The sequence below is a fragment of the Globicephala melas genome, chromosome 15, assembly GCF_963455315.2.
Source record: "Globicephala melas chromosome 15, mGloMel1.2, whole genome shotgun sequence".
Lineage (NCBI taxonomy): Eukaryota > Metazoa > Chordata > Mammalia > Artiodactyla > Delphinidae > Globicephala > Globicephala melas.
The window spans coordinates 61,016,732-61,070,389 of NC_083328.1; the positions used below are offsets into that span (position 1 = coordinate 61,016,732).

At 46.7% G+C, this 53,658-nt stretch overlaps 3 protein-coding genes across 3 annotated transcripts; all 3 read left to right on the forward strand.

Annotated features, from left to right (window-relative positions):
* Nucleotides 1-3,028: 3,028 nt before the first annotated feature.
* BPIFA2 (BPI fold containing family A member 2) lies at nt 3,029-20,900 on the forward strand. The gene is given in 6 exon segments (XM_030830572.2): nt 3,029-3,164; nt 5,684-5,828; nt 6,979-7,086; nt 7,637-7,777; nt 9,991-10,072; nt 20,751-20,900. Coding segments are annotated over 6 exon segments (762 nt in total).
* A 34-nt stretch (nt 20,901-20,934) lies between these two features.
* Nucleotides 20,935-32,639, forward strand: BPIFA3 (BPI fold containing family A member 3). The gene is made up of 7 exons (XM_030830588.2): nt 20,935-21,058; nt 26,950-27,100; nt 29,194-29,301; nt 30,167-30,316; nt 31,528-31,612; nt 32,027-32,090; nt 32,605-32,639. Exons 1-7 carry the CDS (start codon nt 20,935-20,937, stop codon nt 32,637-32,639), a joined length of 717 nt encoding a protein of 238 aa, XP_030686448.1.
* Nucleotides 32,640-40,250: 7,611 nt separating this feature from the next.
* Nucleotides 40,251-45,037, forward strand: BPIFA1 (BPI fold containing family A member 1). Its single transcript, XM_030830571.2, has 8 exons — nt 40,251-40,282; nt 40,471-40,645; nt 40,809-40,968; nt 42,423-42,530; nt 42,844-42,993; nt 43,845-43,929; nt 44,547-44,610; nt 44,973-45,037. Exons 2-8 carry the CDS (start codon nt 40,486-40,488, stop codon nt 45,035-45,037), a joined length of 792 nt encoding a protein of 263 aa, XP_030686431.1. The 5' UTR covers nt 40,251-40,282; nt 40,471-40,485.
* Nucleotides 45,038-53,658: the final 8,621 nt, after the last annotated feature.

A 53,658-nucleotide genomic window follows, 5' to 3' on the forward strand; every position in this document is an offset into this window, starting at 1 on the left:
TTCCCTTAATATGGCTTCATTCTCTAGTGAGACTTGTCAGATAATTGTATCTAAATTTTTTAAGGACAAAAACAGACCCAGGCAATCTGTGCAGACCCAAAGCCCCCTTTGCTGGTAGTGAGCTCTTTTATCCAGAACAGTAGTTACATGGTCTCCATGATACTGTAAATGTACCCCTTGTGTAGGGACGGAAATGTATGTGTTTTCCTCATATGAGTCTAGCTTATGCTGTCTTGTTCTTGCGTGTGTGCATACATGCATGTGAATGTGCACATGTTCACATGTGTAAGTATGTATGTGCTTGCTCAAGAGTCCCACACACACTGTTGGGATTAGGATCCAGAGGACCTCAGAAAAAAGGGGGGGCATGGTTTCTCTCCACTTTGGTAGATTTAGTCTAGTGTACATCAGACTTGGTATACACTAAGCCTTTAGCAGAAGGGGGCCCTTGAGGTGTGGTAAAGTCCTATCCTCATGTGGGTTGGAGCCAGTGAACCTGCAGAGGAGTGAGCGACCCTGAGAATATGGCTCTGAGAAAGCAGGACCTTTGAGGTGCATGTGTGCCCACCTCCAGGCCCGCCCCCAGGGGACAAGAGTGTCTAGTTAATTTCACCTCAAAGCTCAGCCATGAGAGGCGGCCGACATCCGTGGGAGAAGCTGGCTTTGTCCTGGGTGTGGTCCATGATGAGAAACAGCACCCACAGCAGCCACTGTGACCCCAGGAGGCCACGGCCAGGTGGAGGTGGGGTCTTGGGAGGAGGGAGGGTGAGAAAAGGAAAGAGGCAGGAAGCCTGAGGGAACCATATCCCCATGAGGCAGCCAGACTCAGGTAGAAAGAAAATCTGGGGGAAGAATCATACAAACATGCAACAATGGTCTTTGAACAACAGACTGAGGAAATTTAGAATGACGCACACTCACAGTCACATGAAGTCACACAGGACCTTAGCAGTCATCTGATCAAATTCTTGAGCATCTCTGGTGATGGGGCCTTCGCCACCTTCCCACGTAGTAGGCGGCCTTATAGGATGCCCCAGAGAGAGGCTTGGAGCATTCTACAGACAGGTCAGGGTCTAGGGGACCCATGTGAGAGGAAAGCCCCAGAGTGAGTGTGGTAACAACTGGCTGAGGGCAGAGAACAAAGGAAAAAAGTCAAATTATGATGATTTGCCATAAAGGAAGCCAGCAAGGAGCTGAGATCGGGGAAGGAGGGGAGGGACCACCTCAGGCAGGCAGTCACGGAAGTTCTGAGGTGATGTCAAGAGCCAGAGACAGCTGGGGAGGAAAGTTCTGGGAAGAGGGAATGGTCTGTGCAAAGGCCCAAGGCAGCAAAGAGGCTGTCATCTTTCTAGAACAGAAGGAAGATAGTAGGGGCCAGGGAGGGAGGGGTAGATGAGTTTGGAGAGGCAGTGAGCAGATGATGCAGGCTCTTGTGGGCTGTGGTGAGCACTTTGGGTTTAAGCTGAGAGAACCCTCTGGCTGCTGCATTGAAGGTAGAGGTGTTGGGGGCAAGTGTGCAGAGGGAGACCGAATATTGGGGGTTAATATGGAGGCAGATTTTGTTCACTTCCAGGAGGAACGCTACTGAATAAGTGGAGCAGGCAGGCTTGGGGGGATTGTAGTGAGCAACCCGTCATTGCAAGCACTTGCCCAGAGGCTGGCTCCACAGTGAGGGATGTTGTGGACAGCACTCAGACACCAGAGGAAAGCTGGGAAGAATGACCCCACTGGTCTCTGACCCAGACTCTATGGGTCACAATTCTAGCCCCATCTCTGTTCCTGTCTTACTTGGTGACCTCAAGCTGGTTGCTTTCCCTCTCTGAGCCTGAGTTTCCAAATGAAGACAGAATTAGGCTGGATGATCCCTGTGGGTCCTCCTGCCAGAACATTCTCCAACTCATCAAGTCTATCCATTCTCAGTCTTTACCCCCGCCCCCACCCACAATGGCAACCATCTTGGCAGCTGGAGGCTCTATGCGAACCTGATCTTAGTCTTGGCACAAAGTCCTCTCCATATCCATCCATTCCAGTTCAAGCATCCTCAGTGATCTTTGGGTTGGAAGTCTCTGTGTTCACTCTGGACAGGGGTTATTTTCTTTGGAGTCTCCTTGGATGGCTCTGAAACCAGGGCTTGCTTCCATGGGCAGGCTCCCATCCCATCACCACCAGGAGACTGTGCAGGGGAGCAAGGATTTGGTATTTTCCTCCAAACCTGTGAATGGTGGACTTCCCCATTAATGTCTCCCCACATGGAGGCCTTCAGAAGGTGTTGGGGGCAAGAGGCAAAGGGAAGGGCCACTTGAATTAGCTACTATTTTGAAAATAGGAAATTAAGAAATAGATAGATTATATTAGAAGTATCAAACTGATGAGCAATGCAGTGTCATGATGTGGCACCCTTTTATTTGTTCATACTTTTATTTGGCAAACCTTTATTTTGTTGTACTGTACTAGGTGCAGGCTTTTTACTATGGGTTGGGAATTCAACAGTGAAATAAGTCACAATCCCTCCTCTAAGGAGTTCACAGCATGGTGGGAAAGACAGACAAGTCATCACTAATTGGTACCCAGGACTCCAATCAGAGAATGAAGGCAGCAAAATGGTGGAGTGGGGCCCCCTAAACCTAGACTCTGGGGAGGGGCCTAGATTGGGTTTCATAGAGGACATGATGATGTCTTACTGAAGCTAGAGAGTCAGTAGGAAGTGACTCAGGTAAAAAGGCAAAGAAGAGGGAAATGTTCCAAGCAGAGAAGACAGTATGTGCAAAGGACCTCTGTGTAAAGAGCATTGACTTGGAGTCAAGTGTGACTTGTCATATAGCAGCTCCTCCACTCACTGGCTGTGTATGTCTGGGCAAGTTCCTCTAGCTTTCTGACCTGTGCTGGCCATCTGTAAGAGAGGAGATAACCACATCGATCTTAAAGGACTGTTGAGTGTAAGAGTGATAGGTGCTCATCAAAGATCCCTTTTCTCTACAGGTAATTCTCACTCCTGTTCCTCCCATGACTGTCCAGGTGTCAGGACAAGATGTTTCAGCTTTGGAAACTGATTCTCTTGTGTGGTCTGCTCACTGGGACCTCAGCGTCTCTTCTTGAGGATCTCGGCAATGATGTTGTGAGCAAGCTGAAACCTGTTCTCGATAAAGGACTTGGGACCGTTGACAGTACACTTGGACGTGAATCAGCAAGAGGGATGATCAGTGGCAACTAGGAGCTTGCCTCCTAAACACTATGAATGTATTACCAAAGGCTGCCACCAGGGGCTGCTCTTTTTTAAAAGTGTACAATCTATTCATTTAAAAGAAGTCATTTAAGTGGTAAAAAATGTTACCCCTTCTCACAATTTTGTATATCTAGGGTAAATTATTATTATTTTTTTTTCTGGGTCAAAGGGTACGAACACTTTAATGACTCTCAATACATACTACCGTGCTCCTGCTTTGTATCCACTGTCAAAGGTATTCATCAATTTCATTTTAAACAATGGTACTAATATTATTACATCTTCTATGCCAAGTTAATTGATATAAAAACATACTTTGTTGTTCAATTTGAAGTTTGCTGTAGCCTGAACATTTTCCCCTGTTTGCTTACTTACATTTTGTTGTTTATTTCATTTGCCATAAAGGGGGCATTTATAATATTTTTATACATTAGGATAAACTTTTTATATATTATACATAATAATCCATTGCTCTAACATTTGAGACAAATACTTTTCCTGCTGTTTTCATTTTCACTGTGATTTGTTGGTTCTTTTTTCTTTTTGTTTTTTTAACATCTCCATTGGAGCACAATTGCCCCACAACGGCATGCCAGCCTCTGCTCCACAACAAAGTGAATCAGCCACACATATACACATGTCCCCGCATCTCCCCCCTCCCGCATCTCCCCCTCTCCCAGCCCCCCATCCCACCCCTATAGGCTGCCACAAAGCACCGAGCCGATCCCCCTGCGCCACACGGCTGTCCCCCACCAGCCATCCACTCCACGCCCGGCAGTGCATATATGTCCACGCCACTGTCCCACCTCGTCCCAGCCTACCCCCCCCCCCCCGCATCCCCAAGCCCACCCTCTAGCAGGTCCGCATCCCCACTCCCGTCCTGCCCCCAGGCTCTTCTGATCACTCCTTTTTTTCTTCCTTAGGCGCTGCTCTTTATGGGTGGTTTCCTGAGAGAGGTGGTGATTTGGTTCCTGGTTCATTCATTTTTAATTTTTCTAGAAACAAGCAATGCTTAAATAAATAAAACTTTACATATTATATCACGGTAAATTTTCTAATACATGCATAGGATAAATTCCTAAAAGTGACATTTCAAAAGTTCAAAAGGTATGCACATTTAAAATTATATTGGATATTGACAAATAATCCCCTATGTTAACATTTTCTCCAATAGTCTTTTTTTCTACTCCCTTGACAGCACTGGTATGGAAAACTTAAAGATTTTGCCAGTCTCACAGATGAAAGGTTATAATTCATTTCACTTACCATTTCTCTAATTACGAAAGAATCTACATATTTTAACTCAAATATTTTATTTATATTTTTAGCATATTCTTCTGTTGGGTCATTCAATTAGCTTAGTAATTTGTATTAACTGATTGGAAATTGAGCCCTACTTAGCTTAGGTAGCTTTAAAACTACCTACCTTTCTACTTAAATATATCTCCTTATAATTATGATTTCTTAAAAGAACTTGGTCTGCTTTTCATTTTCTGGAAACATTAGCAGCACACTGACAAACATTCTTTATAGGAGAAACTAACTTCTGTACATGACTGCCTTTCAAACCTTGCCAGGGCTTAGGCAACTTTCAAAGATACAGAAGGGATCCACTCTCCAATTTCATTGCCGATAAAACTGAGCTCAGAAACAGAAGTGTCTGGATCAAGGTCACCTAGTTAGTTACAGGACCAGATGTAGTTTCCATCTCTGTTTGCGTCATTATAACTAGGTAGATAGATACTGTCCATTGCAGAGCCATGTTGCTGTACTATGATTACATATCTTGTCTTGTAGCCTTTTTTTCCTCCTTGAGTGAGTTGTTGCCTTGTTGGTTCTTATTTGAATTATTTTCTGCACATATATTCTTAATTCTTTTCAAATGTGCCATCCTACTTCTGCCATGCCATTTGCTCTATCAAATCCCTCTTTTCTCTGAAGATCCTCCTTTAGGACACTCTGTCCTCCTGCTCCTGTATGAATTATTGCTTTCTAGGCCTGCTGCGAAGCTGTCATCCAGGGACTCCTATTTGCCACTTTCATGAGTTGGAGCCATATTTTTTCCTTGATTCTAGATTTTCCATTTCTTAGTTTATTCTAAGTTTATTTTGTTTGTGTGAGCATCTCATTAGAGCTTCACTACTAGAAGCTGATGTGCAATCAATATCTATTGCCTGGTCACTGGATCGATTGCTTTGTTGACGAATGATGAGTATATCTTAGTGTGAAGGCAGCATGGAAGGAACAAGGTCTCCTTAGCTGTGTGACTTTAGGCCCATTTCTTAACCTTTTGATCCTTTATTTCCTCATCTGAAAGTGCAGACAATAGTAATATCTACTTTATGGGGTTGTTATAAAGATGAAATGAAATAACATAGGCACATGGTCTCATTTAGTATCTGGTGCATAGTAGCTGCTTCGTAAGTTGTGTATCACACTAAATGGAGATTGTTTCTACAGCTATCCTTCAGAAATTGAAGGCTGCCTTGGAGATGCTCCGGGAATCCACATCTTGGCAGGAGGTCCAGCAGAAGATCCAGGAAGCTGAGAACTTGTTGGACAAAGTCCTTTCTAAAATTTTTCAAGTAGTGGAAAAGGTTATGGGGTGAGTCACTGCTTCATGGTAGAAATCTTTGTTCCAGGAAAAGAGAATACATATCTTTAGGGGACGTAAGATTAAGGTCAAAGACAGAAAGGTGAATAAACCTTGTGTGTCCCTGCAGAGCGGAAGCCGTCTGAGGCCAGCTCTACCAGAGTTTGGGTAAATTACAGGCAGGGCTGCAGGGCCTATCTGGGCATCGCATGGGTTTGGGCTTTCTCATTCTGTGATTTCAGGGTCAGGATGAAGGTTCTCTTTACCCTTACCTCTACCTGTTTGCTGGTGCCTAAAGCCACTTTTCCAAGGAAGAAGACTTGTCTTCTCTGAAAATAGCTGAGTATATATAGTCTGAATGCCGTCAGGAGAGAGGAAACCAGAATTCACAATATGTAGGTGGCTCCACACATGAAGTTCTGGAGTCCACCAGTTCTGGGTTCAAATTCTGACTGTACATAAAAGAGAATGAAATAATGCCACTTATAGCGACGTGGATGGACCTAGAGATGAACATACTAAGTGAAGTAAGTCAGAGAAAGGCAAATGTCATACGATATCACTTATATGTGGAATCTAAAATATGACAGAAATGAACTTATTTACAAAACAGAAACAGACTCACCGACCTCGAAAACAAACTTATGGTTACCAAAGGGGAAAGCGCTGTGGGGGGATAAATTAGGAGTTTGGGATTAACATATACACACTACTATATATAAAATAGATAACCCACAAGGACCTCCTGCAGAGCATAGGGAACTCCACTCAATATTTTGTAATTACCTATAAGAGGAAAGAATCTGAAATAAAATATATATCTCTATCTACCTCTATCTATCTCTGTATCTATATCTGAATCACTTTGCGGTGCACCTGAAACCAAGACAACATTGTAAAGCAACTATACTTCAATTAAAAAAAAATTCTGGCTGTGGCATGTATTTACCCTTGGAGTCTTGGGGGAAACCACATTTGTCTGAATCTCAGTATGCCACGCCATCCAATGGAGAGATTCAAACCTCTGAACAGGGCTCTCATGAAGACCAAAGCAGGCAAAGTCAGCGAGGCTCGTATGCGCATCACGATGCTGGCATCGTGAGAAGCGCCCAGCAATGGCTGTCATGAGGAGTGACAAGGGTGAACTGTGGTTTTTGCACAGGTTGAAAATCAGTAATGTCCACATCCTGGATATCAAATCTGAAGTGACTCCTGATGGCAAAGGCGCTAGCCTGAGTATCCCCATCACCACGAACGTCACCCTGACCCTATGAGTAGGCATTAGAATCTGAGGTTTGGGAGAGGCAGTGCGGCATGGCCGATGGATCTCCAATCTGGAATCAGAGACAGAGACAGGAAGATGAGGATGTGTAGAAGAGTCTTTATAAATGAACTGCACTATGATTTCATCATTCATTACCTGTGAGGTCTTGGGATAGTTACTTAACTTCCCTATACCAGGTACCAGTACCAATAATAATACTTTTCCCTCATGGTATTGGTGTAATGATTCAAAGGATCAATCCATGTAAAATAGTTTTTTGGAAACACCTAACACAGAATTTGTGCTCAATAAATGTTAACTATTATTTTTATTTTAATTATCAGTGTGATACTGTATAGAAATATCACATGAACCAAACCCATGTGGCCAGGTGAATAAACTCCTAACGTAAAAAAGTAGATTCCATAAAGAAAATAGACCATATTGACATTATCCATAGACATCCCATATAATGTCCACACAGATGGATGAACTCAAGTGGGCAGTGTGAATGGACTTCTAGACCTCTGTTCACTGTGAATCTTATTTCCTGCAGGCCTCTGTTGGGTGAGCTTGTCGACCTGGGCCTCCAGACTAGTGTCAGCATTGAAACTGATGCCAAGACTGGTGTCTCCACAGTGATCGTGGAAAAATGCACCAACGACCCAGCCAACATCTCACTCACCTTCCCGGACAGGTCAGGCCCACCCATCTCAGCAGAGCAGGGCTCCCAGAGGAGTTGGGACCCCTAGTTTCAACCTTATTCCTGTACCTGGGAGGGAGCATCGTATGGTGAAAAGGAGTTCAGACTCTTGTGTCAAGTTTGCTTTGCCACTAACTTGTGGCTTTGTAACCAATTTAGCCTCTCTAAGCTTCAGTTTTCACATCTGTAAACTGAGGATGATAATAATGCCTAATTCATAGGTACTGTGCTGACCAAATGAGAAAATGCAAGTGTTTAGCATTCAGCCTGGCACATACTAAACTCTCAGTAATAATAATATCCATGCTGACTTTCTGTCTCTTTGTTCTTCCCATTACTGAGACACGAGTGTTGACCTCTCCAAACATAACTGTGAATTTGCCTATTTCACCTTTCAGCTTTATCCGTTTTTGCTTTATACTTTTTGAAGCTCTGTTGTTAGGTGCATGCACATTTAGCATTGCTATATCTTCTTGAAAAACTGACCCTTTTGTTATTATATAATGTCCCTTAATAATAATAAAACAATAATAATAATAAACTGTGTTTACCTTCTTGCCTCCAGTTAGGAGGGAGAAAGAGGAGTAAATACCTAACATGGACTCTAATCTCAGATTTCCCCAAATCATCCTCAACCCACTGGAAAATTCCCAAAATGAGATCTTGGAAACATAATCCTCTCCATTTAAATCACTGATCTCTGGTAACCCACAAAATCTACATCTTAAACTGTGTGCTTGAAAGAGCATGTGTAGCCCAGGGAAGAGGGTGGAGGGAGAAAGGCTGACTCTGGTCATGGCTGAGAGAGGAAAAGTGGTCTGGAACTGAAGGTTGCCTTCAGGGGGAGGGGGGAAGGTTGCCTCTGGCAGGAAACAAGGCTGAGCCATGAGCGAAAGTCAATCCATCCTACCCCAGCAAGGAATCTGATCACACATTGCCTAAAGACCCCCCAAAACCAAAGAAAGGCTCCACGGCCTATTATTGCTTGGAAAGACTGAGGTGTAAGTCCGAATGCCTGAGCCCTGGTAGATACACCCTTGCCCATAGTCCCAGGGAATTCATCCTGCCCTCTGGGTCCCAGTGTCCATATCTGTAAAATGGCATTCCACTCCGCTGCTCCAAATTCTCTCAGGGCTTTTCTCTCCACTTTGGGTGGAATCCCAAGCCCTCCTCAGGGCCATCTAGGCACTGCTTGGTCTGGATCAACCCTCATGTCCCTGTGCTCTCCCCTTTGCCCACTCTGCCCTGGACATGCTAGCTTTTGCTCTGTGCCTCAGACAAACTTCTTCCCACCTCAAAACCTGTGCACGGGCTGCTCTGGCGACATAGAACACCTTTTCCCCCAAGCCATCTCAATGTACGTCTCATTCTTCAGGGTCTAAAACAAAGTTTCTCTTATTCTCTCTTATAAGAATCTACTCTTGCCCTTCTGAGTTCTTGTCACAAGTTTTCATTATATATTTAATTGTATGTTTCCTTCATTTATTCCTTTAGCCAAAAATGTGTTACACATCTGCTATGTGCCAGGCAGCCACAATTCTGAGCTCTGGAGAATGTACTGGTGACAGCAGACAAGGAACCTTTCTCATGGAGCTTATTCTCTGGAGGGAAAGGCAGACAGATGAGCATTCAGTACACTAATAAAGAGCCCACAAGGAAAGTGTCACATTGCAATGATCCCTGTGCAGAGCAGCACACTTAACAGAGCACTATGATACAAAGCCCTCCCTTAGACAAGCAGTCACGGAGGGCTGCTCTGAGGAGGTGACAGTTATGCTGAGAGCTGCAGGTGGGAAGGAGCCAGACTTAGCCAAACTTGTTTAATATACTATTTAGGTACCAGTTTAGGAGGTGCTTGTGCTTTGCTCATCCCTGTGTCCCCAGTCTCGCTTGGTTTCTGGCACATAGTTGGTGCTCTATAGATATGTATTGAATGAATGAATGAATGGATAGATGGATAGATGGATGGATGGTTAGATGAATGGATGGATGGATGAATGGATAAGGTCTCAGGGTTGTGATGAGACTCATGGGGTATTGGGGTGAGCTGCTGATCAGACATGGGGCTCTAAGTGATGATACCCCTGGATAGAGGCTCAAGTCACCTGACTTCAAGGTGCTCCACCATCTTCCACCCTCTTCCCACTTCTCCTGCTTGGCTGCTCTGCCAACTTCACTGAGTTTTATCAGTTTCCTCCCTTTTCCAGCCCCATTGGACTGGTCAATGAAGCTGTGAACACTGTGGTCAAACTCATGAGAAAGACAGTGTCCCTTGTGGTGCAGTAAGAGGTGAGTTCCCAACTTCTGCGGGCCCAGAGCCAGGCCTGCTGGGGGACAGGTGTGACATTCCCTGGCCTGGCAGCGGGAGGAGGGGAGCAGGGGCCTGACATTAGCTGAAATCACTGGGTCCCACATTTGAACCATTTGCCATACCCATGTACTGCCAGTAGACCTTCTAGCTAATATTTTCTTTAATCAACACAATTTTACTTAAATTTATTGAAATACATTTATTTTTAAAAGGAAACTTTATATCACTATCATAAATAGAAATTAATATCACATCATATAATTAAAAAATAAGCACAGAAGAAGTAGAACTGTCACTGTTTGCAGATGACATGATGCTATACATAGAGAATCTTAAAGATGCTACCAGAAAACTACTAGAGCTAATCAATGAATTTGGTAGAGTAGCAGGATACAAAATTAATGCACAGAAATCTCTTGTATTCCTATAAACTAATGATGAAAAATCTGAAAGAGAAATTAAGGAAACACTCCCATTTACCATTGCAACAAAAAGAATAAAATACCTAGGAATAAACCTACCTAAGGAGACAAAAGACCTGTATGCAGAAAACTATAAGACACTGATGAAAGAAATTAAAGATGATACAAACAGATGGCGAGATATACCATGTTCTTGGATTAGAAGAATCAACATTGTGAAAATGACTATATTACCCAAAGCAATATACAGGTTCAGTGCAGTCCCTATCAAACTACCAATGGCATTTTTCACAGAACTAGAACAAAAAATTGCACAATTTGTATGGAAACACAAAAGACCCCAAATAGCCAAAGCAATCTTGAGAAAGGAAAACAGAGCTGGAGGAATCAGACTCCTGGACTTCAGACTATACTACAAACCTACAGTAATTAAGACAGTATGGTACTGGCACAAAAACAGAAATATAGATCAATGGAACAGGGTAGAAAGCCCACGCACATATGGTCACCTTACCTTTGATAAAGGAGGCAAGAGTATACAATGGAGAAAAGACAGCCTCTTCAATAAGTGGTGCTGGGAAAAAAGGACAGATACAGGTAAAACAATGAAATTAGAACACTTCCTAACACCATACACAAAAATAAACTCAAAATGGATTAAAGACCTAAATGTAAGGCCAGACACTATAAAACTCTTAGAGGAAAACATAGGCATAACGCTCTATGACATAAATCACAGCAAGATCCTTTTTGACCCACCTCCTAGAGAAATGGAAAGCAGAAACTAACACACCATTGTAAAGCAATTATACCCCAATAAAGATGTTAAAAAATAAATAAATAAAAATAAAAAAAATAAATAAATAAACAAATGGGACCTAATGAAACTTAAAAGCTTTTGCACAGCAAAGGAAACCATAAACAAGACAAAAAGACAACCCTCAGCATGGGAGAAAATATTTACAAATGAAGCAATTGACAAAGGATTAATCTCCAAAATATACAAGCAGCTCATGCAGCTCAATATCAAAAAAACAAACAACCCAATCCAAAAATGGGCAGAAGACCTAAATAGACATTTCTCCAAAGAAGATACACAGATGGCCAACAAACACATGCAAGGATGCTTGACATCACTAATCATTAGAGAAATGCAAATCAAAACTACAATGAGGTATCACCTCACACCAGTCAGAATGGCCATCATCAAAAAATCTACAAACCATAAATGCTGGAGAGGGTGTGGAGAAAAGGGAACCCTCTCGCACTGTTGGTGGGGATGTGAATTGGTACAGCCACTATGGAGAACAGTATGGAGGTTCCTTAAAAAACTAAAAATAGGGCTTCCCTGGTGGCGCAGTGGTTGAGGGTCCGCCTGCCAATGCAGGGGACGCAGGCTCGTGTCCCGGTCCAGGAGGATCCCGCATGCCGTGGAGCGGCTGGGCCCATGGGCCATGGCCGCTGGGCCTGCGCGTCCAGAGCCTGTGCTCCGGAGCGGGAGGGGCCACAACAGTGAGAGGCCCGCGTACTGACAAAAAAAAAAAACTAACTAAAAATAGAACTACCATATGACCCAGCAATCCCACTACTGGGCATAAACCCTGAGAAAACCATAACAGTGTGGTACTCAAAAAGAGTCATGTACCGCAGTGTTCACTGCAGCACTATTTCCAATAGCCAGGACATGGAAGCAACCTAAGTGTCCATCAGCAGATGAATGGATAAAGATGTGGCACATATATACAATGGAATATTACCCAGCCATAAAAAGAAACGAAATTGAGTTATTTGTAGTGAGGTGGATGGGCCTAGAGTCTGTCATACAGAGTGAAGTAAGTCAGAAAGAGAAAAATCAATGCTGTACGTTAACACATATATATGGAATCTAAAAAAAAAAAAAAAGGTTCTAATGAACCTAGGGATAGGACAGGAATAAACACACAGATGTGGAGAATGGACTTGAGGACACAGGGAGGGGGAAGGGTAAGCTGGGACGAAGCGAGAGAGTAACACTGACATACATACACTACCAAATGTAAAATAGATAGCTCGTGGGAAGCAGCTGCGTAGCACAGGGAGATCAGCTCGGTGCTTTGCGACCACCTAGAGGGGTGGGATAAGGAGGGTGGGAGGGAGACACAAGAGGGAGGGGATATGGGGATATACGTATGCATATAGCTGATTCACTTTGTTATACAGCAGAAACTAACGCAACACTGTAAAGCAATTATATTCCAATAAATATGCTAAAAAAGAAGATTCATACCCTTTGTATATGTCTCAGTCCATTCGGGCCACTATGACAAGATACCATAGACTGGGTGGCATGTAAATAACAGAAATTTATTTCTCACAGTTCTGCAGACTGGGAAGCCCGAGATCAAGGAAACGGCAGATTCAGGGTCTGCTGAGGCTTCGCTTCCTGGTTCATAGATGGCCATCTTTTGCTCTGGGGTCTCCTTTATAAGGGCACTCATCCTGCAAACTTCATGATCTAATCAACTCCCAAAGGCCCCACGTCCAAATGCCATCACATTGAGGGTTAGGTTTCAACATACGAATTTCAGGGGGACACAAAAATTCCATTTATAACAGTATTCACTCACATTGTCCATGCACGTGCCTTTTCCCCAGACCCATCCAATATCCCTGATCATCCAATATTGTTCCTTCCAGTCCTTTTGACCAAGGAGTCCTTCATCACTGCCCACAAGCCCACGTCTAGCCTCACCTCAGGCCACTTCTCTCTCTGCACAGAGTAGATGACAGACGCACTGCCCAAAGCTCTGCCCAGAGAGATGATTTGGTCCCCTTTTTGGGCCCCTCACGAGTGGAGCTGTAGTGCCGCAGCAGACCATTGTCTTCTTACACCAGCATACCAAGCTGACCCATCCATGAATCAAATTCCAGATTTTTTCTCCTCTGTCGGCTGGTCAGAGGAAACCTCCATGAGGCCATAGATGTTAGTTGAGGAAGAGGTGCCAGTGCAACAGTGAAGGGTGACATGGCGTCTGGGCCACCTGCTTGTGCACCTTATTTGTGCCCTCTGAACTGCTCAGGCCTAATCCTGGATATGACATTTCCAATGTATGCTGGGTTGCTCCTGGGCCCACCTGACATTTGGGCTTATTTTCTGGGTCTGGCTGTACCCAACTCATGAGAAGCAGTTCTGTCCTCATGGTTATTTGATAGCCATGGTCAGACACAAGTGTCTACCTACCAGGTGCTGGTATCAAGCTAGGCACTATTTTCCAAATGATGTATAGTTCTCTGCAGCAGATGGCATGGCTTTGTTCTAGAACTCCAAGGGGTATGTGCTGTGATTTTTCTACTGGGGCTTGACAAAGGCTCCACATGTTACTATTTCCTATCACAAATGCTTCCTATCACAAATACACGGAATTTACTACTTTGCTTTGGTTTTGCTTTGTTTTGTTTCACAGTTATTTTAGCTATTCTAAGTCCTTAACATTTCCATGCGAATTTTAAGAATCACCTTATCAATTTCTACAAAATCTTGCAGGGATTTTTATGGGTATTTCATTGAGTCCATAGATCAATTTGGAGGAGAAAAGACTTCTTAACAATATTGAGTCTTCCAAAAGAATATATCTCTCCATTTATTTAGACCTTTAAAAATTCCTCTCAGCAGTATTTTGTAGTTTTCAGTGTACAGATCTTATACATCCTTTGTCATATTATTCCAAAGTATTTAATATTTTTTATGTTATCAATATGGCATTGTTTTAATTTCAATTTTCAATTGTTCATGGCTAGTATATAGAAATGTAATTGACTTTGTTTCTCGATCTTGTATCCTGTAATTTTGCTAAACTCACATGTTAGTACTAGTAACTTTTTTGTAGAGTTCATCAAACTTTCTATGTAGATGGTCATATCATCTGTGAATAAATATAGTTTATGTCTGTCTTTCCAATCCAGGTTTTAATTTCCTTTTCTTATCTAGGTAGAACCTCCAGAACAATGTTGAATAGAAGTGAGAGCAGACATCCTTGTCTTGTTCCTGAAACTAGAGGGCAAACATTCAGTCTTTTACTATTAACTATGATGTTAGTTGTAGGTTTTGTGTAGATGCCCTTTATCAGGTTGAGGAAGCTCTCTTCTATTCCTAGCTTGATGAAAGTTTTTAATCAAAGTTAGATGTTGGAGATCTATCAAATGCTTTTTCTGCATCTATTGAGATGAGCAAGCAATTTTTTTTAGTTTGTTAATATGATAATTTTCAAATGCTAAACCAACTTTTCATTCTTGAGATAAACCCCCATATAGTCATGATGTATTATCCTTTTTATACATTGCCATATTTAAATCACTGAAATTTTGAGGGTGTTTGTCACTGTGTTCATAATGAATATTGGTCTGTATTGGTCTTAGTTTGGTTTTGGTAGTAGGGTAAGGCTGGCCTCACAGAAGAACTTGATAAGTATTCCCTTCTCTTCAACTTTCTGGAATAACTTTGGTATAATGTGGTGTTTGGTGATGACACCATATCGGCCTAGATCTTTCTGTGTGATAAGGATTTTTCTACAAATCCAATTTCTGTAACAGATACAGAGCTTTTCAGATCATCTATTTCTTCTTAAGAAGCTTTGGTAGTTTGTGTCTTTCAAGGAATTTGTTCCTTTTGTCTAAGGTATAGAACTTATTGCCATAAAGCTACTCATAATATTTCCTTATTATCCTTTTAATACCTGTAAAGTCTGTAATGCTGTCACCCCTCTCATTCCTGATATTGGTCATTTGTGTCTTCTCTCTCTCTTTCCTAATCTCCCTACCTAGAGTTTTTTCAATTTTATTTATCTTCTAAGAGAAACAGGTTTTGATTTTGTTGGTTTTCTCTATTGGTTTTCCGTGTTTATTTCATTAGTTTCTACTTTGATCTTTATTACTTCCTTGCTTCTAATTGCTTTGGGTTTAGTTGACTTTTTCTAATTTCTTACAAGGATGCCAAGTCTGATGTGTGTGGTAAGGACCCAAGCGAATTCCCTCCTTTCCACTGGCTGACATTTAAGGCTGACATTGTGGCCCTGAATGGCTGGTCCTTGTGGATGACCCGCCTTCCCCCTTTCCTCCTGAGAACACCTCTGCTAGGCAGGACCCTGAGCTGGATGGAGCCAGCTTCTGCCCCCTTGTGGTCCAGAGTGTTCACGGTTGTGGTGAGACCTGCAGTCTTCACTCCCCTGGAGCATCAACTCCAGCTCATTGAAAATCTTTGATATTTGCCATGCGTGTCCTATGGGGTCTTTAGCGGCCTCTGTAGAATTACAAGAGGAAATGCCACTGGACAAGGCAGGCTCACAGGGCCTGGGACGAAGGGCGAGGACTGTGAGTGAATTTATCCAGAGACAAGGTAGAGCCTACTAGAGCCAGACACCCCCACACTTACAGGTGTGGGTCCTTGGGCAAGTGACCCCATCTCTCTGTGTCTCAGGCTTTGCATCTGTGAAATGGGGCAGTAACAATGCAAGCCTCGAGGGTTATTGGGAGGACTGATTAATTACTTTAATGAACCTACAAAGAATGCTTAGAGCAGAGGCTGGCCCACAGTCAGGCTCGATGAGTCTGCTCTTGTTACTCTTCCTGCCTCTCCTTGCAATGCCTGTGGGAGCTGTGGGCTGGTGTTGGGGGGCAGAGTGGGGTGTGGGATGGGGAGGTTGATGGGGAATGAGTCACAGCTCCTCTGATGTTCCTCCTGTGGGCCTGGCTGCCTGGCTCCTGCCCCAGCCCCATCTCACCCAGCTGGGTGACTTTAGGGATTTTACTCAACCTCTCTGTGCCTCTGCAAAGGGAGGCCAATAATAACGGTGCCTAGCTCAGAGGGCTGTGTGGAGGATTAAATAAGCGATTACAAGCAAAGCGCTTAGACTGCCCCTCAAGCACAGTTAGTGCTCAACAAATGTTTACTAGTATCATCACTCTTATTTCAGCTAAGGGGGCCTCGTGCTCCATGTACAGCGGGATTGCCCAGAAGCTTATCCCCAGGTCCCACTTCCAGGAAGACTCTGACTTCATTGCTCAGGGGTGGCCTAGGAATCTGCATTTTTACAAGCTTCACCCATTCCCCCCAAAAGTACTACAATGCTCCCAGAAACCCAAGCTCTTCCACTTTCCTGTCCCCCTCTCCAGGCCACCCCAGAACCCACAAGAGTCACCATCATCACCTTTTGTCAAACCTAATATTCCACTCAGAAAGGACCCTGCCCCCACTTTTAGGGAAATTTGACTTTGGGTTAAAGTTCCAGTATCTAGTCTTCCATGACTGTAAAATGTGTCCATTTCTACAAAGAACGGGATACATGAATAATAGATCCTGTTCCTTAGACGAGTGATTCTCTGGGCTATTCCAGACCCTACTGATTCAGGTGCAGGAATCTGCATGTTACTCACCCCCTCTACTGCCCCCTGGAGTGTGAGGACCTCTGCTTTGGGGAACCTAGAACTGCCTTAGAGCCCGAGGAGAGGAGGAAGTGGCCACTCCCAATGGCCATGGGAGGACGCTCATGAACAAAAGCCTGCACCGCCCTCGTTCTGCCAGGGGAGGTGGCTGTCTCCTTACACCCCTGGGTGTCCCTCCCTGGAGCCATGGACGTGAGCCAGGGCCTCTTCGGGGCACATGGCTGCTGATTTCTCACCCCCGGTCCCATCCACACCTAGTTCCTTTGTTCCTCCAACCTGCTGACTCTTTGCCCACGCCAGGGACTTTCCCTGCGGTTCCACCTGTCAGGTGTGCCCCCCTACACCTGCACCCAAGGCCAGCTCCAACTCCTCCTGGGCCCAGCTCAGATGTCACCTCTCTGGAGACCTCCCCTAACCCTTTTCTAAAGTGGCCTCCCTGCAATTCCCAATTTCACCTCACTTTTCCCCCCCTCAATACAATTTGTAATTATTTCACGTATTGTTCTCGTTCTCTCACCAGACCATAAGCTGCTGCAGAAGCAGGGATTCTGTTGTTGCCCAGGGCCAAGCACAGTGCCTGGCACATAGTGGGCCCACAGGGGATATTGGTTGACTGGACAAGTGAATGCTCCTCCAAGTCAAACTCCTGGAAAGCCAATTACCCAGAGGAGCAGGGGTTTTAGCCAGTGTGAGTGGGCACACCTTAAGAGGACCACAGAAATCCTGCTACTGTGAGCACCATTTTTAAACCAGGTACATATATGTTTATCATCACAAACCCAAGTTTTCATCACATTTTCAAAATGCCTCCCAAAAATGTAAAGAAGCTTGTTCTAAGGTAAGTTCTTTGAAATAGTACAGGAGATTGCTAATGGGTGAGGTTTGGGGTGTCTAGCATCTCCCTCTCCCAAAGGAAATAGCATCTCACCACTCTGGGGTGGCAGCCCCTCAGGCTCATGTCCCCTCATGTGTGGCTGGAGGGTGCAATGAGATCCCACACGGAGCAGGCTTAGCACAGTGAATGAGGCCACCAGGTAAGTATCGGCATCACCAACCTGAGAAGCAGCTGCTTACACGGGAGCAGAGCATCCCTCCAGGGCGCTCCTCTCTGGGAGCACCAGTGGCGGACAGGGCCGGGAAAACACCCAGCTAACTTGTAGCCTTTCTTTTAAATAGCTGCTCAAGCTCTACCTCCTCAGGGACGTCTTTTCTCTGCTTACCCCGATCCCCAACTATCAGGTCTCCCCTCACTGCGCCCTTGCTTAACTCCCCCCGCCCCCCACCTCTGCTCCGCAGCAGAGCCATGCTTCATAACCACATGCTCCTGGCAGGGAGAGATGCAGACGCGTGTGAGCTCCAGGAGGACGAGGAACCTGCCTGGCTGCTCAGAGCCCATGGTGCCTGACACTTAGCCCTCACTGTCTTTAGCTGCTTTATTTGTTTTTTTCATTTTTTTTTTGTTTTGGGCTGCGTGGGGTCTTCGTTGCGGTGCGCAGGCTTCTCACTGCAGTGGTTTCTCTTGTTGTGGAGCATGGGCTCTAGGCGCGCGGGCTTCGGTAGTTGTGGCACGTGGGCTTGGTAGTTGTGGCTCGTGGGCTCTAGACCGCAGCCTCAGTGGTTATGGCGCATGGGCTTAGCTGCTCCGCGACATGTAGGATCTTCCCAGACCAGGGCTCGAACCCGTGTCCCCTGCCTTGGCAGGCGGATTCTTCACCACTGGGCCACCAGGGAAGTCCCACTTTATTTGTTTGTTGAATGAACAAGAGCAAAGCCCACCATCTGATTGGACGTCTGCAAGCTCCCTCCAGGCACTAAAACCATCACAGCACCCCCAGTTGTAATTCCTGCTAGAATTGCCAAAACAGCCGTACACTCATTTGCGGATGTGCTCAGGAGAGGTGGCTCCTTGACAGGTTGTGCACTTTCAGTGTCCTGGGCACCATCTCTAGGCTAATCATACTTGGTGTCGTTCACTCCACCAGCTTCCCTTGTTTACAGGTAACGAAGCTGAGGCTCAGAGAGGTGAGAGTGACAATGACAGCAATCATAGCAACAAGGTTTTTGAGCATTGCTATGCATGATTCTCTTTAAGTCTCACTACAGCCCCACACTATTATCCAGACTCAGGGTGCAAATCCTGGCTTTCCCTCCTGAGTCTGCCAGGAGGGAAAGCCAGGATTTGCACCCTGGTCTGTGTGACTCAGAATCCCACGCTCTTAACCGCGTGTGATTATACATTAAGCTGTCTTCAAATCCGGGGCTCACCCATGAGCCGTGCTTCCTGCTCCCTTGTCATGCACCAGAACCATAAATCTACACCCTACACGTCATCGTTTCTTTACACTCAGTGGCCCTGAGAACCACAGCCTGTGATGAGGTGGGGCTGACAACCCCCCCACCCCCAGTTCAGCTCTCCAAAGAGCCAAGGACAACAGTGACCACTCTTCTCCAATTTTCTTGACAAAAAAAATAACAAAATCCCTACTGGTTACACAAGACCAGGAAGACTAGAAAAGTACATTTAAAGTAACTGATATTCTACAAACATTCCCAAGGGGGGCATGAACACTGAGAGAGGACCTCAGATCGGGAAAGCCATCACCCTGAACTAATGCTTTTGATTTACGAGACCAGAAGTGAAGTGTCCAAGGATGGCCCAGGGCTTCTGGGAAATTCGCACAGGACCCTGCATGTCCCCCGCATCTTGGGGGGAGAGGACAAGAAGGGGAAAGAGCCTTTGTCTCAGAGCTCACGGCAGCTGAATTGTCGGGCCCAGACTTCCAAGGTCTGTGCAGCTGCAGGAGAGCAGAGGAGGGACAGAGTGGTAGGAGGTGAGATCAGAGAGGACACCAGAGACCCTGCAGGCTCTGAGAGGCATTGCACAGATTTCAGCTTTCGCTCTGTGTGCGGTGGGAAATTTTGGAGGGTTTTGAGCAGAGGAGTGCCATGGTCTGATTTATGTCTTAAAATGATTTCTCAGGCAGCCATATGCAAAAGAGATTGTAGTTGGGCCAGGGAAGAAGCTAGGACACCAGGTAGGACACCCCTGCGATAACTCAGGCCAAGATGATGGCAGCTGAGGAGGAGTGGTTAGATGTGGTCAGATCCTGGAAGTGTTGACAGGACTTCCTGACAGATGGGTCATGGGAGATGAGGAAAGAGGAGTGAGTCGAGGGGGACTCCAAGGGCTGTGGCTGGAGCAACTGGGTGGATTGGGATGCCACGTCTTGAGATGGTGAGGAGAGGGGATTTGAACTGAATTCTTAATGACCCTCCAACCCAGAGCAACAAGATAAACCTAATGCTTTGGCTTCAAGGCTCTCTGTCCCCTCCTTGTAAATCTTATCCACAAACCATCCATCCGTCCAATTATTCATTCATTCATTTGTATCACTTAATAAAAATCACTGGTAACTACCATGTGGTAAACATGGGAGGCACTGGACACAGGAGGATTAATTAAATTCATACCCTGCGCTCCAGAAACATATAATTTAGTGGGGGATTCAGAGACCAGCCATCCTGTTTTATGTATTCAGTCATCTGGTCCCTCAACAATCATCAGCACTTAATTTCTCACAAGCAAGCATTGCGATAGGCATTGCAGATGATCCTGCCCTTAAGAAAGTCCTAGTCCAATTGGAAAGCCTGAGATTAACCATCCTTGCCCATTCATTCATTCATTCATTCACCACAGTCACCGACATCCACCTTGTGCTGGTCTGGGAGAGGTTTCCCACTGGATGACCCAACAGTGGGGTCTACCGGGTGTCTCTAAGCAACAAGGCTTCCGTCTGGATCCCTGGCCTCCCCACAGGGTTCCACCTGCTGCCCTCACCATGTGAGCAAGCCCCAGTGGCAGCTGCCAGAGCCCATCACGACACCTCCCCACAGCATGCTGGGGGCTAACTTCGGTCCATCCATCCAGGTGGCCACCCTTGCAGCCACCCACGTGGGTACCATCTGACCTTTCTTAATACCCACAGGTCCAAGAACCCAAGATGCATTCACTCTGGAGGCTCCTGGTCCTCCTCAGCTCACTGGCCTTGCCCTTGGCACTCCATAAGCAGCACTGGCCTGGCCTGGCCAAGACCCACAGAGACAGCAAATCGGGTCTGGCGAGAAGTAAGCTAAGCCCATGTTCTGCCCACTGTCACAGGGAGGGTAGGGAAAGCATTAACTTGACCCCACCACTGACTTGCTAGATGACCTGGAATTGGTCACTTACCCTCTTCTCTTCCTTTTCTCTTAGACCTGAAGTACACAAAATTGAGTTTGAGTTGATCATACGCCTATTCCTAGCACATCGTCATTATCATGAACCATGGCAAGACCCCTCTTGTGTTTTATTTTATGTTATTTTCCTCTCGACCTCTTACTCTCACGCCCATTCCCCTCTTCCTTGGCAGGCATTGCAGCTTGTTTAATATAGGTGTTGGCTTTTTTGGGGTGGTGCTGCGCAGCGTGTGGGATCTTAGTTCCCTGACCAAGAATTGAAGTCGGGCCCCCGCAGTGAAAGCACAGAGTCCTAACCACTGGAAAGCCAGGAAATTCCCTAATATATGTGTTTTTAAATGTCCATATCCTTGTAAAACATACAGTGTTTTGATTTACATAAATGGTAAAGCTATATAGATTTCTTTTTTTTTTTTTTTTTTTACTGTTTTCACTGGACACCGTGCTGTTGACATCTGTTGCTTCAGACTTGTACAGAAAAGTCCATGAAATACATCCACTTCATCATCACTTGGCCATTTCCCTAGGGATGAACACTTGAGTTGTCTCTAACTTCCCACTATTATAAACTACACAGCAATGAACATTCTCACGTGTCCTTCTTAGAACCTACGGGAGAATTTCCCTGGGATATACCCCGAAGGGAGATGGCTGGGCTCTAAGGCAGGTGCAAACTGAATTTAACTAAAGACTGCCGGATTGCTTTCTAGGATGGCTGTGCAGGTCTACGCCCATTCCAATAACAAACAAGCATACCTGTATCCCTTGTTTCCCAACACTGGAGAGAATCCACTGGTATCAGCCTCCTTGGGCTGCCACAGCAAGATACCACAGACCAGGTGGCTTGAACAACAGACATTTATTTTCTCACAGCTCTGGAGGCTGGAAGTTCAAGATCAAGTTGCCCACAGGGTTGGTTTCTGGTGAAACCTCTCTTCCTGGCTTGTAGATGGCCACATTCTCACTGTGTCCTCACAGGGTCTTTCCTCTGTGTGTGTACAGAGGGTGAGCGAGCACGTTCTGGTGTCTCTTCCTCTTCTTATAAGGACGCCAGTTCCATCGGATTAAGGCCCCACCCTTATGACCTGATTCAACGTTAACTCCTCCCTCAAGGCCCCATCTCCAAATACAGTCACATTGGAGATTAAGGCTTCACTATATTGATTTGGGGTGGGGGGAGCACAATTCAGTACATAACAGCATCCTTCTAATTGTTTGCCAGTCTGATGTGTGTTTGAGTGATATCTAATTGTTTTAGCTTGATTAGTGAGATTAGTTTGATTAGTGAGAAGTTTGAGCAACACGTCTTAATTCTGTTAGCCATTTTGACTTCTTTGAATTCCCTGTTCTTATCTTTTGCCCATTTTTCTATTTGCTTTCCAATTTTTTTAATCCTCTTTGATTTGAGAAGATGTTAATTTATTCTTGACATTAGTCCCTTGTCAGGTCTAAGCATTGGTAACATCTCTCCCAAACTGTCACCTATTAACTTTGCTTGTAGACACTTCATTGAACAGGAATATTTTCAAACTCATCAACATTTCATCTTATGGTTTATATTTGATGAGTCTTAAGCCCTTGTCTCCAGCCTGTTTTTTCTAACAGCTTTACAGTTTCACTTTTCACATATAGGATTTTAATCCATTTGGAGGCTATCTTTATGTATGTTTACATCTGTAAATTAGAGATTCAGCTTCACTTCTCTCCTTATGAGTCCATTCAACCCACCTACTAAATGGTCAGCTTTCCAAACACATGGATTCCCTTTTGAGTTCTGTGTTCTGTGTCTGTGTAACTGTTTCTGTACCCAAAACATAATATTTTAAATACTACATCTTTGTAAAATGCCATTTTATCTGATAGAACTTTCTTCTTCCAAATGAATCTTAGACTGTGTTGAGTTCCTTAAAAAAGAGAAAAAATCTTCTGGAAATTTAATTAGGGTTTCACTGAATTTGTTTATTAATTTAATGACAATTGACATTTTTGCAGTATTATGTTAGGCAATTACAGAAGTAATATATCTTTCAATTTATTCAGATTATATTTTAGATCCCTTAATAGAATTTTAAATTTATATAAATGTCTTAAGTATGTTTTGTTAAATTGATTCCTAGAGAATTTATGGGTTTTGTTGCCACAGTAAATATTGCCTAATTTTCTATTATATTTTCTAGTTGGTATTGCTGGGACAGATGAGAGGAAAGCTGTTGATTTTTAAAAATTAATCTGCTATCCAAAAGTCTTACTGACCGCTTATTAGTTCTAATAATTTGTCTTATTTATTCTGTTCAATTTTCTATCTAGAGGATTATATCATCTGCAAATAGTGACAGTCTTATCTTTTCTCTTCTAAACCTTATACTTCTTGTGCCTTTTTCTTATCTTGCACTATAGCCAAGGCCTCCTATAGGAATGGGAATATATCTAGAATTCTCCACTTAGTATATTTCTGTAGGTTTTTGGGATATAGTTTTTATCATGTTAAGAAAGTCCCCTTATATTTCTAGTTTCCTAAATTTTTCTTAATCATAAATATTGGTCCTTAACAAATGTTTTTCTGCATCTAAAAATTAATCCATCTTTTTCTTCTACTCTGTTAATGTGATAAACTGTATTAATAGATTTTCTTATGTTGAACCCATCCTAGCATTTCTGGAATAAATATGATATTTTTATAACATACTATAATTATCTATTTATAATCTGCTATTATTATATTATTTTTATAATGTACTTTATTATTTTTATCATGTATTATTTTTATAATATACATTAACGTATTTATAATGTATCAAACTAAAATTTATATTTTATAATGTAACATGATATTTTTATAATGTACTATTAGCTATTAGATTTGTTAGCTAGTAATTTATTTAGGATCTTAGCAAATTTTTCATACATAAAATTGATGTGTAATATCTTTTCCTTGTACTATTCTTGAAGCAAGTTGTACTAGCCTCATAAAATGAATTTTGCATCTTCTTTTTCTGTTTTCTTTCACAATTATCTTTTCATAAAGTTGGGTAAAAGTCTTCCATAAAACCATCTAGATCAAAACTTTTGGGGAATGAGATCACCTGTTTCTTTTTTTTTTTTTTTTTTTTTGCGGTACGCGTGCCTCTCCCGTTGCGGAGCACAGGCTCCGGACACGCAGGCTCAGCGGCCATGGCTCACGGGCCTAGCCGCTCCGCAGTATGTGGGATCCTCCCTGACCGGGGCACGAACCCGTGTCCCCTGCATCGGCAGGCGGACTCTCAACCACTGCGCCACCAGGGAAGCCCTGTTTCTATTTCTTAATGGTTTTAAGTTATCGATGTTTCCCATTTCCCCTCATCATGACTTGGCATTTTATGGTTTGCCACAAATGTATGCATTGCATTTAGGTTATCAAATATATTCACATGTGGTTGTGGCTCCAGGTATCCTCATCTGTACAATAGGTGCAGTTAGAAAGCTGTTTCATTGGGCTGCTTTTCAGACTTAAATGAAGGCAAGTATGTGCAAAGTGTTTTTCAACTGTGAAAATGTTTATCTCTACAACCACTTCTCACGTATCTGTTAGGGTGTTACAGAAAACTCAAGTCAATCTGGTTTAAACAATAAAAAAAAAGTATTTCACACAACTGAAAGTCATAGGTAGGGCAAGCTCCAGGTTTGGTTCAATCAGCAGCTCAAAGCTGCCAACCAGAACTGAATTTCATCCTTTTTTAGCTCTGTTATCGTCATGGTTTCATCCGCAGGGTTTGGTTCACAGTGTGATAGGAAAATGGTGGCCAGTGGCCATTGGAGCTATAGGCTGTCTTGTTCCTTTCCAGTAGGAGAAAGAGAAAGAAACCTTCCCCTCAAACATGAAGCATAGGGTCTGTTTAGTCTGATAGAACCAACTTGGATCATATGCGAACTTTGTACCTGTAAGAGTCACCATGCAATGATAATCAACAGCCTCATCTGGACCAGGAATTGAAAAGAGTGTCTGAATCAAAAGAGGGGTCAGGGCTTCCCTGGTGGCGCAGTGGTTAAGAGTCCGCCTGCCGATGCAGGGGACGTGGGTTCGGGCCCCGGTCCGGGAGGATCCCACATGCCGCGGAGCGGCTGCGCCCGTGAGCCATGGCCGCTGAACCTGCGTGTCTGGAGCCTGTGCTCCGCAACGGGAGAGGCCACAACAGTGAGAGGCCCGCGTACCGCAAAAAAAAAAAAAAAAAAAAAAAGAGGGGTCAGATGGGAAGAATAGGACGAATGGGTGGATGGGAGAGTGGGTGGATAAGAGGATGGATGGGAGGATGTATGGATGAGTGGATGGATTGATGGATGGATATTGGATAGATAGATGGAGAATAGATGGGAGGATGGATGGATGGATGGATGGATGGATACTGGACTGACAACTACTAGTGTCTGCTGCTCACAAATTCCCAAGTGCTACTATCATCATCAACCAAGAACTACTAAGAGTTCTAGGCATACCTATAGTTTCACTCCATCCTTGAAACTATTTCTTTACTGTATGTTCTCCTACTAGATAGAAAAATGGTTTGTGTGTTTAGTGCCCAGTACTGAGCCTGATACCCAGTAGATGCACAGTAAATATCCTTTGGCTAAATGTCTCAACATTCCTAGTAAGTATCCTATGAGATGGGTATTATTACTGCCCTATTACACAGATGAGGAAATCAAGACTCAGGGAGGTAGCAGAGCTAGGATTTGAATCTATGACTATGACTATGACTAGATCTATGACTCCAGAGACATTTTCTTTTTTTTTTTTTAATTTTATTTATTTATTTTTGGCTGCATTGGGTCTTTGTTGCGTGTGCAGGCTTTCTCTAGTTGTGGCGAGCCGGGGCTACTCTTTGTCCCAGTGCGCGAGCTTCTCATTGCGGCAGCTTCCCCTGTTGCGGAGCACGGGCTCTGGGTGCACGGGCTTCAGTACTTGTGGCACACAGGCCTAGCTGCTCGGAGGCATGTGGGATCTTCCTGGACCGGGGCTCGAACCCGTGTCCCCTGCATTGGTGGGCGGACTCCCAACCACTGCGCCACCAGGGAAGCCCCAGAGACACTTTCTGCAGCAGAAACATGGGGTGCTGAAAGGGGGTCTGGGGGCTGGCCCTGGAGGATACTGGTGAGGTGTGACAATGGCTTCTGTGGCTCTGCAGTAATACATAGTTCTCAGTGTGGGGCCTGAACACCTAGAGGGTTGAGTCAGTGCAATAAATGTGTCTTGAGGTGAGCTCTGAGGTTTGTCAGAACTGGGCCCCCAACCTGGGCAGCTGGGGTCTAGGGTCCAGAGAGCTAGGACTTCACGCAGGTCAATAGCTTTTCAAATTTCCCTCCTTTTTGGAATTCATTCTTTTCCACTGGTAGCTCCACCCAGCCTTGCAGTTTATTCCGAGCATGGTGGGGGAGGATATCCATTTATTCTTTCCTTATTTGCCCACCTCTTTTTCTCTTCAACCAACATTTACTGTGATCTAGATCCCGTACGTTAGGCTCTGTGTTCCACGTTCAGAGATGCGGCACTGGGCAAATTTCAACCATAATATCTCTCTTTAGCAGCTGTTGCCTGCCAGACCCTCTGCAGGTGTGTCACACCGGCACTGCAAAGCATCATTTCACGGATGAAGAATGTGGATCTCAGTGTTGGGGGCAGGGGGATGACACACCAATCACTCAGCAAGAGGCCGGTGTGCCAGCCTGCAACCTGGGCCTCCTGGCTCCAAACCCCCCACCTTTGCCAGGACATCGTGCAATGTCACTGGTCCCATATCCATTTCCAGTTATTGTGCAGGGCCTCACGAAGCGCAATACAGAGTGCCGAATCCAGAACATCCGCTTCCTGGACAGTCTGAATGCCTCCAGGCAGACGGCCTCGGGGATGGTGGGCTGGCTAATTGGCAGCATGAACCTTCAGCAGCATCAAGAAGGCAGGTGAGATCTTGAACCCCGTCACTGGCCCTGGGACTCCTGATAAAGCTCTAAGAGGGCAGAGCTTGAGGGCATGGCAGTACGAGGCCTGTGAAGAGGAAAGGAGGGAAGATTGGAAGGAGATGTCACACCCAACACAAGGATGAGTAGGGGGCCCAGCACAAGGGGTCACTGGGAGAGGCAGCACAGCAGAATAATTAAAGGTGAAGGTTTGGGAGCAAAAGTTTCTGCATTTAAATCCTGACTCTGGGGCTTCCCTGGTGGCGCAGTGGTTGAGAGTCCGCCTACCGATGCAGGGGACACGGGTTCGTGCCCCGGTCCAGGAGGATCCCACATGCCGCGGAGCGGCTGGGCCCGTGAGCCATGGCCGCTGAGCCTGCGTGTCCGGAGCCTGTGCTCCGCAACGGGAGAGGCCACAGCAGTGAGAGGCCCGCGTACCGCAAAAAATATAAAATAAATAATAAATAAATCCTGACTCTGCCACCAAATTTGGGGAAATTGCTGGGCCACTCTGGTCTCATCTATAAAATGGGTGCCCAGAGCACAGCCTGGATAAACATCTGGGGTGCCAAAGGAACCCAGGACTAGAGTCTGACATTTGAACCCCACTCTTGCTTGAAAGCTGGGTAACTCTGGGCAAGGCATTTGAGCTCCCTGAGCTCCAGCCTTGAGTCCTCCTCAATGAAATGGGCGTAATTATCCCTGCGTCCTGGAGTTGTTAGGAGCTTTCCCTGTGGCACATAATGGATGCGTAGCCATTGGTATAATTAGCCTCGCAGAACTGGGCCTGTCCTCCACCTCCATCTTCCCCCCTTCCTCTCAGTGGATGCAGGCCTCCCCAGCTGCCTGGTCTCAAAGCTGCTCAAATGTAACACCATGATCCCAGCCTGCTGTGCCCTTGACCTACCTTCTCTCCGATTTGAATCCCTCATTCCCTCCCTTTTAATGAGCGCCAGTACTCACCAGCAGGGTTTCCCTTGCTGTGTGCAGTCACAATCACTTCCCTTCATTCATTCCTTTAACAATTGTTACAGTTATTCATTGAGCACCTACTGTGTACCAGCACCTGGGCTGGGTACTGGGAATACAGCTCTACACAGACCTACAGTCCCTGTCCTTTTGGATCTTACATCCTAGTTAGTGAGATAGGACACAAAAGTACATAACTAATTTCAGATGGAGGGATATAACATGAAGACAAATTTAGCCAGGTCAGGGGTGAGAGTGATAGGGCTGATCGGGGGACCTTCCTATCCCTTAAGTAGAAATATGAATGAAGAGAAGGAGGTGAGTGACATGAGGTCATGGAGGCACAGTGAGTGCAAAGGCCCTGAGGTAGGAAGGAGATTGATGCATTTGAGGAGGAGGAAAAGTCCTGTGTGGCTGGGTGAGCAAGGGGAGGGTGGTAGGAGATGGGGCTGCAGAGGCAGGTGAGGCCAGACCCTGCAGATCTGAGGGGCTGTGATGCGGAGTTCAGATTTTATTGCAAGAGCAGTGAGAAACCAGTGGAGAACACTGAGTGATAGGGGAGTGTTAAGGCCCCTCTGGCTGCCACATGGAGATGGTTTGTGGAGAGGCCAATATCGTAGCCTGGAGCCCAGAGAGAAACTAGAGCATCTCCAGGCAAGAAGTGATGGTGACCTGGACCAGACGAAAGCAACAGAGTAACGGGAAGTGGCCCATTTCAGGATATATTTTGCAAGCAGAGCCAACATGATTTACTAATGAGTGGAATGTGGCGGTGAGGGATGGAGAGAAGTTGAAGACAGCTCCCACGGTTTGGGTCTGGGCCCCTGGGAAGGTGGTGGGGCTATCCACTGAGAGCGGGAGGCTGGCTCTGAGAACGGGCCCAGGGGCTGGGTCTGCAGTTGGCTATGGGTTTCACAAATCAGTTGTGTGGAGCTGTTCGGGGGCGCTCAGGGACAGCTTGTAACCCCAGGGCTCCTGCAGGGAGCTCTTGCCCTCAGAGCATCTGTAAAAGGATCTGACTCCAAATCCGACTGCTAGGAGACAGGCCAGCCTTGTCTGTAACGCCCAAGGCCTTGAGGTCTGAGACCCTTCACCCTTGCAGGGGTCTTTGCTCTTTCCTTGTGCAGCGCCAACGTCACCAACATTCAGCTGGACTATGGTGGGATCCGGATGTCTTTCCATAAGGAGTCGTTCTTGGCAAACATCTCACTTGAATTTGACATTGACTCAAGGCTGTAAGTCATACAGAAGCGGGGCCTGAAGGGCACTGTTCCTCTTCACTGGGAACCTGGGAGTGGGGGGAGGGGGGCGGATTTGGGGAACCCAGATCTTTCTGCTGCAAACTGGTTTCAATTCCTGGTTTCCGAACTCACTTGCTGTGTGACCTTGGGCAAGTCACTTCACATCTCTGAGCCTTGGTTTCTTCAGCTGAAATATGGATGGTGATCACTGGTCAGTGGAGGCAGGTCATATGCTCATTTAAACCTATGTGAGTTCCCTACAACGATTTTTAAAAAGAGAAACAGGGGGCTTCCCTGGTGGCGCAGTGGTTGAGAGTCCGCCTGCCGATGCAGGGGACACGGGTTCGTGCCCCGGTCCGGGAAGATCCCATATGCCGCGGAGCGGCTGGGCCCGTGAGCCATGGCTGCTGAGCCTGCGCGTCCGGAGCCTGTGCTCCGCAACGGAAGAGGTCACGGCAGTGAGAGGCCCGCGTACCAAAAAAAAAAAAAAAAGAGAGAGAGATATAGAGTTTAATGATCGCATCACCCTTCCCTCCTCTGGTTTAGACTACCCTTTAACATCTACTGCCTCTGGGAGGGCTCCACTAAATTGTAAAGATTTTTAGAATAAGATTAACTCTCAATTTTTGAATTTCCGAAGGCCCCCTAATCTGGTCTATTTAAAGGATTTTCAGAAGGTACTCTGGCTAGTAATGTTTTTCTCCTTAATCGCTGACCACAGAATTTAACATCCAGGCAACGTGGAGCCCCACTGGGCTGATGTCTTGAAAGAGACACTCTCCGTGTTGGCTGCTTCCTCCTCCTTCTATTCTTTCTCTGTCTCCTGCCCCTCCCCCCTCCTCCTCTCTCTCGTCCCCAGGCCCTTCAATAACCAGATCATAAAGACACACGCACGCATGAACCTCGCTGTGGAGTTCTGGCTGGAGAAGGATGAGTTTGGCCGGAGGGATCTGGTGATAGGCAACTGCCGCGTGGAGCCCAGCAGCATCCGCATGACTGTCCTCGATGAGTAAGATCCCAGCCGCCCCTCCCCAGGGCTGGGCCCCTTCCTGACTGGCCCTGGCTGCAGCCACAGGTCTCCACTACCTCCTGGGTGAGCCCCAAAGAGATCTCACCCAGGATCTTCCCCAGGATCTGTTCCTCCTCCTGCATCCCCATCCCAGAGGTGACCCTGCCACCCTCCCAGAAGCTAGACTCCTCCTCCGCCTCACTCCCCACAGCCCATCTTCCACAGGTCCCATCAATGACCTCCTGGCAACCCTCACCTGCTCCCTTTCTCTCCATCCCCACAGCCACTGACTGGGCTCGTAGTCCACTTCCTGGACCACCGTGGGAGCCTCCTCCAACTTTCCCTGACTCAGACCTCACCGCTTTCACTCTGTTCTCCCCCTGCAGCAGAAATCACTTTCTAGCCCAGAAATCTAGCCACGTCAGCCAGCCCCTGCTCCAGACACTCCAATGGTTCTCCAGTGCCCTCTGGATGAAGAGCAAACTCCTGGATGTCACTCAAGGCCCTACTTGTCCTGTCCCCTACCCCACTCTGCAGCCCTTTGCCCTCAAGTCTCTCTGAAGAACCCCCCTCCATCAGTATGCCATATATTTTCATACCACCGTGCCTTTGCACATGCTGATCCTTATGCTTGGATGCCCCTCCTTCCTTCTTTAAAGCTCTTCCTCGTCACTCATTCATTCAACAAATATTTGCTGAGAACCTACTATGTGCTAGGCACAACATGCTTGACGCTAGGGATACAGTAGTGAACAAGATAGAAAAAAATAGACTTAAATAAAGATCTGTAGACTAGCTGACCAAGTGTGTCAACCCCAACAGACTGAGTACCTCAAGGGCAAGATTTGTGTCTGATCTCTCTCTGTAATTCCAGAATGCTGAAAGCAACTAGGTCATCAGTGGATATCCATTCATTTATTCATCAGACATTCACTGAATGCCTAGATCATGCCAGACATCCACGAAGAAAACTGTGGACTGTAGTTACTGACCTGGTTCTAACCTAATCAGCACTTAACTAGCTGTGTGACCTTGGGCAAGGCACATCACCTCTCTGAGCTGCGCCTTTGACTATTGCTTACAATGCTGCCTCTCACGTAGGGCTCTCTGAGGATTAAATGGCTGTGTGAGATGTTCTCCACACACAGCACCTGGCATTAGTATTGTCTGTATTTATCTGTTCTGTTCTGTATATCTATCTCTCTTTCTAGAGATATCCCACCAAAGATGAAACATTTTTTCCACAACCTCAGAAACAACCTGGAAAAAGTTATCCCACACCTGATAGAAAGTCAGGTAAGTTTCAGAAAAGTAGTTTCACCTTGGGCATTCTTGAGTCCGAGGGTCAGGGCATATATATTGGCATTTCAGCAAAGAATTGGGCTTTAGAACCTGAGAAATCTCAAATTAAGATGTTAAATTTTGCCATCTACTGCCTGTGTGTCCTTGGACAAGCCTCCCTGAGCCTCAGTTTCCCCATCTGTAACATGGGAACCATCACAGTCCCCATTTCACAGAGAGCCACAAAGATTCAGGGGGGCAAAGCACGGAAGTGCTGTGCATAGCACCTGGTGGGTAGTTGGCGTTCAGTACAAGGGAGCCACACTTGCCATGATTCCTTGTGGAAATCCCGTGGCTTCCAGCCACAGCCCCTCCAGTTTTCTTAGCCCACTCCCTGGTCTGACCCTTCTCTCTGTGTTGGTGGCCCAGGAATGTCCTCTGATCGATGAAATCCTCAGGCAGCTGGATGTGAAACTGTTGAAAAGCCTCATGGGTGAGTGAGCGAGGACTCAGGATGGGCAACTGGCCAGAAGAGGTGTCCCCGCTGCAGCTCTTATTGAGGCCTGCTGAGGGGTGTCTGCATGTGCTCTGAGGACACTCAGAGGTGACCATATGACCATGACCTTCACTATCCCCCGAGAGAGCTGGGACAGCAGAGGGCACCCCTACCAAGCTGGCTGTGCCCCGCCAATTCACCCAAACCTCCAGGTTACCAGAGCTTCTCCCAAGATCTCCACTCAATCCTTTAGGGAGCACTGCCCTCCCACACACCCAAGCCCTCCCCCATCCCAGTTGCAGATAAACAGATATAGTCCCTGCCTTCAGGGAGCTCACGGTGAGTGGAAGACACAAGAACTGAATAATTAGATATCATTTGAAGAGTTTTAATGTGAATGTTCCTGGCACCAGGCCTTGGTCAGCATGGATGGATGAGAGACCCCTTCGGTGTGGACCTGGGGGTCAGAGGGCAGACACCTGGTGACTGATTCTGCCTCTTCTCCTTACAGAACAGGCCATTGCTCATGAACTCAACCAACTTTGAGTCCAGCCAGCCTTCCACGAGCCAGACTTGAGCGCCCCCTAGCTGCCCACTGATAATCAGAAGGAGATTCCAGATTTGGAGGCTGCAAGTCGCCCTCAGAGTGGGGCTTCTGATGTGCCACTCTTACCACAGGCCCTGTGGACATCCTGTCCTCTTCCACAATAAATTCTAGCTCTGAAGGGTACAGAGGTCCTTCTGCCTGGGCCCTGAGGTTTGAGTTCCAAAAGTCAGACCTGACGAAGGTCCATCCTGAGACTTGGCTGATGGCTGATAAGGTCCATCCCAAACCCAGGATATGCCTGAGTTCGCTCGTCAGCCATGCCAGAGAAAACACTCTTTCTTTTCCTGTAATTTGCAGCCAATAGCGCATCCATGGATGTGCTCATCAGTGTGGGAAGGGCCCTGTTGCGAGTTCCCATCCCCTTGTTCATTCAACCCATGTTTATTGAGCACCTAATATGTGCCCAGAACCTTGCTGGGCTCCAGGGGGGTGAAGAAGAACAGTGACAGAGTGGTAAAGTATAAACACTGGCACTAAACAGATCTGAGTTCAAATTTGATTCAGCCCAACGAGAAGTTCCAGGAGGGTATAAACGTGCATCAGGGTGACCAATGACCCTCCAGCCCCCAGCACAGGCCTGACACCAAATGTGTGCCCATGGTTAAATAACGGGTGAGTCCTCGTCTTATGACTCCCTAGCTGTATCGGGGACAAGGCATTTTACCTTTTGGTCTCCCTCCCCTGCAAAGTGGGAATAGAAATCTTACACGATGTGGAGCAGCGGGGGCCTCACACTGCTGGAGGGAGATGAGTCGCATCTCCACTTTGTAAAACTCGTGGCAACATCCCCCGAAGGGCAACATATTCCTCCCTCTGACCCACAGTCCCGATCCTAGGTACAGAAATACATGCACATGGGCACCGCAAGACATGTCCAACATTGCTCATAGCATCCGTAGTCATAATAGCCCCGGAGTGAAAACTCCCTAAATGCCCATCCAAAGAATGGGTAAATGGAATTGGTAAATACCTTGTGGGATCGTCACCAGCGGAATGCTCTACAGTAATGAAAATAACCTACACCCACACAACCACGCGGATGGATCTCACACACCTAACAAAGCCAGGCCCCGAAACACACGTCTCCCATCTATATGAGGCTCAAACACAGCAAACCTAACCCGTGCTGTCAGAGGTCAGGATGGTGGCTACCCTCAGGGAGAGGGTTAGTGACTGGACGTAGTAGGAGGGCCTTCTGGAGGGCTGGTAACACTCTGTTTCTTGATCTGGGTGCTGTTTATGGGGAGGGTGTTCAGTTTGTGAAAATTCATTGAGCGGTTCACTTACGTGCATTTTTCTTATGTATGTTATACTTTAACAAAAAAATTTTTTTTGAAAATAAAAACTATTTACCAGGCAGGATGTTTGTAGGAGTACATGAAAAGACATTTGCAATATGTTTAGCATCTGCTAGGTCCATGGGCAATACTTATTAAAAGTCATTTAATTCATTGTTAATTATTTGATTAATGACTACTCACTTCTTAAATATAGATTCCTGCCCTCCTCCACCCAAGGAAAGGGACAGCATACTGAGAAATCAAGGGGAAATACACACACACACAATAGTAGTAGCACATACATCCAAGCACTCTGCATGTGCCAATCTTGGTGTTAGGAGTTTGCATCCAGCATCACATCAAATCCTCACAGAAACCCCATGAAGTCCAAAGCTGCTATCCTATTCATGCATAAGGACACTGAGGCTCAGAGAGGGCAAGCCACTTGCCCAAGGTCACAGAGCCAGGAAATGACCAAGTCGACTGCACTCAAGCAGCCAGACTCCAGAGCCCACAGCCTTGACCACTCTGAATCCCCACTTCAGTCTTCCATCCCTTCCTTCTAACACCCCTATCCCACCCACAACCCCACACTGGGAGAAAAATGTTGAAATCTGCGTTCTGCTAGATTGACAAGCTCAAACAAGGAAGTGTCAACAGCTCAAAGATGAGAATGGGGCAAGAGATACTCACGTCTCCATCTTTCAATTCAGACTCCCTAATCCGAAATGCTTCACTGGGGATCTGCAACCCTAAACACCCATGTTCACACGAATGATTCCCCCTGACAGCCTTGAGTTTACAGGGGTTTTCCGGCTCATGATTCAAAGAGCAAACATGGGAGGGCTGGGCCCCATCCTCCAGCGAGGTTGCCTGGTCCCGTGTGAAGGCAGCTTTTGTCTGTCTTCTTCCTGACCCTTCCAGGGGTGCCTTTCTCAAGGGGCCTCCTTGGGTTTCTCGCATTCTGTTTTCTTTTCATTTTGAGGTTCACAGAGCTGTGGACTCATTGTGTTTTCTCCTGGAGGAGCTTGTTTCACAATGGACCTCTATTATGATACTGGGGTCTGGGGTTGGGGGCGGTCGTTGAAGCAGAAATTCAGCCCCAAATACTCAGAAGCTTGCTCCAGGCCCTGCTCACCTGTGCTTGTAACTTCCGAGCCCTTCCGTACAGAGTTCTGACTCCCAGGGAAGAGAACCAGCATCCCACCCCCAAGTTCTGGAAAAATGACCTTGCATAGTTCAGAGTCCCTTGAAAAATAAAATGAACTCTGCCCTTTAGAAATGGATCTCATGGTTTTTTTGACCGGACTGGACAGATATTTATTAAAATAAAAAGGGAAGTGGCAGGACTCTAGATGTTAATTTTTCCTTTTAGTTCATCTGTATTTTCTCGATTTTTCACCAGTGAACACATGTTCATTAGCAATAATATAAAACGGATATACAGAGAACCACAAACACTGGATATACAGAGAAGAGGTAGCTTCCTTATTCGATCTGTAACTAACCCATTCTTCTTTACAGTAGCCACTTATTAGAGGGGAAACATTACATTTTCAGTCTATTTTAAACCATAGTTCAATTCAGTACATAAAAATGGATCCCTTGATTCGCAAAATGACACCAGTAAAGGCTCCCAAACACAGTCACAATCTGATACGTAGGAAGAAAAGGGCATGACCTCCAGTTTCTGACAAACACGTTGGGGAGGCATTGACATCGCCAATGCGGAAAACACTGTCTTGAAATGTTAGCTGGGTGTCCGTCCATGCTTCCTGATGCCCCATGACCCTTGCCCTGCTCAGGGCACTGGAACAAACAGTACCTGTGTTTCAAGGAAGGGCAACTTCAGCAGAAGCAGAGAGGAGGCTTTTGAGTCTACAAAGCCTGGGTCTCTGACAAAACAGCAGTGACAGAGAACAGATCAGTGGTTGCCAGTTGCAGGGGAAGAGGGAGGGGGTAACTATGAAAGGGCAGCCTGAGCGTATTTTGGGGGTGATGGAACTGTTCTGTATTATTGTATTATTGTGGCTACATAAAACTATTCATGTGGGCTTCCCTGGTGGCGCAGCGGTTGAGAGTCCGCCTGCCGATGCAGGGGACACGGGTTCGTGCCCCGATCCGGGAGGATCCCACATGCCGCAGAGTGGCTGGGCCCGTGAGCCATGGCCACTGAGCCTGCACGTCCGGCGCCTGTGCTCCTCAAAGGGAGAGGCCACAACAGTGAGAGGCCCGCGTACCACAAAAACAAAAAACGAAAAAAACCAACTATTCATGTGTTAAACTCATTGAATTATACACCCAAAAAAGGTCAATTTTACTGTAGGTTAAATTTTTTTAAAGACTGAGTTGTTTTGTTTGTTTGTTTGTTTTAGTTATAAGATACTATTTCTCTTTTCACTCTCTCTCCCTTTTTTATCGGCCGTACCCGGCGGCTTACAGTATCTTAGTTCCCCCACCAGGGATTGAACCCAGGCCACGGCAGTGAAAGTGCTGAATCCTAACCACTGAACTGTCAGGGAATTCCTAAAGCCTGGGTTTTTCAATTTCAAAATTTGGGGCATAGGAGACATTAAGAATAGCATATACATGATGAATTGAAGCAAGGTTTCCTGACCCCAGGACTAGAAAATTTCCCATGTTGGGTTGGTGGAGCGTGAGGGTCAAAGAGAAATTGAAGAGAAAATAGTTCTAGTGGGTTCTGAGAAGTATCTCATGGCCTTCTTCTCCCCAGGCAAACCTTGACGTGGGAGGAGGACAACAGAAACTCCAAGTCAACGTGCGGGATTCCAGAACAGAGGGGTTCTGTGTCCACATTCCCTTCCAGAACCAGGAGAGGTGGCAGGACCCCAGGGAGAGAAAGTTAACTGGAAGGTCTCAGTAGTTCCAGGCAGATGGGCTGCGGCAGTCCCCCGGGATCCTGCCTAAGACCCAAGGAATCGAGACACAGAACAATTTTGGGTGTCCAGCAAGGGTGTCCAGTAAAAAGTAAAGGCTAGGGCTTCCCTGGTGGCGCAGGGGTTGAGAGTCCGCCTGCCAATGCCGGGGACACGGGTTCGTGCCCCGGTCCGGGAAGATCCCACATGCCGCGGAGCAGCTGGGCCCATGAGCCATGGCCACTGAGCCTGCACGTCCGGAGCCTGTGCTCCGCAATGGGAGAGGCCACAACAGTGAGAGGCCCGCGTACCGCAAAAAAAAAAAGTAAAGACTAAATTCGAAGGGGGCTTTTGGACGGGAGGGAAGCACAGCATCTTGGCATCAAGGGGTCAGATGGCATATGGCTGCTTCTATATTTCCAGTCAAAACAGGGACAGGACAGCCTTCTTCAGATGCCTTGGCACAAATAAAGCCCCTGGAACAGAAATAAAATCCCAGGGGGAAATGGGGAAGTTTTTGTTACTCAGCAAAATGGCATGTGAAATGCTAAACTATACATACATTAGAAAAAAAATATGTAGGGGAGTTCGCTGGTGGCCTAGTGGTTAGGATTCAGAGTTTTCACTGCGGAGGCCCAGGTTAGATCCCCGGTCAGGGAACCATCCCACGTGCTGCGTGGCATGGCGCAGCCAATAAGCAAATAAATAAATAAATGAAGGGATTATGTATTAAAAAAAAAAATGTAGGGACCTCCCTGGCAGTCCAATGGTTAAGACTTTGCCTTTCAATGAAGGGGGTGCGGGTTCGATCCCTGGTTGGGGAGCTAAGATCCCAGAGGCCTTGCGGCCAAAACAACAAAACATAAAATATAAGCAATATTGTAACAAATTCAATAAAGACTTTAGAAAATGGTCCACATCAAAAAAAATCTTCAAAAAAAAAATGTAGACACATGAGTTTATGAAATGAAGTTCATACCCCATCCCCAGACATTATCCCCCACAGCCCTGTGAGGTAGATATTATCCTCCCATTTTACAGATGAGGAAACTGAAGTTCAAAGGTTTGGAGGGACTTGCCCAGGGTCACAGGATTTGAACCAGGGCAATATGCGCCCATATCCATCCCCTTTCTGCCGTAACACAAATGCAGCCTCCTAGCTTCAAACCAGCAGCTGTTAGCTGTCCAGTAACAAACTTGAATCCATTCTTTGGCTTATCTGCTTCCATTTCCCCCCAAAAGAGTGGCAACCTGACCCAAACCACAAGAGTTGTACCAAGATAACATAAAAGGGGACCCCTTTGAGGATGACTGACAACATACAAGCTGTGGGAAGAGTCTGGTGAGTGCTTGAATGGATGATTGAGTTCAAGGCCGTGGCCCAGCCGCTTGGAGGCATCGGCCAGACTCTCACAGGAAGTGGGAGCAGCTCCAGTGAAGGTCTGACATGAGGGGAAGGCAGCGCGGCTCACTGCTTACAGGGGCATCAGACACAGGGGAGAATTCTGACACCACTCACTCGCTGTGTATCCCTGGGAAGTAATCACCTTCTCTGAACCTTAGTCTCCTTATCTGACATTTGAGGTTCAACAATATCAAGCACTCATGACAAAGATGAAGTTCAAGTATGGAGAGCACCTGGCACAGAGTAGGTAGTCCGTAAATGTGCATTTCACCCTTCTCTTCCCGCTTTTGCTTATAATATGCTCTCACTGGACTAGGGCCTGGACCTCTCTGTGCCTCTTTTTTTCACCTGTAAAATAGACTCCAAAGGCCCAAGTGGTGGTAACAAATGCCTCATTACTTCATTTTGGGAAGGGAAGAAGAAAGGGTAAAGGTAGAGACCAGGATGTCACACAATCCCTCAGGCCTGGGAAACTGGAAAGCATTTTCCAGGTTATAAAAGTGGGAGGCATGACATTCACAGACATGGGGATGCAAAACGGTCAGAGCGTGCCCAAGGCATCCTCATCTCTCAGCCCAGTGATTAAGAGAAAGGACTAGAGCGTGAATGCCTAGGCCCCACGCCCACTGTGAGACTGGACGCGTCACCTCACACTACGAGCCTCAGTTTCCCCCTTGTAGAATGGACGTACTCGTTCCCATCCCACACAGGGTTGTGAGGGGCTGGAGGTGAAAAACGATGCCGCACCTGGCATTCAGCAAGAGCTTGGCAAGTATTAGCTGTTGACACTGTTTTTATTGTTATTATTATCCAATGGGTTGAGTCCTAATGATACTGACCAGGGTTTTTGGCCTTCCTTAATCAACAGAAATTGACTAGAGGCCAGACAAGAAATTCAGGCAAGCCTTTATGGGGGTCCCTGCTGCAGCAGGGGGGAGTGAAAACTAGTAACAGGTTCCCTTGCTCACCCCCTCGGAGGCAGGGCAAGCTGGTTCCTTCTATGGGGTGAGGGTAGGGGTCCGTCCAGGGATCAGGCTAGAGGGGTGGCTTACGTAGTTTGCCCACCCCTCTGGTGGTGTTGAGTTCAGGGGGCATGCGCAGTACTCTGTTTTTGCTCCTGGCTCTTCAGAAGTGGCAGATGGGTTTTAGGTCGTTTTGTATCTTGTTGTCCATAATTTGCCCCAACTGCCCATGCACACGGTTATGTTTAGTCCCTTATAGTTTGTTTGTATTTTGTTGCTTGAGGAGACATTTGTCCAGGTGCAAGCACTGCAGCAAAGAGTCCCAGGTCCCAGGCCCCAGCCTGTCTCACTAACTCTGCCCCATCCTCTCTGTGTCCTTGGGCACCTGTCCCCACTGGGTCTCAGTTTTCTCCTCTGCAAAGGAGGAACAGCAACCCCTCCCTCCAGGGTTCTGTGAGGATGTGTAGCCCCCAGCATGTGACTGTCACGCAATTAGGATTCAGAAACCAGGACACCCCTGCCCTGGAACTGAGGGGTGCCCCAGATGTAGGGAAATCAGAGAGAGTTTGACTCTTTTTTGACATTTTGGGAGGAAGAGCCCTCCAACTGGAGAAGAATAGTTGGACCAGGAATGGAAAAGGCCTGGATATGAGATTGAGGTCCCTTCCTGGGCTCCACCGGCTGCCTCTCCCAGTGTTTCCAAATGTGATCTTCAGGCCACCTCAGAGCGTGGGTCCCCAGCCTCAGTCCCACACGTGAAACCATGAAGTCTTGAGTAACAACCCCATCTCAAGTTTTCCTCTGTTTAACTTGTCAATCAAACGGCTTAACTGTCCCACCTACTAATATGATCGGCAATTATTTACTTTGGAGAGCAATTATTACTTTGGTGTCTTACTTTGAAAGACACCACCAGATTGCAGAATTCTGAGTTATCTCGAAACCCATCATTCAACTGCTCGTTTCTGGATTCCCACACTATAAAAGAGGCTGCCTCCTCAGCAGTAGCCAGCAGGGAAGAGGAGACCAAGACATCTGCTGGGACGCCTGAGAAGCCAGGTGAGATCTGCCCATTCCGTCCCCCGCCCCTCCACTGCCTGAGTGTGGAGGACTCAACCCAAAGCCTGGCTCAGAGGAAACGCGTTAGTTATTGCTATTCACTCCCTGGTGTGCAGGGACAGGGGCAGGTGGTGGATGGGTTCCTCTCTTGTATTCGTGCCACAGTGGACCTGTCATTCTTTCCACAGATACTGAATGAGAAGATGTTTCAAACTGGGCGCCTTGTTGTCTTCTGTGGGCTGCTGGCCCAGACCATGGTCCTGCTGGAAGCCCTGCCCTTGCCCCCGGGCCAGACACTGCCCTTGCCTGTGACTCCATCCCTGGCCTTGAGTCCCACAGATCTTGCTGGAAGCTTGACAAGTGGTAAATGAGAGTCTGTGATAACCTCCTTCAGGGGTGTGAGTGTATGTCTCTGTGTGTGTGTGTGTGTGTGTGTGGTTGGTTGGGAAGAGAGATAAAAGGGGGCAAGGACTTAGGACCCATAATTGTCAGATCTGACCCCCATGGGCCCCATACCCATTTCCAGCTCTCAGCAATGGCCTGCTCGCCAAGGATCTATTGGACATTCTCGAAAACCTTCCGCTCTTGGACACCCTGAAGACTGGAGGGAACTCTCCCAGTCGCCAGCGGGGGGGCCTACTTGGGAAAGTGCCCTTACTGACTCCTCTCCTGAACAACATCGTTGAGTGAGTAGCCCTAAAATAGGGCCTTGGACCCCACCGGAGAACCCTGTTGGAGATCTAACAGCCCCAGGCAGTGGCCCTGAAGGGGGTGGGGGGGTGATCTGAACATGAGGCCAGGACTCAGGCTGAGACCCTCCTCACAGTCTGGCAGGGAACACCAGCCCTCTTGAACTAGCAATTGCCCCCAGTCCTAAAGCGCGTCCTTAGTCCCCAGCATCATCTATAATCCTCACCATAGTCCTCTGAGGTCAATTTAATAATCCCTAGTTTACAGACGGAAAAACCGAGGCACAGGAAGGTGCCTGTGATCACACCACAGGAGTGATGCAGAGTGAGGGTTCTAACTCTAACTGACTTAAGTCCAAAGCCAAGGTCTTTTCCACTATATGATAGTAATTTTGTTCTCCTCACCTGTGAAATCCCTTAGAACACTTTGGCCTTTGATGTAAGCAAGAAAGTGTAAGCTACTCTCCTCAGTGACATCATTATGTGATGTCTGTGGGACAATCCAAGATGAACAATCCAGGAGCCACCTCAGAGCTCTCTAAGCAAGGAGCAATAGTAGAAAGTTTGAGGCCAGTGAGCTGGCAAAGCCTAGATCCTCCATAGGACTGGGTCAGGGATATTCCCATGATTCCTACCCACCCAGGTGCTTGCCCCTGACTAGAAGACAGATAGATAGGCTTGAGTTTGATTTTTGCTGGGTGACCTGGGGCAAGGCACTCAGTCTCTCTGGGCTTGGTTTCTCCATCTGTAAAACGAAGATTGTGGTACCCACAGAGAAAAACTGTTGGGAGGACTGAAAAGATGTAGATCACCTGGCTCAGTGGCTGGCTCAGAGAAGAGACTTACTTCCACCCTCTCTCCATTCTCTCCGACTTCCTGCTTCTCCTTCTCCATGACAAACATTGTTGATTGACCTGCCATGGAAGAACTTGGCAGGATGAGTGATTCCTACCATAAATGTTTGTGAAGGACTTACTCCAATTGCCCAGACTCCAATAGCCACTTACCCATCCATCCATCTATTTGTCCATCCTCCCTCCATCTAACCACTTACTCTTCCATGCATCCACCCACATATCCATCTACCCCCCTGCTCATCAGTCTACAAAGTCAACCAATATAGAGTGGGCCCTTTCTTTGTAAGGCTCTGAGCTGGCATACAGGATGAAAATATAACCCAGACACAGTGTCTATCCTGGAATACCTTATAGACTTGAGATGAGGAGAGGGCCATGTGTGTGTCTGGATCTGACCCAGAGCAGAGTTTGGGAAAAATTGATGTGAGACTCGAAACCCATGTGGCTTTTGCTGCAAGACTCCCCTCCTATCTCCTCCATCCCACCTCATGGGTAGCTCCCACTCTGGGATGGGTAAGGTGGAGTTAGGTGTGGTTTCTAGATTTAGAACTAGAGGAGTTAATGTTTCTCCCCCCAATGTTGCTCCCTGGGCAGTTTGAAGATCACTGATCCCCAGCTGCTGGAACTTGTCCTCCTGAAGAGCCCTGATGGCCATCGTCTCTATGTCACCATCCCTCTGGCCATGGTCCTCAGTGTGAAAATGTGAGTGGGTCCCAAGGGGGAATGGGAGGATGGCTCACCAGAGGAGACCCTGATGATCTTGGGTAGTCAAAAAGAAAAAAGGTGTTGGAGTCTAACAGACCTGAGCCTCCAACTTCAACTCATTTGCTGCCATGCTGAGTGACCTTGAGTCACTTGGGAAACTCATTTAACCTCTGTTAGCCTTGGTTTCCTCTGCTGGGAAATGAGATGAGTACAGCTGTGGGCAAGATGGCTGGCATTTCTGTCAAGGAGAAAATCCTCCTCTGCCTTGGGATGTGGTGAGACCAGCTGCAACAGAGTGTCTTTTCTGCAGGCCCTTGGTTGGAAGTCCATTGAAGCTGGCTGTGAAGCTAAACATCACTTCAGAACTCTTAGCTGTGAAAGATGAACAGGAGAAGTTCTACATCGTCCACTGCAACTGCACTTTCTCCCCTGGCAGCCTGCAAATCTCCCTGCTTGACGGGTGAGGCCAGAGGGGTGGCTACTCCTGTCCAGAAACAATAGGATGGGATGATGGATGGATGGTTGGGAAGATAGAACAATGGGAGAATGGATGAGTGGGAGGGTGGAAGGGTGAGAAGATGGATAGGCGGATGGATGGATGGAAGCACGGATGAATAGGTAAATGGTCACTTATCCCTTCTTAGGCCAGGCTCACCAATTCTGTGCTATATTAGGCAACAAGAAATCTGAGTTCAAGCCCCATCTACCTGAGGGGTGTGGCAAGGGATGGAGGGCTTCCTGTGTGAACTTGAACAGTGCTTCCCCAACCTGGGTCTCAGCTTTCTCAGATAACTGCAATACGGAGCTACTCTGGCATTATCGACAGAATCCTCTAAAATAATAGATGTGACGTGCTTTGTGCCAGTAAAGGGTAAAATAGCTATGGAGCCTACCTGGGTTACTATTTCAGTTACTGCTGCAAGGGAGATGGGGGCAGGTATAATATACAGGAGTCGTCCCCATCATGGCTCACGTTTACTGAACACATGTGCTGTGCATCACACGTATCATCTCATTGAGTCCTCATGACAACTACATACTAAGCACTGTTCATGCATTTATGGATTCCACAAAGCCTTATTGAACACCTACTGCGTCCTGGAACTGTGGGTTTATTCTACACGTACCTGGTATGTGCGCTGCTGTGCCGTGTATCACTCCCTTTGGATGTGCCCCTTGTTGTGGATCGTGTGGGTGTGGAGGCACGAGGCCAGGTTCCATTCCTCGGTGCTGAGTCTGCAGTGGGCACATCCAAGTGCTTCTCCATACGAGCCTCAGGCCCCTGCACTGCCCACGGCTTTTCTCTTTCAGGTTGGGCGCCCTCCCCAGTGCAAGCCTTATTGACAACATCACTGGGATGTTGGGTAATGTCCTTCCTGGGCTGGTGCAGGGCCAGGTAAGTGAGTACAAGAGGGGGCTCCTGACCTTTGGCTCTTAGAGCTTCTCAGGCTAAAAGAAGCCCCTGGGGTGAGCTTTTCTGAGCCTCTCAGTTTAATAAGTAAATTCCATCCATCAGTCTATCTGTCCATTGATCCATCTGTCCACGTTTCTTCCTTTCATCCTTCAAAATGTATTGATTGGTTTCTGCTCTGGGCCAGGCCCTGTGTGTGTCCACACTACAGCTGAAACAGATGGGCTCCTGCCCCAAGAAGCTCCCAGGCCACCCCCACTATGGCTGCAGACCAGGCCCACCCAGCCTATGCTTCGATGCCTCCTATAACCAGAAACTCACCCCTGCCAGGGTAGTCCACCCTATTCAGAAACAGGTGCCAGATCACACAGCGAACAGCAGTTCACTGCGTGACTGGGCACCTCACCCATGCCTTCAGTTCCTCCTTCCACCCAGTGTGGATGTGTGAACATTCATCTGTGGGACTGCTTCGAATCAGACACTCTCAGATACAGAAAAATGATGGAAGATGTCCCCAGAGAATGCATACTGGGGATGCTGTTGCTGCCAGGCTCTCCCTAAGGTGCCACTTTGCCTAACTCTCCTCTCTGCCCCTGGGTCAGGTGTGCCCTCTGGTCATTGAGGCTCTCGATCACTTGGACGCCACTCTAGTACATTCCACTGTCAGTAAGTACCTGCTTCCAAGCCCTCCCTCCCCACTGCAGGAGCAGGGATTTCCCCCAGGGAGCTCTGTCCCTGCACACGTGGGACGGCTAGGTCCCTCCAGCCTCAACTCTCCCCATTTCAGATTTCTTCTTTGCCTTGAATTATCCAGATCCTGTTGAGGCATAGACTATATCTCCCCACATCAGCCCTGACACTGAGAACAGCTGGGCTGGTTGGTGGAGGCGGTACGGTCCCCTCCAAGCCCTGCCTGAGCGTGGTTGGATCTCAGAGTTCCCATTCCCTAGTCCCAGGCCTCCAGAGGACTGTGGAGGTCCCTGGGCTCCTTCACTCTGGTCTGTGGTTATTGTTTCTTCATTTTCCAGACGCACTGATGTATGGGCTGGAATCAAATTCTCAGCCTTCCGGGAAGGGACCTGGCCTGTGCTGAGCTGAGTGAGTATTGCAACCCATTCTGCAGGATTTGGGAGCTGGCTGTTCTTCTCCTGGTGGGGGCAGCAGGGGGCTTGGGACAGTGACATCCAAAGAGAGAGACAAACAGCCACATAGACATACACCAAGATGCACAGAGAAGTCCACAGAAATGCTGACAGAGGTGGAGAGACACAGGCGGCACCGCAACACAGCTACAAAGAGAAACACACATGGTCGTGGATACGTGCACACACACACACACACACAAATGCCCGGACACACACATGGTCACTCAGACAGACACACAGAGGCACACACTCTCATGTCAGCACATGCACACATGTACACACACATGCAAACGCGCCACGCACAAATGGACACACAGACACACATTCACTCAAGCACATGCACAAGGAGCCCCCTGACCCCGGGCCTCAGGGTCAAGATCACCCCAGCCTTAGGGTCTCAGCCTCCTCCCCACCCTCTGGAGGTGAGGGGGGGGTGATGATGGGCCAATACCAGCAAGACTCAGGGACTTCGAGTCTCCATTCCGGCTGGGGTCTTGTCCCAACAGAACCATTTCCTGCTGCTCGATCCACGCCCTGCCCAGCACCTGAGGGCTCACAGAAGGCTGGCCCGTGTCCTGGACCATGACACGGGCATGTTTGGAAACCAGAGCAGCCTCCTCTCCAAGGAAACTGCTTCCCCTTCTTTCCCACCAGGCATGTGTCACATTCCATGTTCGTCACCAAATAAAACTGTCCTTTCTCTGCACAAGATGTCTTGTCATTCTTCACCATCGCTGGAGGGCTCATAGTTGGGAAAGTGCCCTGGCCTGAGTGGTTGGAGCTGTAGAACAGAGTTTGGACCTTACATTGGAAATCTTAATGGTCTTAGCCAGGACAGGAAGATGTTCAGATGGGTGTGGATTTCAGAGAGACTGCTCTGGGGTTCCTAGGATGGGTGGACAGGGTGTTGGGTAGATGTAACACTCCAGGCAAAAGTGATGATACACAAGATACCGTGCAAGAAGTGAAAATGGCAGATTAGAGAGATGTTCAGGAGGTGGACCTGGAAGGGTGGAGGTGAGGGAGCAGGTGAGGCTCCCATCCGTGTCTCAGGTGGGGAATCCCAAAGGTAACTGGAAATATGGGAGGACGAGTTGATTTCAGCAGGAATATTATGCCTTTAGCTGTGGCCCTGCTATGTGAAAGTGCTTGTGGGACCTCGAGGGAGACATCCAGGAGGCTGATAGATACACGTCCTCTACCACCTCTCTTCTGCCTACTTGCACCCAGTCATACTGGCCTCTTCTCTGCTCTCTCAGCAAGAGGATGATGAAGATGACAAGGAGGAAGTATAGGAGGAAGGACAAACTGGGCCAGAATGTTCATTGCTGAAAGGCTTGGGAAAGATAAGCACAGAGAAGGGTCATGGGAGTTGCATACGAAAAGATTATTGATGCCCTGGGTGAGAGTCATATTTTTAGAGGAAGAAACCTGATTTTAAGGAACTGAGAAGAGAAAGGGATGTAAGGAAGTTGAGACTGTGAATACAGGTTAGATTTATGAAAAATTGGCTGCAAGAAGGAAGAAGAAGGGCTACCCGGGCTGGGGGACGCTGTCCCCTCAAATAAAAAATAAATATGCTTTCACTGTTTGAGGTCCTTAGAGGATCAGCCCCACCCTTTCATGCCACAGCTGAGGCCTTGAGTTGTACGTGAATGACTTGCACAAGGTCACAGAGTAACAAAAAGGCAAATCAAGGAGGGAAACATCATAGACATCGAGAGACCCCACTGACCCTGTGAGAATGAACAGATTCAGGCTGGTGTTTCTCAGCTCCTGCCAAACACCTGCCATCGTGTCCGGACCCACCACTATCTCCACTTGCCATTGCCACCAACCAACATGGTGTCAGGGGACGACAGTCCCGTGGTTCAGAACTGCAAGAGGGTTTATTGTAGGAAACCAGCATGAGTCTTCTGGTGAGGATTTAAGAGGGGAAATATCTTCCACACTCACAGAACTAGAAGATCTTTGAGCTCAGGATGAGTAGTTAAATTCTGTAAGCCACTGAATGATTGTTATGACTGTGAAAGACCTGAAATACAGAAAGGACCTTCCAGACTGGAAACCAGCAATTAGGACCTGACTTGCAGAGAACCCAGTCATTAACTACCTTCATTTCCTCTCTGGGCAAGCATTACGTCAGGACTGAGAGTTCCCCAGGGCTGAGGCCCCAAGAATCAAGGTGGATAAAGACGGGCACATACACACACCTGGGACTCTCAACACGGGTCCTGCTGCCCTCTGACCACGGCTCCAAACTGCATTCCTGCCTGGACACACACCCACCATCCATCTCTGGATACTATTTTCTTCCTACTGCTCCCTGGACTTCTTCCTATAGCCCACTGATAGGTCCTTCCCTCCCCTAACAATTTCAATTCCTAATTAACTGGTCTAAGATTCCCCTGGATACAAGTGACCTGGTTAATCAGAACACATTTATGACTTATAATAGGACATTTTCACATTTTAAAAGCTCGTCAGAAGGATGTCAGTGGCAACGGCAGATTAAAGACCTCCAAAAATTCTCTCCTACATAAAAGCAATCAGAAAACCAGCAAAAATTGTCCGAACCAATGTTTTCAGAACTCTGGAAATTAACCAAAGGCTTGCAGCAATCCGGGCCGGGGTTGGGGGGGTGTTTATTCAATAAAAAATGACTGAATCTTGGTCAGAACAGCCAGCTTTGTGACACTTTAGCGTACGCATCTCCCACTTTCCAGCTCCACAGTAGACTTGAAAACCAAAAGCCCATAATCTTGGTGAAAACCATTAGCCTGGCGGCCACAGAAGGTCGGCAGAAGGGGATCGATTGGAACAACTTCAAAGCCTCATTCCCGGAGAAGTGTCATTGTTTGAGTGGTCTGTTAGTTCCCTGGAGGACCCCATCCTCAAGGCTGTCTTTACTTGACGTGAGTCAGAGTTCTGCCAGTCAGAATGTCAGTATGAATCATCTTTTCCCCAAGGACATTTGTCAGAATGGTAGACAGGCCTTAAGACTGGGTCCCCAGGAGTCTTTAACTCTCAAGCTAGTCCACATTCAAGTCTTCAGGAACTTGTCATAATTACCTTTTAAATGTTCCTGCCAGTCACCGGCTCCAGCAGCCTCTGCTTCCGGTAAGATGACATTGACTGTAATTCTATGTGTTTATCTCTCTCCAGATTTCAGGATGGCTGTTTGCCCTATGACCTCAATTCTCTGATGGATCTAAGCATTGAGCCCTTTTCTTGTTGTGAGGATGGGAGTGACAACTTCCAAGCTCTGTACGTGTGAGAGCTGAAGTTAGAAGTCTGAGTTTGCCATAGTTTTCACCAGTTAGTTTCGTTTCGCTAGAGGATGGGCCCCTAGTGTCCCCCATACTGCCATCCTGAAAGCGAGACTTCTTTGGAAGTTGTTAGCCATTATTTCTTCAAATTTATTTTCTGCAACCAGTCCTTTTCTCCTCTCATTCTGTGACTCTGATGACATGGATGAAGCCTTTTTGTTATAGTCCCTCTGGTCACTGAGGCTCTCTTCATTTCTTTCGCCCTTTTTTTCTTCCTCTTATTCAGATTGGATAACTTCTATTGATTTACCTTCAAGTTAATTGACTATTTCCTCTTTCATCTCCACTCTGTTGCTGAGCCTATCCGCTGAATTTTTTATTTCAGTTACTTTTATTTTTACACTCTAAGATTTCCACTTAGTTCTTTTTTGTAGATTCCATTTCTCTTTTGAGACCTTTATCTTTCCATTCGTTTCTAAAGTGTTCGTCCTTATTCTTGGAGCATGTTCATAATATCTGCTTTAATGCCATTGCTTGTTCATTTTAATGTCTGGATCATCTCAGAGTTGAAGTCTATGAGTTGTCTGTTCACTTGACAATTTGTCAGACTTTCCTAGTTAATTGTATTTCAAATAATTTGGGGTTGCATACTTTTTAATACTATGTTATGAGACTCTGGGTCCTATTTAAATCCTACGGAGAATATTGGGGGGGGTGCATTTTAGCATGCAATTGACCCAATTAGAATCTAACCCAGTTAAATTCAGTTTCCATCCTACCCTCTGTGGGCTGTGTTTTTGGTTTTTTTTTTTTTACATCTTTATTGGAGTATAATTGCTTTACAATGGTGTGTTAGTTTCTGCTTTATAACAAAGTGAATCAGTTATACATATACATATGTTCCCATATCTCTTCCGTCTTGCGTCTCCCTCCCTCCCACCCTCCCTATCCCACCCCTCCAGGCGGTCACAAAGCACCGAGCTGATCTCCCTGTGCTATGCGGCTGCTTCCCACTAGCTATCTACCTTACGTTTGGTAGTGTATATATGTCCATGCCTCTCTCCAGCTTTGTCATAACTTACCCTTCCCCCTCCCCATATCCTCAAGTCCATTCTCTAGTAGGTCTGTGTCTTTATTCCTGTCTTACCCCTAGGTTCTTCGTGACATTTTTTCCCCCTTAAATTCCATATATATGTGTTAGCATAGGGTATTTGTCTTTCTCTTTCTGACTTACTTCACTCTGTATGACTGGGCTGTGTTTTTAAACAAGGGATTTCCTCCATTGTCTTTCTCGCATAAGAGCCCCTCTTCCTAGTCCTTGGATCAGAAAGAGAGGACTTCCCTTGGAGCTCTTTCTGCTCACACTCGTACATGGTTCCATGATTCAGACTGTCTTTGGGTCCAGGCTGAAAGATACAAGTGGGACAAAAACCCAGGAAACTCAACTATGGATCATTCATTCTTTTAAGTTATGACTTCCTTCCCCAATCCACCATTTATGTTTCAGAATTCTCAGAGAGCCACTTCATTCACTATGTCCAAGGGGTTCATTTCATTCAATAGGAAGGACAGTGTGGAGTATGCTTACCCCATCTATTTCAACTCTCCAATCTGCAAAACCAAATGGCTTATGACACATGATGGTGGACTACCAGAAATTTAACCAGGCGCTCTCATGGTTGCAGTATCTTTATTAGAACAGTTGAATGCAGCCTCTGGTACTTGGTATGTAGCTATTTATCTGGAAAATGTGTTCTTTTCGATACTCGTCAGATAATGAGTCCAGAAGCAGTTTGCATTCACTTGGGATGGACAATGGCACACATTCAGCCTTGCCCCTGCTCTGAGTCACAAAATAGTCAGAGGGGTCCTCTCATGTTCATGTTCTAGTTACTGTTGCCGTACAACATTTCACCCCCAAATTCAGGAGCTTAAACAACAATACCCATTTAGTGATGTTCCCTGGTTTCTGTGGGTCAGAAATTCAGGAAGGCTCAGGGGGAAGTTCTGGTTCATAGCCTCTCATGCGATTGCAGCTTTGCTTGTAATCGCTTATTTAATCCTCCACACAGCCCTCTGAGCTAGGCACCGTTATTATTGGCCTCCCTTTGCAGAGGCACAGAGAGGTTGAGTAAAATCCCTAAAGTCACCCAGCTGGGTGAGGTGGGGCTGGGTCAGGAGCCAGGCAGCCAGGCCCACAGGAGGAACATCAGAGGAGCTGTGACTCATTCCCCATCAACCTCCCCATCCCACACCCCACTCTGCCCCCCAACACCAGCCCACAGCTCCCACAGGCATTGCAAAGAGAGGCAGGAAGAGTAACAAGAGCAGACTCATCGAGCCTGACTGTGGGCCGGCCTCTGCTCTAAGCATTCTTTGTAGGTTCATTAAAGTAATTAATCAATCCTCCCAATAACCCTCGAGGCTTGCATTGTTACTGCCCCATTTCACAGATGCAAAGCCTGAGACACAGAGAGATGGGGTCACTTGCCCAAGGACGCACACCTGTAAGTGTGGGGGTGTCTGGCTCTAGTAGGCTCTATCTTGTCTCTGGATAAATTCACTCACAGTCCTCGCCCTTCGTCCCAGGCCCTGTGAGCCTGCCTTGTCCAGTGGCATTTCCTCTTGTAATTCTACAGAGGCCGCTAAAGACCCCATAGGACACGCATGGCAAATATCAAAGATTTTCAATGAGCTGGAGTTGATGCTCCAGGGGAGTGAAGACTGCAGGTCTCACCACAACCGTGAACACTCTGGACCACAAGGGGGCAGAAGCTGGCTCCATCCAGCTCAGGGTCCTGCCTAGCAGAGGTGTTCTCAGGAGGAAAGGGGGAAGGCGGGTCATCCACAAGGACCAGCCATTCAGGGCCACAATGTCAGCCTTAAATGTCAGCCAGTGGAAAGGAGGGAATGTGCTTGAGTTCTTGCCCTTGCACCATGCATCATGTCTCTGTTTGATCATTAATTTCCAGCTTCGACAACTTGACTTGTTTTATCTCTCCCCGTCCTCCCCCACCGCCTAACTCACAAGGGCCTGGGTCTACTGTCTCTCAGACTCTTTCTTCTCTCTCAAATCTTCATCATAAAACTTCAGCAGTTTCTCTGCCACCTGCTTGTATTCTCTTTTCTATTCCCAGCTCTCCATTTCATTCTTTTACTAATTACACTCAATGGTAACGTCTCAGAATTTGCTCACTTTTTAAAAATTGGAATCTCAATTTTTATGGTATTAGTTAGGACAGAGCAAGGCTGTGCTACAGTAACAAAGGAGCCCTGAAACCTCAGTGGAGTAACACTATAAAGTTTGATTTTTCACTCACACATTCACTCCACACGCCATTTTGGAGTGATACTGTCTGGAGTGCACAACCTCCTCTGTCACCAAGACAGGGCAATGAGGGCTGGCAGATGGGCAGGACATTATCAAAAGCTGGGCCAAAAAGCGGCATGCTTCACTTCTTTCACATCCCACTGGCTAGCCATTCTCTTCCCCTGAGCCCCAGCCTCCTCATCTGAAAAGGGGGGATAATCACAGAACCCGTCTGAGAGGGGTTTTGTGGGGATTAAGTCAGGTGATACATATAAAACACAAGAGTCAGGCTCAAGAAACAAGCTATTATTATCATTCATGCCAACTCTTTCCTGGAGTAGCATTTCAAGCACATTATTTGAGCCTCATTTTATCATTGAAAAAAAAAAGGGGGGAGGCATAATAGTACTACATTCAGCACTATTGGGAACACAGAATAATGTGTACAAGACCTGGCACGTAGTAAGTGCTTAAGAAATGCTGCTGCCCTGAGTTAGCTTCAAAATCTTTCTAGAAGGAATCATTGGCTCCAGGGCAGAGCAACCAGGATCTAGGAATTGGACACACAAGAGAGAATCAGCATCAAGGTCAGTCAGGGTTCGATCAGCATAGAACCACTAGGAGTAATGTGTATAATAAGGGATATATTGTAGGGCTCCCTTATCCCTGCAACTCATGGAACTGTAGGAGCAAGTTGAATGGGCTCTGTTAAGTTGTTGTCTTTGTATCTGATTCTGGAGCCTGAAGTCAGCAGGGCAGGCAGAAAGGAAGGGAAGATGGATGTGGAGTGGGGGAAGATCAAAGACAAACCGGAACCTGCTTCTGTGTCTCCCCACCTCCAAGGCTCCAAGTTCAAAGATGCAGGGATGCTGGGGAGAGTTCCTGCTCCTCTGGTGGATGATTTTGAGAGCCCAAGCACTTGATAAGGCAGTGGAGCAGAGCCAGAGACTGAGCGCTGGTCCAGACCCTGCCCCTACTTGCATGTGACACTTAATGCAAAGTAACCAAGACCAGTCACAATCCCACAGCCCTCTTGAGCATTAACTGTGATGCAGCAGAGCAGAACTCACTGCATGGCATCCTCCTCTTTGGGACTCAGTCTTCTAAGCTATGAAATGGGAGACTTTCAGCATTTGAGTCCTTCTTTCAGAAGAAAATTCTCTGCCCTGGAAGGGTACCATTTTATTTATGCTGCAGCTAAATACTTCTCCCCTTGTATTAGTTATCTACTGCTGTGTAACAAGTTACCCCACAACTTTGTGGCTCAAAACCATAAACATTTATTCTACCTATCACAGTTTCTGTAGGTCACAAATATAGAAAGAGCTGGGTGATTCTGGCTCAGGGTCTCCCATGTGGTTTCATTTAAAATGTTTTCCAGGGCTGCATCTTCCAAAGGCTTGACCAGGGCTGGAGAATCTATTTCCAAGATGATTCATGCAAGTGGCTTTTGGCTGGAGGCCTCAGTTCCTTGCCACCCAGACCTCTCCATTGGGCTACTTGAATGTCCTCTCAACATGGCAGCTGGCCTCCCCCAAAGTAAGTGATCCAAGAGAAGGAAAGAGGGAAGCTGCAGAACCTTTTATCACCTTGTCTTAAAAGTCACACATCATCACTTTCTGCCATATTCTCTTCATCAGAAGTGAGTCACTAAATCCACTCCACACCCAAGGGGAGAAGAATTAGTCCTGTCTCTTGAAGGGAGCATCAAAGAATTTGGATGTGTTTTAAAACCACTATCTCCCTCTCCATTCCAGATATCCCCATGGACATTGCCCTCAATGACCAAAGGCTCAGGAGCATATTCTCCTAAGCAAACAAGGCTTTTCTTCTTAGATAAAATCTTTAGCCTCCCTAGAAGGTGGAAGTCGCTGCAATCCAGTGTTTGGATTTTATATTATTGTTGTTTCAACTGTTTGTTTAATAGCAGTTTTTCCTTCCCACCACATTCAAATCAGACAAAAGTAGAAATACTCTGATTGAAGTGGAG

Excerpts from the sequence above, each read along its gene's own strand:
- BPIFA3 (XM_030830588.2), top strand. The coding sequence starts at position 20,935 with ATGCATTCACTCTGGAGGCTCCTGGTCCTCCTCAGCTCACTGGCCTTG. Across the intron at positions 30,317-31,527 it reads CGCATGACTGTCCTCGATGA|AGATATCCCACCAAAGATGA; the intron begins GTAAGATCCCAG and ends CTCTCTTTCTAG. Across the intron at positions 31,613-32,026 it reads CACACCTGATAGAAAGTCAG|GAATGTCCTCTGATCGATGA; the intron begins GTAAGTTTCAGA and ends TTGGTGGCCCAG.
- BPIFA1 (XM_030830571.2), top strand. The coding sequence starts at position 40,486 with ATGTTTCAAACTGGGCGCCTTGTTGTCTTCTGTGGGCTGCTGGCCCAG. Across the intron at positions 40,969-42,422 it reads CTCCTGAACAACATCGTTGA|TTTGAAGATCACTGATCCCC; the intron begins GTGAGTAGCCCT and ends CTCCCTGGGCAG. Across the intron at positions 44,611-44,972 it reads TCTAGTACATTCCACTGTCA|ACGCACTGATGTATGGGCTG; the intron begins GTAAGTACCTGC and ends TTCATTTTCCAG.